Source organism: Silene latifolia, chromosome 8 (genome assembly GCF_048544455.1).
Source record: "Silene latifolia isolate original U9 population chromosome 8, ASM4854445v1, whole genome shotgun sequence".
NCBI classification, from domain to species: Eukaryota; Viridiplantae; Streptophyta; class Magnoliopsida; order Caryophyllales; family Caryophyllaceae; genus Silene; species Silene latifolia.
Window position 1 is genome coordinate 34,755,995 of NC_133533.1, and position 72,089 is coordinate 34,828,083.

The following is a 72,089-nucleotide window of genomic DNA, read 5'->3' on the forward strand; positions in this document are numbered from 1 at the left end:
GAATCGCATATGCTACCTTGGTTTCGTTCATAAAATACCTCTGTATATATGATAGTTTGCAAATCACATACTTCGTACATCAATTTAGTCAACTAATTACAACGGTGATTTTGAATACGGAAAGTATTATCTCTGATCAATTGATCCTAAAGATTTTAATAAGAAATCACTTAAAGATTAATTCATTTCTTTAACCGAGCCAACCCACCCGATTCAGTATATATGTTTTACATCCCAGTTACTATGCCAAATCAATTTCAGCATAAAAATAGCAACCTCTTCAAAGGCTGTTATCAACTGAAACCTGGATTCTGGGATGTTGAGTGGTTGTCGTGTGCCAAAGATGATGCGGCATGACCAATATGGGGAAGAATCAAGAACAAGTTCCCAACGTTTGTCGGACGGGTAGTAGGCAAACACGGACTTGATGCTACAGAAGCTGACGAGGATCCGGTTATTGTCGTGGTCGGCGACCGCGCATTTATCATGACAGATTTCGAAATACTGCACCTGAGGTGGTGGAAGCAATTTCTCCCACTTGTTTGAGATGGGATCAAAAACATTGACTGACTTAGACTCGGTGGTAGTGCTATGAAAGAGAAATAAGTTACCAGCAAATGCAACGACAGAATGAAAAGAGCAGAGATATTTGGTCACATAAGGGACTTCCTTCCAACACCCTTCACAATCACTTCCACTCAAGTCTAGAAAAGACATTCCCTTGTGATAGAGTCCCTTTTCGTGGTTAGTTATAGAATCGGGTGGTTTAACGTTGCATCCGATCATATCCAATTTCGGACTGCCAAAAATGTAGATGACCGAACCCAGAGCCACCATGGGATAAAAGGTATAATTGGCAAATAAAGGAAAAGGGCAATCTGACACTCAGAAAGCCTGAACCCTCCTTCCTCAACTCTCGCTACCTGCAATAACAGCTTCTCTTTCTCCACATCTGGTGAGATAGAACTACTAATCTTCTCCTCAATCTCCATTTTTTTCCCACCCCTATTTAGAAGAGTTTTTGTCAGAATGTCATTCCAATCATACACATAATAGAAAAATATTGTGCTGTTTTCGTAAATAAATCGACAACAAACACAAGAATGAGTACCAAACATGACAACTCACACGTGACGGTACATCCAAGTATCCAACTATCTAACAACTATAAAACCACAATCAACAACAACTGAACAGACTAAAACAAAGCAGCAGTGACGACCCTGAAAGCATAAACAATGACGTGATCCAAAATTAATTCCAAAGAGCTTTAACCAGGTCGACCCTGAAAGCATAAACAATGACGACCCTGAAAGTATAAACAATGACAATCAACAACAATTCAGAGAAAATTTCGGAAAATTTCGGAAGTGTACTGAAAGGATAGACACACACGCGAATGATCACAATATCCACACATTCTTTCAAATCCAGTGCAATTTATGTGATGGTTTACGAATTCTACGAATTCTATGAAGATCAGGCCAATTCAGCTATAGGGTGCTCAAATTTGCTATAGGTACAAGATGGTGTGCAGGCATGAAAATTCAAGGGCATGTAGGGAAAATGTTGAATTACAAATAAATAGATCCAAATATTTTCATGTCTCCAACATACTCCATATCTATCTTTCTAGGGTTCTGTATTAGCAGCATTATTAAAAATCACGTAAGCCGCAGCAGAAACGGAATTAGACACCCCCATGATCCTGTATCTACGAATAAAAAATCGGAACTTTGTCGTGGGGATCAATCCTAAAAACTTGAGGATCCAACTTTAAAACTGAAATGCATTTTCCCAAATAACAGAAGGTAGATATCAACAATAAAAGAATTAGCTAGAGATTTAGAAAGCAGTGTGTTAATTCATTCATTGAGGCAAACCATCGAACAGTTAGAGTGCATTACAGAAGCAATAAAAGGAGCCAACATACGTACCGCAATCAAACCAAAGGCATATAGTTTGCCCGCAGTAAATTGTCACTAGAGTAAAGACAGGAAAAAACGCTTCGATTCAAGTCATGTGACGACAACGAATGACAGCAAATGTTTTATGTTTTGGGTTTGAGTTAGGGGTCAATGTGGCCAATTGGATTGGGTCCAGTTGGGACAAATCGTTGTAGCGGGCTATCGGTTTTTTTTTTTTTTTTTTTTTTTTTTTTTTTTTTTTTGTCGTTAATGATACCATAATGAAGCCTTTCTGCATGCGAGATTATCACCTATCCTATTCACTCCCCTGGACAATAACTAAGAGAACAACGATGGAAGCGAGACGCAGAGATGACTTAAGATCCCTGGATAATGCAACTAATAGACGCTATCGCCTTCTCCGCTTCTGACTGCATAACTAAAACAAGACAATCTGTAACAAGTCTAATATGGAGATAGCCTTCATCCAAGGCCCAATTTAGCGCCATGATAGCGAAAGAAGTCCTTCGGCTGCGGGCGGGCGAAAGAAAACGTGCGAGCATGAGCAGAAGTCCTTAAGGTTCCATTACCATCCAACAAGCACCACCCCATACCAGAACTTCTATCCTCTCTCCAAGCAGCATCACACTTGACCGTGCAAACATTCCCACAATCAGGCCCTCCAACAATCCAAAAAGGGAAGGAATTTCTAATCCTCTTAGCTAAAACAAGATCAGGAGAGGTGTCCACGGAAGGCGCTTGAATAAGGCAATCACTCTTGCTACACACCACCTCATTCATACACTGAATGTCACCCAGAATAGCAGTGAGAGCACTCATAGGCCAAGGACGGCGGTTTTGGAAGATTATCTCGTTCCTGCAACACCAAATTCTCCATAGGGTAGCAAGAAAAGGGAAGGGGAGGGAGTTAGGATCAGGCCCTTTTAGAAAATAAGTAACCCAGTTTATGACCCAATTCCTAGCGTCAATATCCACCCATTCCGTGAGTCTGAGTCCTAAAGGACAGCCAAACCAGAGAGCCTTTGCAAAGCTACAATCTCTGAAGAGATGAGAGAGAGATTCCACACAGGGGGAAGAGCCTTCACAAAGAGAGCAGGTAGAATGCCAGTGCATATTTCCTTTAAGAAATTCAGAGCCAACAGGAAGGGCATTAGCCATAAATTTCCATAAAAACACCCTTAATTTTATGGAAATAGGCAATTTCCATAGCTTTGATTTGCAGAAGGCAACAATAGTTGTAGACATTCTAGAGCGATCAACAGCCGAGGTAAAACCGATAGATAAGCCCTTAGCAGCAGCATAATATCCAGATTTGACAGTGAAATCGCCATGTTTGGACAATTTCCAGTAGAATGAGTCATCTGAAGGTTGACTAGGGATGTAAGTTGCGAGGATCTTTTTCTTAACTGCCCCGCCTGGATCAAAACCAAAAGAGGAGAAATCCCATCTCCTATGATTATCATGCAGATCTCCAACCAGGAACGTAGCATTAGTAGGAGCATCAATAAAATCCCCACAGAGAACACGAAGACTGGATCCCTCGATCCATCTTCCCGTCCAGGCATTAAGACGAGAGGATGAGCCAATTGTCCAAGCAATATTGTTGAAAATAAGATCAGAGCCCCAGATTAGGCTTTTTAGAGCCCACGACGACGCTTGGGGAGTCTTCCATCGGTTCTGGAAAAAAGGATCATTTTGTACACCAAGCTTGGGACCAATAACTTTGCTAATAAGGCTTTCTGGAACACTTAAAATTCTCCAAGCAGACTTAGCAAGAAGGGCTTGATTAAAACAGCCAATATTACGAAGACCAAGACCCCCTTCCCCCACCGGCCTACTAAGGAAGTCTTTACTACACCAATGAATAGACTTATTGATTCTAGTTCCACTCCACCAAAAATTCACCATCAGAGACTGAAGCTTTGACGTTACACTTACCGGTATGCGAAATACCGATAGAGAGAAAAGAGATAGTGAAGAAAGAACGAGCGAATAAGGGTCAATTTATTTACCAAGAAGAGAAGAATGTTATTCCGGAGGATAGCTGCGCTTGGTTTTGTCAACAAGAAATTTAAATAGGTCCCTTTTAGAAGACCCAATACTCGTTGGTAGGCCAAGATACTTGCCAAGATCATGCTTAGGTGCAAAATTGTACTCAGTTAAGCACTTCTTGACCGTCATAAGTGAGCAATTCGGGCTGAAAAGGATAGAGGACTTATCTGTATTAATGCAGTGCCCAGAGGCAACACAATATTCATCAATAATGTTCATAAGAAAATCCAAGTCCCCAAAATCACCGCGAATAAAGAAGAGAGAATCATCCGCATATAATAAATGGGATATTTCCGGTCCATTCTTGCATATTTTGATACCCTTAATGAAGATGCCATCCTGAGCGTAGACAATCATTTGAGAGAGAACTTCCGTGCAAAGCGCGAAGATATAAGGAGATAAAGGATCACCTTGCCTAATCCCACACCGAGGTTCAAATTTTTCCATAGGTGCACCATTAATCAGGATATCATAAGTAACAGTTTCAATAGTACTCATAATAAGGTGAACCATAGAGCTCGGCAAGTTTAAGCTTGATAGAACCCCCCTAATGAAGTTCCATTTTAGTCTATCATAAGCTTTGAGTTAAGTTCGGTTAGCTTCTTTTTATCTTTGTGTTTGGATCGTTTTTGTGTAAAATTAGATCATTTGGCGATTGAGTAAAAAAAATTTATTCCCTCCGTCTCAATTATTTGTATACTTATTTCATTTATAGGTGTCTCATTTATTTATTTACCTTTTCATATTTGAAAAAAATTTAAAGGGTAATTTGATATTACTTGACCTATTATTCACTTGTCAGTTAATAACACTACCTACAAATATCTTTTCTCATTTTCTTGGTTTTTGTGCCAAAATTAAAGATAAACAAATGGCCGGAGTGGTGAGGCTATTTACTTTCATTATCGAGTTTAGTCATCCGTCGTGAGAGGTCATTAAAAGGCCACAAGTTAAACCGAGTCGAGTATCATCTTGCAATATTCAAGGATCAAATACAACAAGGGCTATGTTGTAGTTCATTAAAATTTGTCAATGATTTGAAATAATTTGTCGACGATCTTTGGCAACCCTAAAGTATACTTTCTCCATTTCATTGAATTCCATACATTTGCCTTTTTGAACACTATTCACAAGTAGAGAGAATTTTCGATACAACTTCTGTTGGAAGCGTGAAACAGAGAAGAGGAATGTTTGAGAATTGTAATGTGTTGCGTTTATTGATGAGCAAGTCCATATTTATAATACAAAGGTGATCACAAATTGATCTTGTTACCTACTGAATACTAGGAACAATATGCTAAAATATAGCAACTAATCACAAGATAATAGGCTAATAATAGGCTAAAATATAATGCTTAGTCCACACAATATTCTCGTCTAATACCCCCCCTCAAACTGGAGCATGAAGATCGAGAATGCCCAGTTTGTGGAGTAAGTATTGAAACTGTCGTACCCGAGAGGCTTGGTAAAAATATCTGCAACTTGCTCAGTGGTTGAAACATGGAACGGTTTGACAAGGCCACTGGTAATAACATCGCGTACAAAATGGCAATCAATTTCGATATGCTTAGTACGCTCATGAAAAACCGGGTTTTGGGCTAAATGTATCGTGGATTGACTGTCACAAAAGAGTTGCATAGTGGTCGAAATATTAACATCCAAACTAGCCAGCAAACCCTTAAGCCACTTGAGCTCGCACACAATAGTGTCCATAGAACGGAACTTGGCCTCAGCCGAAGATAAAGATACCGTCTGTTGCTTCTTTGTCTTCCACGAGACAGGAGAATCACCAAGAAAGACAAACCACCCCGTAACAGAGCGGAGGGATAAAGGACACGTACCCCAATCCGAATCGCACCAACCAGAGACCGACAAGGAGCTACTTGAGCGAAGGAAGACTCCCTGACCAGGGTTGCCCTTAAGGTAGCATACAACCCGTAAAGCCGCCTCCATGTGAGATTTTCTCGGTTTAGTAAGGAATTGCGACAGAACATGAACGAAAAAAGATAGGTCTGGTCTAGTAACGGCCAAGTAGTGATATGTAAAGACCCGGGGTTCACAATAATTCAGAGTTTAACAAAGTTTGCAGCAGAAATGGGACACATTCATAAATTCTGATGAATGCAATGAACTTCTAATTTGTGGATAAAATAGCAAATAAACCTCACAAATTCTGAAACTTGGTCACAATTAAGATTGAGACTTAATGTGCTACTGATAAAAGTTTCAAGATTAAACAAGAACTCAAGCTATGATAGATAGATTACTCAAGACAGCCAACAAATGAACTTGAATCAGTTCAGAACAAGGATAAAAGACATGTTTTTGTGATTGATTTTCTGGTTTGAAATTGCAAACAAATAAAGGATATAATTGCTAATTTAATTCCCACAGCAAGCACATGAAATTAGACTAGTAATTTGGGGGATTTAGAATGAATACTACCACAGTCTAAGCACAGGTAAGCATCAAACTAAAAGAACAGCAAAGAACAAACAATTCACAGTCTATGCACATAATTGTTTATGCTCTACCAACAGGAGATTAATCAACATTCAAGCAAGCACAGAATGTTATTAAGCCTGACTTTCAACTAATGCAATGCACAAGTTAAGAAGATTTCAATTGGAGAAAGCATTCTCTGGTTTTTCATTTAATCAAGTCTGATTTGTACAATGGAAAGAAGGCTCCTTATATAGCGCTCTTCATCTAATCTTGACCCTTGAAACTAAAACTAGCATCTAGGGCTCAAAAAGCCTTACAAAAGAAGTTAAGAAACTTTAGCAAAGTCTCCTAATGAGGACGAACTCAACAGCATAAAACAGGCTGCTGAAAAGTTTAGAAAAAAGCATAATAAAGCACTTTTGTTTCTTTCCTGAAATGGCAAGACAAATCAGGTCCCTTGAGGCTTGTGTTTGGCTTCCTTGATGCTTGTTTCCTGGCTTTATTAGGACTGCTATGACCCCTCAACAATTTTATTTAGAGACTAGGATCCAATTACATAAAAGGAAGGAGATTAGTTATTGATAGAACAAGAACAATGCTGACAGTTTCTTCATAGCATTCTGGAATCAGGCCTTTCTTGCAGCATTGATAACTCTCTGCTCAAGATGAATTAAAATGCCTCGAAGGTACCAAAAGAAAGCTAAAGGAGTTAGCTTTTATGTCCAAAAAGAATCATATAATAATATGGCCTGGAACTTGAGATATCGAAGTTTGAGTAAGATCAGGTCAAAATGAGAGTTCTGCGGTTTTCCTGTGCAGCATCAGTAATTTGAAAAATTCATATCTCCCAGCTTAATTTGGATAAAAATACCCATGATAGCTCAAATGAAAGCTAATGAAGTTAGCTTTCACCTCAAAAAAGAATTACTCAAAAAGAACCGCTAAATCTTGAGTTATGCAGGTTTGAGTGACAACAGGTCATTTCAGAAAACAGCATTGCATTCCTGCGTGACAGTCTTTGAAGCTTCATTCTGAGAAATCTACACATTAACTTCTGTTGATTCCAACTCCATAGGAAAGTAGACTTCTTCAAGATTTTATCCATATAAAGAACATAAATTTTAAGCAAGTAGAACTCTAGATATGAGGAGTTGAATTCAGAACTGAAATTCTGAGACTGTTGGAGCATTTCAGGTTTCTTAAATCCATTTCTTGATCAAAATAAGGGCACCAAAGCTTGTTGTCCTTTGCCATAAACTCATGGATATTCTTGGGCATAAAAAGTGATAGACTCCTAGGCCATGTTCCTACATCAAGTAGACAAGCCTACCAACGAGACGCCTATAGCGTTCGGGATCCACATAAAGGGGAGAAGTAGTAAGGCCAAGTTTGTGGTCGGTTTCCATAGGGGTAGAAGCGGGTTTTGCTCCCAATAAGCCAACTTCAGTAATGATGTCGAGAGTGTATTTCCGTTGAGTAAGAAAAATGCCATCCGAATTCCGTGAAACTTCAATGCCAAGAAAGTATTTGAGGGGACCTAAGTCCTTCATTTTGAAACACTGGTGCAAATATTCTTTAAAAGCTAATATAGCGGCGGAATTATTACCCGCAATTACCAAATCATCCATATAAATTAAAACATGTAAACGAATGGTATCCTTGGAATAAGTAAAAAGGGAATAGTCGGAATAAGATTGCCGTAAACCATAACCACGGAGAGCACTGGCCAGCTTAGAGAACCAGCAACGTGGTGCCTGGCGTAGGCCATAAAGAGATTTTTTCAACCGACATACTTTGCCATCATAACCGCGAGAAAAACCCGGAGGCAATTTCATGTACACTTCTGGCCATGTAAAACTGCATTATGTACATCCATTTGATGTAATTCCCATTTTTTGACGGCCGCAACAGCTAGAAAAGTACGAATGGTGACCATTTTAACAACAGGAGCAAAAGTTTGGCCATAGTCAAGCCCCTCGACTTGGTGATTGCCGAATACAACAAGCCGTGCCTTTAATCTTTCAATCGAACCATCGGACTTATATTTAATTTTATAGACCCAGCGACACCCGAGAGCTTTCTTATTAGGAGGCAAATCGGTAAGTTCTCAAGTATCATTGGATTCAAGTGCATCAATCTCTTCCTTCATAGCTTTACACCACCCATCATCTTGTATAGCAATTTTGAAGGAATGTGGTTCGACACCCGTAGTAATGGCGGCTAGAAAAATTTTATGACGAGTAGAAAATTTATTGCAATTGACAAAGTTAGCTAAAGCATAAGACGTACCTGAGGGAGATGTTGGAGAGTCGGGTGAGTCGGGTGTGGATGGACTGTTAATAGTGTCGAGTACATATCCTTGCAATCGAGAATTTGGAAACTTCAATCGATGACCGCGGCCAATATTTTCAGGAGGAACAGCGTCAGTGGCAGGACCTGTATCGGTCTCGGATGCCGGGCCAAGGGACTGTGCAGTGGGAGTTACGGTGTCGGCAGTAGCAGTGGAGTCAGACACAGCATCAGAGGGGGCGGACTGCTCAATCTCGGGTGGGTCATCATGGGAAATTGGGTCATCATGAATAACAGTGGTAGTGTCGGCCTTATCATCAAATTGATGAAATAATTCCTCATGAAAAATAACGTCACGAGAAATAAAAATAGACCCGGTTTCAATATCAAGTACTTTCCATCCTTTTTTATTGTGAGGGTACCCGAGAAAAATGCACTTCCGACTACTTGGTTCAAATTTATCTCCCTGAGCACTACTACAGATACAGGCTATAACAACGGTTAAAAACCGTTGTTATATAAAAAAGCGGACGTTGTTAAAGCGTCCGTTGTAAAATTTTTTAACAACGGTTGGTTTTCTTAAGGAACCCGTTGTTAAAACTATTAACAACAGTTTTAAGTATAAAAACCCGTTGTGGAAAGTGTGACTCAATTTTGGGGAGAAAGTTATAACAACGGGTTTTAATATACAAAACCGTTGTTATAACTAAAGACAACGGGTTGGTTCTAAATAACCGTTGTTGTTTGTTTTTAAAAAATAAAAAAAAAAAATTAAATATTACTAGATGCATGCATAATTACGGCCCGTTATAATTCCGATGCATGCATTATTACTGTCATCCCTGTGCATATGAATGAACAATATGGAATGAGAAGGGTTATAATAAGATTTGAAGCAGCAGAGAGAGATATGATGATGATTATGGCACAACTTCCTAACATATATATTAATTAAAAAACAACTCAAACCACACATTACTTAGTATAAATACATGCATTATCTCAACTAACATTCCATTATCTTACTATACATCTCCAAACCCTAACTGCTAAAACAAACTCCAAATAAACGCTAATTAATCTTTCAAACAAACTCCAAACTCCATCAACAAAATGAATGATATCATCCTTAAGACTCTTACTATGATCGAGAACAACAACAATTTCATCCGCCGGTTGCTCCACATTGAGGAAAGTTTCAGGAGCTACCTTGTGGATGCTCGATCCGTACTGAAGGACGCCAAAAAAGATGGCTTGACGAGAAGCGGCGGCGATTGCGGCTATATGACGATATAGCAACTGCTGAACGGAACATTCAAATAGCTAAGGAGGAGAGGACGGATATCATAGAAGAGAATAAGACTCTCTATGAAAATATAAGAATTGCATTTTTATTAATGTAATTTTTTTTTTAATTTATATATATATATATATATATATATATATTAATTAAGTTTATCATGCATTCCTCTCTATCATCTTGCTTCTTCTTTGTTTTAGTTTATTTAATTTGTTTTACTAGCTAATTAAGCGAATAATACTTAAAGAAATAACATAATGATCGATAAAAACACATACATGCAAATGAAATAATTAGAAAAAGAAAATAATGACGATGAAACCAACAGTGACGGCGAGATTTACCTGATAATTAGAGAAAGTAAGGGACGATGAAATCAACAGTGACTGCGAGAAGATAAAGCGACGATGAGAAAGAGAGAAAGAGACGATGAGAAAGTGTGTGTTTTGTGTTTGTGGTTGTGTTTGTCTGTGTTTGTGTTTGTGTATTAAGGGTTTGTGTTTTGTGGCTGTAGCTGATTTGTGTTTGTGTGGTTTATAGTATGGAAAGTATTGACAACGGTTATTAAACAAAAACCGTTGTTAAAACGTTTTAACAACGGTTGTAAAACAACAACCGTTGTTAAATAAGTTTTAACAACGGGTTTCAAAAGTAACCGTTGTGATTACTTTTCACTAACTTTGCGTCAATTTTGCGCCAAATTATTAACAACGGTTGTGCATGTGTGACCCGTTGTTAAAACTTATAACAACGGTTATATAACCATACCCGTTGTAATTAATTTTAGTAAAATTCGCGTCATACATTCTACAACGTCTATTGTGATTTTCGTGAATAATCGTTGTTAAAGGGGCGTTGTTGTTGCCTGGATTTGTAGTAGTGGAGATTGCTGATTATGAGTATAACAAATACACCCAAAAGTTCTCATATTTTGATAAGACGGAGACACACCAAATAAAATCTCATACGGCGTTTTATGACCAAGGAGTTTGGAAGGAGTGCGATTAATAAGATAAGCAGCAGTAAGAACGCACTCACCCCTAAATTTCTTCGGAAGTTGACCCTGAAAAAGCAAGGCTCGGGCCACATTAAGAATATGACGATGCTTACGTTCAACACGCCCATTTTGCTGGGGTGTGCCAACGCAAGATGTTTGAAACTGAATTCCCTGCTGTGAAAAATAATCCGCCATAAAATTAAATTCCGTGCCATTGTCACTCCGCACCACCTTGACCTGTTTCGAAAACTATGTGTGTACCATAGATAAAAAAATGCATAAACACACTAGTAACTTCTGTCTTAGCGAGTAATAGATAAACCCAAACCGAACGAGAACAATCGTCCACAATAGTAAGAAAGTATTTAGCACCACAAGTAGAAGGAGCACGATACGGCCCCCAAAGATCACAATGGATCAAACTAAAAATGTCTGACGCAATATTCTCACTCAGATTAAAACTTGCACGAGTTTGTTTTGCTCGGTGGCACACATCACACACCAAGTTTTTATTAACTGAAAAAGAATGAGCTAAAGGTAAAAATTGAACAACATTGCCTCCCGGATGGCCAAGTCGACGATGCCAAAGCTCATAAGACCCCGAAGTATCCAATGTATGCACTACTGCATCTGTATCCGCTGAAGACAAAATAAACAGTCCATCCCGAAGCTCACCAACTCCAATCATCTTCCTCAAGGAACGGTCCTGTATAAGACAACGGTCCTTAGTAAATTGCAACATATAATCATAATCGGCCGTTAATTGAGAAACGGAAATTAAATGACAAGTCAAATGAGGAACAAATAAAACCCGACGCAAAGTAATGGAGCCGTTAATTTTCACGGTGCCCATTTGAGAGGCCATTATCCGCTTCCCATTCGGTAAACCCACAGCACGAGGCGGTATCACCATGCTATCCGTAAATAAAGAGAGATCACCTGTTACATGGATAGAAGCGCCAGTATCTATTATACAAGAAACACACGTACCAGATAACCGATCGGAAGAAATATTTTGGAGAGCATTGGCATGAACCGTACCACCCGAGCCCGAGCCTACACCAGAACCCGAACCCGTGCCTGCGCTGGTACTACCCGACTTCCTGCTGCGACGCAATTCGGCCAAAGTACGAGGCCGACTGCCCCACCAGTCCGGAAAGTTTTGGCTTTTAATAAAACAAGAATTTATATCGTGACCATAAACCTCACAATGGGAACAGTAAAGCTTACGACGCTCGGCTTTCTCCTTTTCGCGCACCTTTTTCCATTCATCAGAGGTACGGGATGAGGAACCAGGAGTCGCATAAGCAATAACATCACTAACATCCGGGGGTACATCTTCCATAAGCAAGCGTTCGGCTTGAAGAGTGGCGTGATAACCACGATTAAGGGAGGGCAATGGGACGAGTTGAAACTGCTGGTTACGAAGTGTGCCATACAAACTACGGTCTAGGCCCATAAAAATTGATGAAGTCTTTCATTATCAAGACGCTTAACGGCTTTACTAGCGATATCACAAGTACATTTACCGCATTCACAGGCAAACGGAGGATCATGAATAGAAAGCGCATCCCAAAGTGATTTTAATTTACCATAATACTCGGTAACAGACATACCTTTGTTTTGTCGGCATTCACCAAGTTCGGTTTTTAAAGAATGAATCGACGTACCATCAACAACGGCGAAGCGCTCCTCCAAATCGCTCCACATAGCAGCCGCGTCCTCCACGTATGGCACACTTTCAAGAACAACCGGATCAATGGTTGCCCGTAACCAAGAGACGATGGTATAGTGAACAACTTCCCATTGCCCTAAAAGAAACTCATCAGTTGGTTTTTTAATTGAACCGTCACATAAGCCAAATTTCCGACGCGATTTTAAGGACATCCGCATCAATCGACTCCAATTATCATAATTGTGATGGTTCAACAGAATAGTGGATAATTTGAGGCTTGGAAGATCGCCCGAGCCAAGATAAAATGGTGAAAGGGGATCGATTTTGAGAACGGAATTTTCCGTATTTGAAGCGTCTCCGCCAGTCATGGCAAGGAGAAAAAAAAATTGATTTTTTTTTTTGAAAAAAAATTTTAGGGTTTAAACAAGGCTCGATACCATGTTGGAAGGGTGAAACAGAGAAGAGAAATGTTTGAGAATTGTAATGTGTTGCGTTTATTGATAAGCAAGTCCATATTTATAATACAAAGGTGATCATAAATTGATCTTGTTACCTACTGAATACTAGGAACAATATGCTAAAATATAGCAACTAATCACAAGATAATAGGCTAATAATAGGCTAGAATATTGTGCTTAGTCCACACAATATTCTCGTCTAATAACTTCTAATATATAGCATAAAATATAGTCATGATCTTGTTTTAATTGTCTTACCGAGTACATTGTGAATAACAAATTTTTATAATTTTTACTAATATGTAACTAAATATATGAACAAAAGAAAACGGGCATTGATATACATTTATAAAGAAAATGTATGGAATTGAATGAAATGGAGAAAGTATTAAGGGGGTGTTTGGTTGGAACTTTTGGAATGGATTGGAATGGATTCAAGCCATTCCAATGTTTGGTTGGAGCATTTTGGAATGGAGTTAGATACCTGATGGATTCTAACTCCATTCCAACCCCTTGGAATCTCATACCCATCTTTCTCCCCAAGGTTCCAACTCCATTCCACCCAACACGGCAACACATTATTATTCTCATTCCCAGATTGAACCAAACAACTTTAAACATGTATGGGGTTCTAACTTCATACCTCCTTGGAGTTAGAATCCATTCCATTGCATACCTAATGTTTGAACCAAACGCCCCCTAATTAGCTCGCATAACAATCTTTGGCAACACTAAAGTTGATGTGATTCTGATGAAACAGCGTGCTTGTATACACAGAAAATTGTTGGGTAACGATAGATTAGTTCAGAATGTGATAATCTTGTTTTTGACATGATGGTCAGAGCAACGATAGATTAGTTGTAGATTATTGAAAGATGTTGAAATCCGTGATTATATTCCTTGCTAGTCATGCGTTTAAATACATAGTTAGCTCCTAATTACAAGTCTAGTTACACTGACCTGGCAAATCGGGTTAACGGGTCGGGTTCGGATCGGGCCATTTCGGGTCGGGCTATTTCGGGTTTCTCAAATTTTCGGGTTAGCTCGGGTCGGGCTGGGTCATTTCGGATTTCGGGTCTGTTTCGGGTTTGTTGGTCGGGTCTGTTTCGGGCAAACGGGTCGGGTTATTTTGGGTCGGGTCATTTTCGGGTAAATGATTAAGAGAGAAAAAGGCATTTCAAGTTTTTTGGGGTCAATTAGAGTTATATTTTATCGGGTCATTTTCGGGTTGAGTGGTTTCGGGTCGGACATTTGGGTCGGTGCATTCGGGTCCATGAAAGCTCGGGTCATTTTCGGGTCGGGTCGGATCAATTCGGGCTTCGGGTGTCATTCGGGTGCGGCAGTTCGGGTCGATTTCGGGTCTCGGGTCAACCTTTTCGGGTCGGGTTGGTTTTGCGAGGTACTTACACAGTGATAATCTTCTGTCCCATTTGGTGTCCCATTGTGTGTGCCACACCACTTAGCTTCTAACACCTCAACAAATTAGTATATATATTGTAATATTTTATTTTACCACAAGTGATATGTCGAAATGTAAGTGGTATGGCACACACAATGAGACACAAAAATGGGACAGAGGACACTCACCGCTAATTACATGGTTGATTGGCTACATAATAGGCAACAATAAGTTAATAAGATATATATACTATGATTAGAGCTGGCCATCAGCACGGGCTGACCCGGCCCGAACCCGACCCTCCTTGGCCCGTTATTTTATGCAACTTGGCCTGCCCGGCCCGGTCGTGGCTCGTCCTGACCCCGAGCTTGGTCCTGGTCCTAAAATTCCAACATGGCCCGGCCTTGGCCCGCCATTTTAGCAAAAATAATACTCCCTCCAATTTCATTTATTGTTCCCCTTTCTTTTTGGCATAAGAAATAAGGGAACCAATTTGGACCACACAATACACATGACCCCACATCAAATTGATTTTGGACCACACAAAGTTGTCCAAAAAATGAAAGAGTGAACAATAAGGAAAATGGATGGAAAGGGAAAGAGGAACAATAAATGAAATTGGAGGGAGTAAGAAATAAAAATAAATTGGTAAGACCCGTCAGCCCGGCCCGCCTCGGGCCTGGTACGGGTCAAGCATATCCCAGCCCGTTCCTCCCACCTGGCCTGGCCCGGGTCTGACCAGGAGAGCCCGGCCCGCCCCCTGGCTAGCCCGACCCGGATCTAGCCCAGCCCGAGTGACTAAATATTTACAGAATAATTACATATTCTAATACGTCCCCTCAGTCGAAACGGGAAAGCGGATGTTGAGATTAGACCCGAAGTCGTCGAATAAAATATTTGGAAGCCCTTTCGTGAATATATCGGCATATTGGAAACACGAAGGGACATGGCGCACAACTGCTTCGCCTAAAACTACTTTTTCCGAACAAAATGGATATCCATCTCGATATGTTTTGTGCGTTGGTGGTTGATCGGGTTTCCTGATTAATATATAGTACTGACATTCATGTGACATTAGAAATCAAAGTAGAAGTAAGAATAAATTAGTGCAAAGATACACTAAATCAATATATATATATATATATATATATATATATATATATATATATATATATATATATATATATATATATATCTATCTATATTAATAAAGGAAACTTTTTTCGAGCGATTACAGAGAGTCCAACCTTTACGAAACGCTTGCATTGAATTATTATCTAAATGTGATTTTTTTTATCTCAAATATCTGCCGCATGAAAGGAGTTACAATCCCATGCACATACTACTAATTATGCCCACGATCAATACTTACAAGCTGTTAGTGTTTCTTTCCAAGTGGTATATTAGTTTTATTGGAATTTGAAATCATATGAACTACTAGATACCTATTTGTATATATAGTGGGTTAAAACAAACAAATTCTGATGTCTCTTTCATTCTCTACTGCTGCTCAATTTTTTTTCATGTCTTTTACTTTGTGGATATATTGTTTAGTTATTTTAGCCTTTTAGGTACGTAGCGATGTCATAATTTTGATTGATGTTCGGTTTTGACAGCCTATTTTTATTCATTTGTAGGTATCATGGTGTTGAAGAAGCTTGACTACCCCATAAGGTAATTTGTATAGTTTTCTTAATGGATGTTCTTAAAATTAACAATATGTTTAATGTATTTGGTAAAATGGGTGCTTAAATCTAAAGTTGTATAAGATTTGATGGATGTTACGGTGGTAAATCCAAATGCTTTAATTAATTAGTCATCATAACTCATAAGAACTACATGTAGGCACGTTAATCCTTACTTCTTAAAAAGGGAGAACTTGGCTGCACTGTAGCAATGAATAGTGCACAGCCAAGTCTCTCTTCAGCCATTGGATTTTCTCTTTTGATCCCCTCCCTCCATTTCTCCTCTACTCACAGCCTTACCTTTATGTCGTTCTCTGCCATTCTCATCCACTCACTCTCATCTCACTCCTCAAAAACTCATCATCGATCTATCCAACTTCATTTCCTAAACCTAACAACTCTAATCATCAAAGATCTCCAAAGGTATTTACTCCTTAGCCTTTATGAGTTCTGAGTTCGATTTTTTTTTTTCATGTTTCGGTTTGATTTCGTTATTGTTAGGGTACTCTAATAATTTTTTTGTTGGAAAATAGTTGTTGCGATTCGTTCTCCCATTGTTTTGGGGTTCCTTAATCTGCCGATTTCATTGTTTACGTTTAGGGTTTACGAGCACCCTATAGATTTGGCCTTTTTTAATGTTTAAATTGATTGCATGCTATAATTTGGGCAAGTTGAAAATTCTGGGTTATTCATATTACTTTTACCTATTGAGATGGATTATTGACCATCTGCTTGATTATAATTTAGGCGTTACATCACTCCTCTGCTTGATTATAATTGAGTATTAATTATTAATGTTACCAGAAAAGTTGTCGATTGATTAATTGAATGACTTGCGTTTGGAGCTTTGTTCTACTGTGGTACTATTTTGTTCTTTGGTTTGATTGCTTCCAGGTTTTATTAGTGAGGTCTATATTGTTTTCGTTTTATTATTTAGCGATTCTACAAGTCGCTATTGTTGTTTTCACTAATTAGATGCAAAGATCATTTCAATTAATCGTTAAGAATTTACATGGTATCCTTAATCCCTCACTTAATCAACATCCACCTACCCTGAATACTCTCCTTCCTGATGTTAAGTGTGCTTCTTAATCTCCGTTTGCGTTTTCTGGTGATTCTTATTGTTGGTATTTTTTGTTGGTGAGCCTGCAGTTGTTGAGGACGGGGGTGGTGATTACATCGGCGAGAGAGCGAACGTCAGCTAAGTTAAGAGGTAACTTGAGCTTAATTAAGCCATGGATCTTTGCAGTTAATGATTATTATTATTATTGAATGTGAATTAAATACATTGAGGTTTAGTTTTTTGGTTTAATTTGATTGTATTTCAAAAATTTGGGATCAAAAGAGAAGACATGATTATGTGTTTTTTCCCTTCCTTTGTTAGGGAAAAATGGAGAAGGCTGTCAAATATCAAGTGCCAGTAGCTGTTGTACCTCTGATAAAGCCTTAAGCTAAGTTTTATAGCCGCTTTTATGTTTTAACAACTCGAGTTGTTAGATTTACGCCATTTGGATGTTTAATTATGTTACTTTTGGTGGTATGTACTTGACCCATCTCAGCATTTACGACCTTGTTTTCGTTATCCCTAAAGAATGATCCTGATCATATTATAGTTCTTACTATTAATAAACCCTATTCATGATATCAGATACGAGAAGAGGCACTCCAACGTTTGCAGCCCATGTTTCCCCTTGCTTTCGTGTTAAGGAGGGAGACAATCTCATCATGGGACAGTGCAGGTCAGTCTTTTGCTGGCCCTTTTTTAAAATGTTTTCTTTATTTTATATGCTTCTGATCTTTATTTGTATGTTGGATATTTATCGTGTTTTTCTCTCATTTCTGGCCCTCTATTTTTCTTATCAGTCATTGGCGACCTCAAATGATGATTTATGATTGTCGACCCCAAAGAATTGGTGTCCAGCATGTCGTCCGTGTGATTTTTTTTTTTTTTTTTTTTTTGCATAGTGTTGCGAAAGTGTAACTTAGATTGTCATAGGGTATTGTGGTTTATTTGGTTGAGGGAATATCATCTTTTGGTCTTTAGAAGTTGCTTTTCATCAACAAATTCCTTTTCATTGATCAAGGTAATAATTTGTTTGGGTTTTAACTAATGAATGTAATGATTAGATAGATTTGATTATGATTATTATGATTAGATCAATTGATTTATGTTGTTAATTGAGTATATTAGTACCATATTGAGTAAATTGAATTGGGTTTTTTCTGATTGGTGAATGATCATTGTTTACTGATTTAATTATAACCCAGATTTTAATTCGAATGAAATAGTGTAGAATTAGTATAATCTGGATGATTTAGGGTTATGTAATTGTATCTGGTTGATTGCTTGTAGTTACATTAATCGTTCACCTGCTATATTCTTTGTGACGGGTATTTTAATCAAAGTTAAACAAATGATTGAGATGGATGAATATAATGGAATATATGATTGATGGTGGCATGGTGGTGTTCTTTGTAGTTGAGAAAGATATAGTGATAGGAACAATGGATAAAGTGAAGAGCTTGTTTCAAAAACCAAATCCTCAGGAGTTGTTGAGAGATTGGCAAAGGAAGCTTCGACAAGAGTGTCGAAACATTGACCGACAAGTGAGAGGCATGTATATACTGTCTTTCTTTGCTTTCTAATTCTTTTGAGTTCCTGTATCATGTGAATGATCAAATATGAGAGCTTTTATCTTAAAATTGAGATATTTAAGTGTGGCTTGATTTGTATGTGAATGTTTAGATATTGATAGGGAAGAGAAGGGTGTACAGAAGGCGATTAGGGAAGCTGCAAAGAGAAATGACATGGGTTCTGCTAAGGTACGCTGCATCCGAACTAAGTTTAGATTTTGGAGATCAACCAATGTTAAATCTGATCATTAATATTTCCAAACTTATGTAGAGATACAATGTAAGATTTGTTTTTTGATTCATCGAAGAACTATTCTTGGGTTATCATCTCCGAAAATTTTCAATCATTGTGTGTTAGGAGAAAATATCGTTTAAATTCGGACATTGATTGACCAACAAAGTCAATTGAGGACAAGTAGACAATATTAATAGGATGGAGACATGGAGTCGGAGCATCCCGTAAGTAGCATTGTTTGATTAAGTTTGTTCTGCATGAACAAAGGTCAAACAAATTTAATGCCACTTCCACTTTATTTAGACTAGAGTACCCAACTACTCATGCTCCTTGCACCGGAAATAAGAGTTTAAATTTGATCCTCCTCTTTGTTTAAACTTCGTCCCGACTCCTCGATGTCTCCCTCAATCAAACGACGGTGTCATGTTTGATTGTGGCGGCATGTCGGATGCGTGTCATGTGATCATGTCGGCCTCCGTATCCATGTTTGATTGTTACTCCTCAGTGTCTCCCAGAAATATTGTGCATTAGGACCATGCACCAATGCTACGTCCCTTGATTGTGAAACTTCTCAAAGGTATTCACTCTTTCTTATAATTGATTCTGAATTAGTTTTTAATGTTTATTCGGATTGATTTCCAGGGATAGCAGCTTTGATCTCTTATTTTCAAGTTATTTCCGTTTGCTTTCCTTTATGTCGGAGTGAGGATAAGTGTAACACGTAATTGCCTGACTGAGCAAAACATCAATGATAAGCGGGTTTAAAGCATTGAATTTGCTGTGGTGTGGTGTTGTAGCTTTAGGGTTGATCTTTTTTTTTTTTTTTTTTATATTATTTTAATAAAAGAAATTCAATAGAGTAGTCTTTTGTCAAAACATTATATTTAATGGATAAAGATGAGTTTATTTGAGTGTTCTTTTTACACAAGCTAAAACGATTTTAACTCCTTGCCTTGCTGATTTAGGTGTGCTGGAATAATGTTTAGAACTATCGCTTGCTTATCATCTAGGTGTAGAACTTTTTTTCCTGCCTATGTTTCGGTTATTACTGACTCAGGCATCATACTATTGACTCAGGCATCATACTATTCATATTACTGACTCAGGCATCATACTATTCAGACCTACTTCTATGAGTGGCTTGTTGTGCCTAGAGATCATACCTCCCCAGTCTTCGAATAACGGGTACAGGTTTTTTCTTTTGTTAATCTTTAATGATTGCCTCTTTTTTTTGGCTGAAATTAGCTGACTTGCGTTTCTAAATTATTTTGATAGTTGTTCTGACGACAGATTCTGTACGTGTAGGCTTATCTATCCGGATCTCAGCCTCCCCAGTAAGCGGCGCTTCATGACTACCGGTTCTGCGTTAGTCGATACAGCTGCCACCTCTAAAACACAGGTATGCATCATTTTATGTCCAATTTTCAATGCTCACCTGTATTGCAGCAGGTCTATAATTATTAGCTGCCTCCCCTCCCCCCTCTTTACATACTTATACTTGCTTCTTATACTTACTTATGGTTTCTTGCAGTGCAGGTTTTTGATTCATCGGCTGTATCGTGCACCTGTATTGCAGCAGACTCACAGAAAGATTTTTAGATAATACTTCAACCTTTCAGGCCGACCCAGCCGAACGACTTTGCTTGACCATGTGTATATTTCAACTTGACGGATTTCAATACAGTTAGCCATATAACTGCCTTCTTTGTTTGACATTTATAATTAATTGTACATCGGCTAGACAGTAACAAAAAAACACAGGCAAACACACAAAAAAAGCCAAATAAAAGGGAACATCGTAGAGCTCGTCGTTAGCCGTACGATGAATTAAGGAATGGCCCGCCGTTATGGTTTTGGCTTCTATTATTCCTAGGCATGTCGAGCCTGTGACACTTAATGATTAACATAAGTTGCCACTTATCCCAAATCTTTAGGGATTAGCTTAACTTATGCTGCCTTTGTTCAAATGCAGCTGTTGCAACGTCTGGTGTGGTCAAAATGAGCCGTTCCTCATTTCTGTCGCGCGCTCAACTTCACGACCTAACAAACATGAGTTTTGGAAGCATCACAGGACGGCCTATGCACATGTACGTGTGCCCCTATCCCGGTAAATACATTTGTACTTCAGGAAATTAACGGTCTTAATTAACTATCGGTAACCTTTGAGGAAAACTCAACGAACATTGGTTTGGTTTAGCAGACAAGTATTGCTTTGGTTTATGTGGATGCTGTCATTTTGACAGTTCTGAATATTTCGTTGTTTTAAGTTAGTGTTATGGTTACTCTTGCTGATGTTTGCGGATTCTCGTTACAGGTTTGGCATTTCGGATGCTTGCTTGCTTTAAAGATGTCCGGACATTGGTAAGCTTGTTACTTAGTTACGCCCTTTAGCTCCACTGTTGTGTTCTGCGTTGGTATATTCAGTTATAAATTGTTCTGTGTAGCTATCAAACCCTTCGGGGTGTTGGTAAAAGGGTTTGTGTATTAAAGACCTTATTTTGATTTGCATTTAAATTTGAGTGTGTTTTAATGGTTTGAGGCTTTGAGAAATGTAGCCGTCTTTTTTTGTTGGGGGGGATTAAAGGTATCACCGAAAGGAAATAGATTTGGGACGGTGCGTTAGATTTAGTTGCTCCTGGTTATGCTTAGATTCTTGTAACGCCCCTTGTCCACATTGTCTTAAGTTGTTGTTCAATGGTTTTCCTAATTTGTTGTTGTGTCTACTGGTACTCATGGTGCCCAAAGTTTAAGCATATGCTTACCCGTGGTAGTTAAAATGTCTGTACAGGTAACCACTGTGGTAGTTCTTTAATCACTGTGTAGATTTTAGTTTACCTGCCCCCGCACGCAATATGCATTATATGAAGCATTCATCCATCTTCACAGCAGTGTACCTACAATTAGAATACATGTATATCGCTATGTAAAAATCAAGTAAATATATGTGTCATTCCTCCAGGAAAAGGAAAGCTACCTCAAGTACATTGAGAACAAATTAAGGGATTCCAACTCAGCGTCCAAGTTGTGCCTACCAGAGCTCTTTATCGGAACAACTGAGGTGGGCGCTCAAGGAAGTTTCTCTGAAATAAACGCCCGAGAAATCGTAGGCTACCTTGACAACTTTTGGTCCATTTTGTAAACGCTATGGAGTTCTACCTATAAGGATGTAGAATCTCAGGGTTAGGGACTTAGGGCAGCCTTAAATCAGATGCATGGGTATATGAAATTGCAGAAGCATAGAAACAATTAGCTTCAGCCGTTAGAAGATAATTAGAACTTAGTATTGTGTATAAGTAACTAACTTTTCTGCAAAACTACGTTTTCCTCCTTGCATGCATCTCTCAATTAGTCCTATCAGAATCCTAACAACCCTATGTCAAAATCCCTGTATTATGCCTTCGCTAATTAGGTAGTTACATATATGTGTATTTGATCAGGTTTACAACAGCATTTCACTTCCTGTAATCAGCATTTAAATTCTAGGGTTCTAAGTGCTCGTACATGCCAATATGGAAAATACTTGATTCCGACAAGTTTCGCAATGTAGTTAACAAACTATTCTATAAACGTAAGCACGGAAACAACACAGTATTAATATCAGGAACCAAAATACGGCTCGACAAATTGGGGCTCCGCGCCCGGGAGGGCGCGGCGCAACAACTAGTCTCTCATAAAAACCTTGCCTGTTTATATAAATAGTCATCATCACGTGTCGTTTAATCCTTATTAATTACGTATGTGGTTGTATTGTTAGCTTTAGATTTGAGGGCTAATCGATTGCTTAGTATTTTGTTTGATTGCAGGATGTAAGGGTATACATTGTACACGATGAGTCTTAATAAGGTAACAAATTCAAAAACAATTATGTAATTTTTCTTTACTGTGATACATATCGTATCTTATGGAGTTGTTTATTTTATTTCTATTGATAACAAATTACAAGTGGTTTTCCAAGATGCAAGTTACATGAAAGATGATTTTGCGGGTAACAATGGTAATCCATGACGACTACTTTAATACCACTGCACAAAGGGTACTCAAACATACGAGATTTGCTAATCAATAGATAATCATCTTAATTACCTACCTATTTTCTTATTAACAACACGTTTATCGATTTCGTTGTATAAGTTTCGTATCAATAATGTATGTGCTAATAATTGTAGTACATGGAAATACAGTTTTTGTTAGCCCAAATTTTCATTTGTGACGGCCGACATCCTTCACAAGCTTGTGACGGGTCAAATAAAACCCACATGAGAGGATAAAGACAAGTCATTTGTAATTCCCTATGCATTCTACTTTTTGCCTTATCTACCAATATAAGTGATACTTGACCCGTCACAAGCAGTGAGACCTATTGTTTTGTTAGAACACAATCAACCATTGTTTTGCGAGATAGACTTCATGTCTAATACTCCTTCATATTCTATATTTTCTTCCTTATTTTCTAAAACGAATTATTCAGGTTTTTTTTCCCTTTCTTATTTTGGAAATTTCTACTCTTATTTTATTCCCCTCTCTCCTATCACCAAACACTACACAACTCTTTTACTCCTATTTTATTCCTCTCCCTAATACTCGTGCGGTCGTGCCCACAAACAATTACGAGAAAATATGAAATTGGAGAGAGTATGAAATATATGTAACAACCCAATTCTATTCGGGAGACGGGAGTATTGAAGTCTAACAAAGGTACAAGCCTACAAAAAGAAAACAACATGCATGCATGCCATCATTATACATGGGCCTTACTCTATCATAATTCCAAATGAATTTTTCTATTTTAGCTCAAACTCACTAAAGTATACTTCTTTGAACACTTGAAAGCACCAACTCGCTTAGCGTTGAGTTTTAGAATAACTAAAATTTAAAGTAATGGTAATTGTATTGCTAATTTACAAATTCTTAAGAGAGATGGTCTCTCCTACAATTTCTACCATACGATATGAGACATAATAATAAAAGTAAAGAGTAATGCTATATTCTTTGAAATTACAAAAAACAATATTTGTTTTTAGCTTTTTATTTTTGCAATTTAAATGTGCAACAAATATGTAGAATTGAAACTACATGAATTTTTAGATTAAAAGTGAATATTAAAAAAATTAAGCTAAGCTAATTTGTGACGGATATTTTGTGAGATAAAATGGTAACAAAATGGGTTAGTGGAGAAAGGGGACCACATGAATAGTGTTGCAGAGAGAGAAAAAGTGGGTACATTGTGAGGTAAAATGGTATCCGTCTTGAACATGACGGATATGTAAATGCCTTCAATTTGTGTTGTGTTGTCATAAAGCCACAAAGCTCATAAACGGTCTCGAAAGTCGGAAATGCTAACTCATGAAATAGACGTACTAATGTTCCTCAAAAGAGGTACTTCCTTGAGAAAGAGAACATGTGAGGGGTCGCGGATACGAAAGGATGTGTTAATTCTAAGGGAAAAGATTGCGAAGATAATAGTTGGCATTATTTTTTAATTTAAGAGTAAGTCTTGCTTAAAACGGGTTGGATTTTAAGACGGGTAGTTGTGTGAGAGGAAATGGGTAGAGGGGACAAAGGTGGGACCCTCCATGTGCTTCTCCACTCACCCTAAATGGGTATTTTGTGAGAGAATATGGTATCCGTCTTATTAATAAGACGGATACCCTTGGTCTGAAATAAGAATTGGGGTTAATTTAAAAAGGTAAATAAATAAAAATGAGACGGGTACCTTTGTTTAACACAAATTCTCATTTGTGCTTTCTATTGGATTCTAATTTTTCTTTTTTGAAAAGTTGCTAAAATATCTTCAAATAACAATCTTTATATTAAGAGAATTATAAAATAATGAGGATTAAGAATTTGAATTAGATACTACTCTAACAACTCCCACTATTTTTTCTGGAGTACACAAATAGTATTCCTATTTACGTTAGTATCCGTAATATTGAGAATCGATTAGGTTCAATCGATTCGGGTGGGTGATAAATAATTTGGGATATGTGAATGTTCTTATGATTTTATGATTGTATAGACTTGTATATATGGATGTTTATTTGCGCGTGGTTCAATAAACATACAAGCATTTAAAACATGATGTACAGACACATACTTGCATGAATTTACTAACCTATTAAGTTGATTGTAAGTTTATTTTAACTCATCAAATTTTAAATAAGCTCAAATTTTAGCAAAAATAATACTCCCTCCAATTTCATTTATTGTTCCCCTTTCTTTTTGGCATAAGAAATAAGGGAACCAATTTGGACCACACAATACACATGACCCCACATCAAATTGATTTTGGACCACACAAAGTTGTCCAAAAAATGAAAGAGTGAACAATAAGGAAAATGGATGGAAAGGGAAAGAGGAACAATAAATGAAATTGGAGGGAGTAAGAAATAAAAATAAATTGGTAAGACCCGTCAGCCCGGCCCGCCTCGGGCCTGGTACGGGTCAAGCATATCCCAGCCCGTTCCTCCCACCTGGCCTGGCCCGGGTCTGACCAGGAGAGCCCGGCCCGCCCCCTGGCTAGCCCGACCCGGATCTAGCCCAGCCCGAGTGACTAAATATTTACAGAATAATTACATATTCTAATACGTCCCCTCAGTCGAAACGGGAGGAAAGCGGATGTTGAGATTAGACCCGAAGTCGTCGAATAAAATATTTGGAAGCCCTTTCGTGAATATATCGGCATATTGGAAACACGAAGGGACATGGCGCACAACTGCTTCGCCTAAAACTACTTTTTCCGAACAAAATGGATATCCATCTCGATATGTTTTGTGCGTTGGTGGTTGATCGGGTTTCCTGATTAATATATAGTACTGACATTCATGTGACATTAGAAATCAAAGTAGAAGTAAGAATAAATTAGTGCAGTACACTAAATCAATATATATATATATATATATATATATATATATATATATATATATATATATATATATATATATATATATATATTAATAAAGGAAACTTTTTTCGAGCGATTACGAGAGTCAACCTTTACGAAACGCTTGCATTGAATTATTATCTAAATGTGATTTTTTTTATCTCAAATATCTGCCGCATGAAAGGAGTTACAATCCCATGCACATACTACTAATTATGCCCACGATCAATACTTACAAGCTGTTAGTGTTTCTTTCCAAGTGGTATATTAGTTTTACGGAGTTTATTTTCGCAGTACAATTTTTACTCATCTTAGTACCTTTTACCCCAAAATTTCCATTTGATACCCTTGATTAAAAACACACTAACCCTATTTTTCTCTCCCTTCTCTCTACCTCCTCTCTCTATTGTTAAAACCAACCTTCTTCAATCTCCATAAAATTATTCAATTATAAACGATTATTCGAATCAAGAGCAAAAATTTAATTCATTAATCCTATATAAATAATTTAATTGACTCTTTTTTATATTTTTATTCCTTTTAATTAGGGTTTTATGTCTAAATTGATAAATTGTTAGTGTATGGCGGGTTTGCTGTTGGTGTTTTAGCATATTGCGTCGCCGGCGTAGGTCGATGGTGGTTGGACGGCGCCTGGCGATGGTAGTAACGATAATGGTGGCGGAGGCTGTGATTAACGGCGGAGTTGTTTGATGGGGCTTAGCATATTGTTTGTTCGATGGAGGGGCAGTTTTACGGTGACGGATGGGTGTTTTACGGTTGGCCGGTAAAGTGGGTCACATCGAAGTGGTTGCCGGCGAAGTAGTGTCCAACGAAGTGATGGCCAGTACGTAGTACTATAGTAGTGGTGTTGTTTGTGAACATTGGACATAATTGAATCTCCATTTTTTTCAATGTTCAATGTACTGTGTGTTGTTGTGTAGTACATTGTTGGATATTTTTTTTTTCTCAATGTACTATATGCAATTGCTTTGTTTTTTCTTTTCTTTTTACTCAATGTCTTTTTTTTTTGATGTAGTACATACAAAATTTATGAAAACAGTATGTGTAATTTATGAATGAAGTATGAAATTTATCAACGCAATACATAATTATTTGTGTCTGGTAAATTTTAGATGAATGAATTGACATTAGAGAGAAAAACATTAGAGAGAGGTTAGAGAGGGAAAATAGAAGGGGAAATGAGAAGGGCAATATGGTCACAAATGTACTGAGATGAGTAAAATGCGTACTGCGAAAATCAGGACCCTAGTTTTATTGGAATTTGAAATCATATGAACTACTAGATACCTATTTGTATATATAGTGGGTTAAAACAAACAAATTCTGATGTCTCTTTCATTCTCTACTGCTGCTCAATTTTTTTTCATGTCTTTTACTTTGTGGATATATTGTTTAGTTATTTTAGCCTTTTAGGTACGTAGCGATGTCATAATTTTGATTGATGTTCGGTTTTGACAGCCTATTTTTATTCATTTGTAGGTATCATGGTGTTGAAGAAGCTTGACTACCCCATAAGGTAATTTGTATAGTTTTCTTAATGGATGTTCTTAAAATTAACAATATGTTTAATGTATTTGGTAAAATGGGTGCTTAAATCTAAAGTTGTATAAGATTTGATGGATGTTACGGTGGTAAATCCAAATGCTTTAATTAATTAGTCATCATAACTCATAAGAACTACATGTAGGCACGTTAATCCTTACTTCTTAAAAAGGGAGAACTTGGCTGCACTGTAGCAATGAATAGTGCACAGCCAAGTCTCTCTTCAGCCATTGGATTTTCTCTTTTGATCCCCTCCCTCCATTTCTCCTCTACTCACAGCCTTACCTTTATGTCGTTCTCTGCCATTCTCATCCACTCACTCTCATCTCACTCCTCAAAAACTCATCATCGATCTATCCAACTTCATTTCCTAAACCTAACAACTCTAATCATCAAAGATCTCCAAAGGTATTTACTCCTTAGCCTTTATGAGTTCTGAGTTCGATTTTTTTTTTCATGTTTCGGTTTGATTTCGTTACTGTTAGGGTACTCTAATAATTTTTTTGTTGGAAAATAGTTGTTGCGATTCGTTCTCCCATTGTTTTGGGGTTCCTTAATCTGCCGATTTCATTGTTTACGTTTAGGGTTTACGAGCACCCTATAGATTTGGCCTTTTTTAATGTTTAAATTGATTGCATGCTATAATTTGGGCAAGTTGAAAATTCTGGGTTATTCATATTACTTTTACCTATTGAGATGGATTATTGACCATCTGCTTGATTATAATTTAGGCGTTACATCACTCCTCTTCTTGATTATAATTGAGTATTAATTATTAATGTTACCAGAAAAGTTGTCGATTGATTAATTGAATGACTTGCGTTTGGAGCTTTGTTCTACTGTGGTACTATTTTGTTCTTTGGTTTGATTGCTTCCAGGTTTTATTAGTGAGGTCTATATTGTTTTCGTTTTATTATTTAGCGATTCTACAAGTCGCTATTGTTGTTTTCACTAATTAGATGCAAAGATCATTTCAATTAATCGTTAAGAATTTACATGGTATCCTTAATCCCTCACTTAATCAACATCCACCTACCCTGAATACTCTCCTTCCTGATGTTAAGTGTGCTTCTTAATCTCCGTTTGCGTTTTCTGGTGATTCTTATTGTTGGTATTTTTTGTTGGTGAGCCTGCAGTTGTTGAGGACGGGGGTGGTGATTACATCGGCGAGAGAGCGAACGTCAGCTAAGTTAAGAGGTAACTTGAGCTTAATTAAGCCATGGATGCTGCAGTTAATGATTATTATTATTATTGAATGTGAATTAAATACATTGAGGTTTAGTTTTTTGGTTTAATTTGATTGTATTTCAAAAATTTGGGATCAAAAGAGAAGACATGATTATGTGTTTTTTCCCTTCCTTTGTTAGGGAAAAATGGAGAAGGCTGTCAAATATCAAGTGCCAGTAGCTGTTGTACTGATAAAGCCTTAAGCTAAGTTTTATAGCCGCTTTTATGTTTTAACAACTCGAGTTGTTAGATTTACGCCATTTGGATGTTTAATTATGTTACTTTTGGTGGTATGTACTTGACCCATCTCAGCATTTACGACCTTGTTTTCGTTATCCCTAAAGAATGATCCTGATCATATTATAGTTCTTACTATTAATAAACCCTATTCATGATATCGAGATACGAGAAGAGGCACTCCAACGTTTGCGCCATGTTTCCCCTTGCTTTCGTGTTAAGGAGGGAGACAATCTCATCATGGGACAAATGCGGTCGGTCTTTTTCTTTGGCCCTTTTTTTAAAATGTTTTCTTTATTTTATATGCTTCTGATCTTTATTTGTATGTTGGATATTTATCGTGTTTTTCTCTCATTTCTGGCCCTCTATTTTTCTTATCAGTCATTGGCGACCTCAAATGATGATTTATGATTGTCGACCCCCAAAGAATTGGTGTCTGCATGTCGTCCGTGTGATTTTTTTTTTTTTTTTTTTTTTGCATAGTGTTGCGAAAGTGTAACTTAGATTGTCATAGGGTATTGTGGTTTATTTGGTTGAGGGAATATCATCTTTTGGTCTTTAGAAGTTGCTTTTCATCAACAAATTCCTTTTCATTGATCAAGGTAATAATTTGTTTGGGTTTTAACTAATGAATGTAATGATTAGATAGATTTGATTATGATTATTATGATTAGATCAATTGATTTATGTTGTTAATTGAGTATATTAGTACCATATTGAGTAAATTGAATTGGGTTTTTTCTGATTGGTGAATGATCATTGTTTACTGATTTAATTATAACCCAGATTTTAATTCGAATGAAATAGTGTAGAATTAGTATAATCTGGATGATTTAGGGTTATGTAATTGTATCTGGTTGATTGCTTGTAGTTACATTAATCGTTCACCGCTATATTCTTTGTGATGCCGGTATTTTAATCAAAGTTAAACAAATGATTGAGATGGATGAATATAATGGAATATATGATTGATGGTGGCATGGTGGTGTTCTTTGTAGTTGAGAAAGATATAGTGATAGGAACAATGGATAAAGTGAAGAGCTTGTTTCAAAAACCAAATCCTCAGGAGTTGTTGAGAGATTGGCAAAGGAAGCTTCGACAAGAGTGTCGAAACATTGACCAAACAAGTGAGAGGCATGTATATCTTGTCTTTCTTTGCTTTCTAATTCTTTTGAGTTCCTGTATCATGTGAATGATCAAATATGAGAGCTTTTATCTTAAAATTGAGATATTTAAGTGTGGCTTGATTTGTATGTGAATGTTTAGATATTGATAGGGAAGAGAAGGGTGTACAGAAGGCGATTAGGGAAGCTGCAAAGAGAAATGACATGGGTTCTGCTAAGGTACGCTGCATCCGAACTAAGTTTAGATTTTGGAGATCAACCAATGTTAAATCTGATCATTAATATTTCCAAACTTATGTAGAGATACAATGTAAGATTTGTTATTTTTGATTCATCAGAAGAACTATTCTTGGGTTATCATCTCTGAAAATTTTCAACTGTTGTGTGTTAGGAGAAAATATCGTTTAAATTCGGACATTGATTGACCAACAAAGTCAATTGAGGACAAGTAGACAATATTAATAGGATGGAGACATGGAGTCGGAGCATCCCGTAAGTAGCATTGTTTGATTAAGTTTGTTCTGCATGAACAAAGGTCAAACAAATTTAATGCCACTTCCACTTTATTTAGACTAGAGTACCCAACTACTCATGCTCCTTGCACCGGAAATAAGAGTTTAAATTTGATCCTCCTCTTTGTTTAAACTTCGTCCCTGACTCCTCAGTGTCTCCCTCAATCAAACGACGGTGTCATGTTTGATTGTGGCGGCATGTCGGATGCGTGTCATGTGATCATGTCGGCCTCCGTATCCATGTTTGATTGTTACTCCTCAGTGTCTCCCAGAAATATTGTGCATTAGGACCATGCACCAATGCTACGTCCCTTGATTGTGAAACTTCTCAAAGGTATTCACTCTTTCTTATAATTGATTAAGAATTAGTTTTTAATGTTTATTCGGATTGATTTCCGAGGATAGCGACTTTGATCTCTTATTTTCAAGTTATTTCCGTTTGCTTTCCTTTATGTCGGAGTGAGGATAAGTGTAACACGTAATTGCACGACCGAGCACAACATCAATGATAAGCGGGTTTAAAGCATTGAATTTCTTTGTGGTGTGGTGTTGTAGCTTTAGGGTTGATCTTTTTTTTTTTTTTTTTTTTTTTATATTATTTTAATAAAAGAAATTCAATAGAGTAGTCTTTTGTCAAAACATTATATTTAATGGATAAAGATGAGTTTATTTGAGTGTTCTTTTTACACAAGCTAAAACGATTTTAACTCCTTGCCTTGCTGATTTAGGTGTGCTGGAATAATGTTTAGAACTATCGCTTGCTTATCATCTAGGTGTAGAACTTTTTTTCCTGCCTATGTTTCGGTTATTACGACTCGGGCATCATACTATTGACTCGGGCATCATACTATTCATATTATGCGACTCGGGCATCATACTATTCAGACCTACTTCTATGAGTGGCTTGTTGTGCCTAGAGATCATACCTCCCCAGTCTTCGAATAACGGGTACAGGTTTTTTCTTTTGTTAATCTTTAATGATTGCCTCTTTTTTTTGGCTGAAATTAGCTGACTTGCGTTTCTAAATTATTTTGATAGTTGTTCTGACGACAGATTCTGTACGTGTAGGCTTATCTATCCGGATCTCAGCCTCCCCAGTAAGCGGCGCTTCATGACTACCGGTTCTGCGTTAGTCGATACAGCTGCCACCTCTAAAACACAGGTATGCATCATTTTATGTCCAATTTTCAATGCTCACCTGTATTGCAGCAGGTCTATAATTATTAGCTGCCTCCCCTCCCCCCTCTTTACATACTTATACTTGCTTCTTATACTTACTTATGGTTTCTTGCGGTGCGGGTTTTTTTGATTCATCTTTGTATCGTGCACCAGTATTGCAGCGACTCACGAAAGATTTTTAGATAATACTTCAACCTTTCGAGCCGACCAGTAAACGACTTTGCTTGACCATGTGTATATTTCAACTTGACGGATTTCAATACAGTTAGCCATATAACTGCCTTCTTTGTTTGACATTTATAATTAATTGTACATCGGCTAGACAGTAACAAAAAAACACAGGCAAACACACAAAAAAAGCCAAATAAAAGGGAACATCGTAGAGCTCGTCGTTAGCCGTACGATGAATTAAGGAATGGCCCGCCGTTATGGTTTTGGCTTCTATTATTCCTAGGCATGTCGAGCCTGTGACACTTAATGATTAACATAAGTTGCCACTTATCCCAAATCTTTAGGGATTAGCTTAACTTATGCTTTGCCTTTGTTCAAATGCACGCAGCAACGTCGTGTGTGGTCAAAATGAGCCGTTCCTCATTTCTGTCGCGCGCTCAACTTCACGACCTAACAAACATGAGTTTTGGAAGCATCACAGGACGGCCTATGCACATGTACGTGTGCCCCTATCCCGGTAAATACATTTGTACTTCAGGAAATTAACGGTCTTAATTAACTATCGGTAACCTTTGAGGAAAACTCAACGAACATTGGTTTGGTTTAGCAGACAAGTATTGCTTTGGTTTATGTGGATCTTTGTCATTTTGACGATTACGAATATTTTGTTGTTTTAAGTTAGTGTTATGGTTACTCTTGCTGATGTTTGCGGATTCTCGTTACAGGTTTGGCATTTCGGATGCTTGCTTGCTTTAAAGATGTCCGGACATTGGTAAGCTTGTTACTTAGTTACGCCCTTTAGCTCCACTGTTGTGTTCTGCGTTGGTATATTCAGTTATAAATTGTTCTGTGTAGCTATCAAACCCTTCGGGGTGTTGGTAAAAGGGTTTGTGTATTAAAGACCTTATTTTGATTTGCATTTAAATTTGAGTGTGTTTTAATGGTTTGAGGCTTTGAGAAATGTAGCCGTCTTTTTTTGTTGGGGGGGATTAAAGGTATCACCGAAAGGAAATAGATTTGGGACGGTGCGTTAGATTTAGTTGCTCCTGGTTATGCTTAGATTCTTGTAACGCCCCGGTCACTGTCTTAAGTTGTTGTTCAATGGTCTTCCTAATTTGTTGTTGTGTCTACAGGTACTCATGGTGCCCAAAGTTTAAGCATATGCTTACCTGTGGTAGTTCTGAAATGTCTGTACAGGTAACCACTGTGGTAGTTCTTTAATCACTGTGCAGATTTTAGTTTACCTGCCCCCGCACGCAATATGCATTATATGAAGCATTCATCCATCTTCACAGCAGTGTACCTACAATTAGAATACATGTATATCGCTATGTAAAAATCAAGTAAATATATGTGTCATTCCTCCAGGAAAAGGAAAGCTACCTCAAGTACATTGAGAACAAATTAAGGGATTCCAACCTGTACGTCCAAGTTGTGCCTACCAGAGCTCTTTATCGGAACAACTGAGGTGGGCGCTCAAGGAAGTTTCTCTGAAATAAACGCCCGAGAAATCGTAGGCTACCTTGACAACTTTTGGTCCATTTTGTAAACGCTATGGAGTTCTACCTATAAGGATGTAGAATCTCAGGGTTAGGGACTTAGGGCAGCCTTAAATCAGATGCATGGGTATATGAAATTGCAGAAGCATAGAAACAATTAGCTTCAGCCGTTAGAAGATAATTAGAACTTAGTATTGTGTATAAGTAACTAACTTTTCTGCAAAACTACGTTTTCCTCCTTGCATGCATCTCTCAATTAGTCCTATCAGAATCCTAACAACCCTATGTCAAAATCCCTGTATTATGCCTTCGCTAATTAGGTAGTTACATATATGTGTATTTGATCAGGTTTACAACAGCATTTCACTTCCTGTAATCAGCATTTAAATTCTAGGGTTCTAAGTGCTCGTACATGCCAATATGGAAAATACTTGATTCCGACAAGTTTCGCAATGTAGTTAACAAACTATTCTATAAACGTAAGCACGGAAACAACACAGTATTAATATCAGGAACCAAAATACGGCTCGACAAATTGGGGCTCCGCGCCCGGGAGGGCGCGGCGCAACAACTAGTATATATTAAGCATAAGGTTTTTCACAAGTCATAGACTCATAGGATAGATTTTTCTTAAAATAACCATTAACACCTAAAATGTAGGTGAATAGTCGTTCCACAAAAAGAAGCATTTTATAAAGCCAACCTCGTGTAGAAATAATGTTAAGACCATTGTTGTGATATGACCCGGGGAACGCACAGGCTTGAAATCACTATTGATTTTAGTCATCTTGCTATTAAACTCTACCGGCTTCCCAGTAGATATTATTTATTTACAAATAATCAATAGTTATATGATGGGTTTGTTTCATAGGTGTGATTAAGGAAGACTTCTAGAACTACCTAAACTATATAAAAAAATACAAATAATATTTAAGTAAGCTGTTTAAATTATATACTTATTTTATGCATTAATAAAATAGTAATTATAATTATTCTAAGATAGAATAATTAGCCGTGTCGACTCCGGCATCGTCTTCAGTAGCTAAACCGCCACCGAGACCCGGGTTCGGTCGGATAGGGATGAAGTGTGTTGTTAGGGCTAATCATTTTCTGGTTCAACTTTCTAATCGTGACACCCATCATTACGATTTATGGAAACAATTCAGCTTCCTTCCTTAAACTCTCTTTTTAGTATGATTTTTTTGGTTACGAGTTGCTTTCATTCTTATTTTTTCTATGGTTTTTTGTTTTTTTCTCTTTTGTTTTTATTTTCATAACCTAAATATGTTCATAATGATGGATGTTTTCTTACACTATCACGATGCAAAATTCATTCAAAATATACAATAATAACACTATTATCCAATTGATAAATCAAGACAATATAGGAAACCCGTGCAAGTAAGTGTTTCAAGTAATTAAGTTTATAACCAAGTCCTTTTTAATTAATAAACATCCCCAACAATGTTTTGGAAGCTCAAATATTCAAGACTATATTAGGTTACCCGTATGCATCGAAGAAACCATACTTACCATAATAATTAGAGGTGAACCAATATTATAACCCGTGCAACGCACGGGCACAAAACCTAGTATTCAATGAAAGATAGTGTAGGGTTTTCAAAATCTCAAGACCACTCCGATAATATCACATGATAATAATAAAGACAATTTTTTTTGGTATTTCCTATGCAATTTGACAAGTGATTTAATATGTATTTGACTCGTCTTAACCTTAAAAGACGGATAGTATCAGTCTTAAATGAAAAATGTGGGTGTAATAATATGTGATTGTAGATTTGTACTTCACTTTAGAGTATATTGTTTTTTTTTTTTGTATTGACTAGCAATATTCCCTATTAACAGCTGTGCAATCTTATTCGAGATATTGAAGACAATTTAATGGGTACACCCCTTTCAAGTTTGAGCTTTTAATTCGTAAGAGTCAGGAATCGAACTCATAACCACTTATTTAAGATATGAGAGCTCTTACCATTCAAACCAACCATCTTTGATTCACTTTAGAGTGTTGTAACATGTGGTTGAAACGTTGTAACATAATCGTGCGCAAATCCGCAACTTATCCTCTCGGGCCAGACTGTCTACACATTACATCAACATAATTTAGCTCATATATATATATTATATTGTGTCAACATTAAGGAACTACGTTTGTCTAAAAAAAACATTAAGGAAGTAGGAGTCCTACACCAATAATGGAATATTATTACACCATAACTTTTTCTTTAATTGTAATCTTAGCTACTCTAATAATCAAGTCAAAGCTTGGCAAAACCAAACTCCCTCCAGGACCAAAACCATGGCCTATAATAGGAAACATTCACATGCTCGGCGACAAGCCCCATCGCACTGTCGCCGAACTTGTGAATAAGTACGGGCCTATAATGTCTCTCAAGTTAGGAACCGTGACTACCATAGTCATATCATCCCCGGAAATAGCCAAGGAAATGTTCCTCAAACACGACTTAGCCTTGTCTAGCAGGATGTTTCCGGATTCTTCAAGAGTGGCAAACCATGATAAGCATTCCATGGTTTGGCTCTCTGTCGGTCCGAAATGGCGGACCTTTAGGAAAATCCTCATGGTCCAATTGTTCACTAACCAACGACTCGATGCTAGTCAAGGTTTACGGCAAAAAAAGGTTAATGATTTGGTTGAACATGCACGATTGTGCTGTGAAAAAGGGTTGCCTGTTGATATAGGCAAGGCCGGGTTTACGACCTCGTTAAATTTGTTGTCCAACACGTTATTCTCTATGGATATGGCGAGCCATGACTCTTTAAATTCACAGGATTTTAAGGATCTTGCTTGTCGTATAATGGAAGAAACTGCGGCGCCAAATGTTTCGGATTTTTTCCCAGTACTTCGGCACTTGGATTTACAAGGCATAAGGAAAAGAATCAGGGGTCATTTCGAAAAAATGCTTGGGATATTTGAGAAGATCATTGATCAAAGGGTGAAAGATAAGAGTGATGATGCACAGCATGATGTGCTAGACAGTCTTCTTCAGCTTATCAATGATAATGAGTTGAGCCTTGATGATGTCAAACATTTGTTATTGGTATGAATTACTAATTACTCTTTTCGTCTTTGTCATTTGTTTATCTATTTTATTTATAAGTGTTACATTTATTTGTTTAGCTTAATACTCCATACGTCTCCTTCAATAATTATCTATAGTTTTTGGAACAACACAAATTTTCATTTAAGTCGCTTAAAACGGGTCAAATACATATCAAATCATATGACAAGTTGCCTAGTAAGTACCAAAAAAAATTTCTTTGTTACCACTATGTGGTAGTATTTGAACCATCAATTGGTCTCCCTTGTGACGGGTTACCATTTGTGGCGGATATTTTGTGAGATAAAATGGTAACAAAATGGGTTAGTGGAGAAAGGGGACCACATGAATAGTGTTGCAGAGAGAGAAAAAGTGGGTACATTGTGAGGTAAAATGGTATCCGTCACAAGCTTGTGACGGATATGTCATGTCTTCAATGAGATTTTGTGTTGAACCATTCTAAAATTTATGCCGGATACTCTTTTTCAAGCAAGACTTACGAAACAACAAAAACTAAGAACAGAAGAGGGTGATTTTGGGGCACACAAATCTTCAATCTCCCACTTGCATATTTAAAGGCCACAAAAATATAACAAAAATAGAAATAGATAGTTAATCGTTTTTTTTTTGTCTAAACCATCCGGTAATCCGAACCACATTGGGCCGACTAATCCGGATTTCGGGCGTGTCCAAGGATTACGGTATTTAAACCCCTCCCAATCGCAGTTGTGGGGGATCGATCCATGACCTTTTCCTTCCCTTGCGCAAATTTCACGCTACCACTACCATCGCGCAACCAACGATTGGTAATAGATAGTTAATCGTGAAAGTGGTGATTAACCCCCATAACTTTCATCAATTGTGAGATTAAGCCCCATAACTTACAAATGTAGCAATTAGGCCCCATAACTTTGACAAAAAGTGAAATCGAATCCAATTTTTTGATTTCCAACCAAAATTGCACCCAAAAAAATCAATTTCTTCCATTTATACAATTTATCAATACAATAAAAAAAAATTTATACATTTATAAATTGTATAAAATTTATTATAAATTTTGGAAAAAAAATAATATTTAAATGAATTACATAAAATTTATATAATTTGTAGAGAAATTTCATATGTATATATCAATTATATTAAAACTTTTAAAAATATTTATCTAACAATTATGTTAATTAATAAAATACATAAATACTTTTAAAATATTAAAAATTATTTAATGTGCAATGATTATAAATATAAAATGATTTAATGTTATATTTATGTTAAAATTAAAAACAGGGTTGAATTTCACTTTTTGTCAAAGTTATGGGGCCTAATTGCTACATTTGTAATTTATGGGGCTTAATCTCACAATTGCTCAAAGTTATGGGGGTTAATCACCACTTACGCGGATAACTAATGTATAACACACCTTAAAACGAAAATAAATAACTTTTCACCAGGATCAAGGTTGTATATTTAATGGATAATTTAATCATCTCTAATTCTCTATAATCTACTTTTTTTTTTTTTTTTTTTTTTTGATGACGAGGGGGTTGAGTCCCCCCGGGCCCATGCATTCCCGCACCACCACATGGACCATGTAAGCCACCCCCTTCTCGGGGTTGCGATGTAAGTGATCATCGCCCAAATTTGGTAGTCGAACCCGAGACCTCTCAACTCCTGCATTTAAACGCAGCTTCAGGTTAACCAATTCTACCACCTGGACTAACACCCTGTATTTTCCCTATCCATACGATTGAGTCCTTGGGTTTCCGAAATAGTGTAAAATGAAGTGCTTCGAATCATTGCTATTTGACTCAGACTTGTTCTAAGAAAGTCGAGGTATTTCGAATTGTTTGTTGAAACGAATAAAGTCTGGAAAAACCTCTGAAATTTTTTCAATATTGGACCTTGGACATTGATAACAAGATCACCGACGTATTCAAAATTTAATTGAGTCGGTCGAGTTTCCAAAACTTGATTACTTCGTATTATGAAATGAATAAAAAATGTATAATGTATTGTCTATTGATTAAGAATGTGTGTTATCCAGATGCAAAAAAAATGTTTGGTTGTTGTTCAATGTAGTAAATTTTGAGAGATAACGCGGTGCATAATATCTTCAGTAAAAAGAGTCAAAACAGTCAAACTCATATGCCTTGTCAAAACACATGAATTATATAATTGATGTGAATTGAAAAAAAAGGAGGTTGTTTGATTATCCTAAATCATATGAAATAAAATTATCTTGGAAATTCGATCACTTTTTTTTTATAATGGAGGAGGAAGTTGTTTAGCTAAGGCTCCGTTTGGCAAGACATTTCAGGTACCTGATTTGGTCAAAGTAGTTTATTTGACCAAAATTCCAGGTACCTTATTTTTTTGTACGCGTTTGGCAAGTAGCTTATTTAACCAAATAAGCTACCTGAAATGAAATGCTACCTAGAGTAGCATTTGAGATTTCAGGTACCTGTTTTGATTTAATTTTCCGTTTTTACCCCTTAAATTTATACTATTAAATAATTATCATATCCTTTTACGCCATTTCATCAAAATCAGTTACATTTTCAGTTAGTTTGTCAAACATTTTTTTATATAATCAGCTACCTTATCAGCTCCTAATTTTCAGCTACCTAATCAGTTACTTTTTCAGGTTTCAGTTAGCTTTTCAGTTTTCAGCTATCTTATCGGGTTTCAGCTACCTTTTCAGTTAGTAAACAGAGCCTAAGTCTCCTTAATTTTGTCTTATCTACCCATGCGAGTGATATTTAAACCGTCACAAGCTTATGACGGGTCAAATAAAACTCACTTGAGTAGATAAAGACAAACCATTTATGATTCCCTAGGCTCTCTTATTTTTGTCTTATCTACCCATACAGGTGATATTTAACCCGTTACAAATTTGTGACGGATATACCCGTAACAAGGGAGACTTATTGAAGTAATTTGGAATACCTACATAAATTCCATTTTCTTACATTCAATCAAACAAGTGTTTTTTCCAATCCTATTTATTAAAAGAACAACCACAAAGGTGATGTGTCTGTGGTTAAAAGTGTATTTTTTTTTATTTATTTCTAACTAAGTGGCCCACACTGTCTACCACGTTCTCTGGTAATTTTTTTTTTTTTTTACAGAAATCAGTATTTTATATACAAAATATAAGCTGAACAAATAAACAATTAGTCAGATATGTAAATGGTCACAATAGTGTGAATTTATTTATTAGTTAACCTAATTAAAATACTCCTTGGTTATTAATTATCTACGAGTATATTATTGACTTAATTATGATACAAAAACTAACAAAATCAACAACTAAAAATAAAATAAATAAATTTAATACTCGTATATTAACGGAAAAAAACAGAAATAGAGTATAATGTCGTTATTTTAAATTTGACAAATAATTAATTATTCAGTACATTGCTTATAATAAATCATAATCTCAAACTTCAATTGAAAAAAGAAATGATAAACTTCAAGAAATTTACAAATACATACATGGTTTTAATTATTTTCCATACATATTAATTATTAATAAATTTTATAATTAACCAAATTAAATAGTAAATCGACAATTAACTAAATGAATAAAGTTCACAGTTCATGATATTTTGATGACGGGTTATTTTACTTTCTTTTCATTTAAAAAAATACACTTTAAGAAGATTAAAATTAAAAATTGACTAAAAATCAACTGGATGAAAGATTGGATCCAAACTAAAAATAAGAAAATAAAAATAATATTTTAAAAATAAATCATGTCAACACTTAAAACAATCAGATCAACCTCGGACAGAACTATAATTTTTTCTGCATGTGTTTGGAGTTGATGTACAAAGAACTTTTGTAAAACTTAAAAAAAATTGAACTTGATGTACAAAGACTCTTTGTAAAACAAAAATAAAATAAAATAGAATGAGCTATATTTCAGAATTGTGATAAAGAGCAAAAGGAAGGCATTATTGCATATGATCTTCAGTTTATCAAATTTTATTGGTAATGGTAAGAGTACAAATTCTCGTTTGTGACGGACATATCCGTCGTAAGCTTACGACTAGTCAAATATAACCCATGTGAGATAGATAAGATAAAAGCAAAGTGTCTAGGGAGTAGCATTCTGTTTTGTCATATCTACCCTACATGGTATTACTTGACTTGTCGCAAATTTGTGACGGATATACCCGTCATAAGGGAGACTTGCTGATGGTAGAATGAGAAGGGGGGAGTTAAGAGAATGAGAAATGAGAGTTTTTTTTTTTTTTTTTGTCAGAGTGAAAAAGATTGCTAGCTTAGGCTATTAACATAGCCATAGCTTGAGCAATCCTAATAATAGTACATTGAACGGTGTCTAAGAGAAAAGCAAACCATAAATCTAATAAAATTAACACCGTCTCATGACAAAAGAGACGAAAGGTGACAAGCTGGTAAAACGATGTAGAAAGGCCACGAGCAACTTCGTCCAAACCATCAGCAATACTAACAACTTCCATGAGCCAACGAGACGAGCCAGGTGCACTTACGCCACAAGAGCGTAGAAAGAAAGGAGGAAGAACGAGCTGAACAAGCTTGTCTTCAGTGGAGAAGAATCTCCTACACCGTGGTGATCGACCCCAACAGTCCAAAGACCAACGACCCAAGAAAGCAGGTAAGGTGATAAGAAAGGCAAGAAAGCTTCCCTCGACCAACCTTCCACCAATAACTACCAACGACAACCTCAACCCGCCATTATTCTTAAGATAGATTATTATGCGGGACAACAAAGGACAAAGATACAGCAAGATCGCCGTAAGGCGATTTATTAAAACTGAAAGCATTAAAAAAGTAGAGGTCATGAATAAACTGGAAGACAAAACCACCGCCTCCAACCCAAACCAACATCACAACCAAGCCCCAACAGCCGACCCGGAACACTCCTCACCAGCCCCAGAACAATCCAGACAAAGAAAACCACAAAAACTTCGACCGATCGACCGAATCCAATGTCTCAACAACAGGACATACATAAACAGACCAAGAACACCACACCCACCCGACAACTCACCACACACAGGGCCACACATGCCAACAAGACCGAAAGAGCTGCACATGCAGCAAGACAGAAACAAGGGAAGACCGATTGGTAGGGGAAGACACACCACGAAAAAACACGGCCCAACAGCAGGCACCAGGAAACCAACAAAAGACATCCATTTCACCAAACGACACCTCCCAGGACCACCACCTTACATGCAACAAGACCAAACAACGGGACGCCATTGACAGACACTAGTGACACGGAAAATGAGAGTTGAGATGGCGAGACGGTGAGATATGAGTGATTCATGAATCATGAGTAATTTATATACTAAGTCAAATAAGGGTTTGTTATAGGTAAATTTTGGCAAATTTTGGCAAATTTTGATTGTTAGTGGCCCATTGTTTAAGTATATGTATTTCACATAATAAGTGTATTGTTTGTTTAATAAGTCTCCTTTTAAGATGACATTTCCCGTCTTAGTTTAAGACGGTTTAAGTATATACCATATGTGTGTTGTGTGTATGTATAGCGAAATGCAATATATTTGTCTTATATAACAAATGATATGATACTTGGTTTATTTTAAGCTTAAGACAAAATAATGGGTCTTAAATGAGAATTTGTATTGTTTAATTTAATAAGATGTATATATGTTACCTTTGAGTATATAACTATCGTCTCAGATCAGTTATACGGGTAGGGTACTAGGGTTATAATACAAGTATGGTGATATGAGTTACATTTTGAGTTTTACAAAAAGTGTAAACAGATACAAATATTTTTTTTAATCCACATCTAAGATGGATTTGCATTATAAAATTTCACGTGCAGTTAAGAGATCAATTTTCTACTCCCTCCTATTCTAGATAACTGTCCCATTGTGAAGATGGCACAAGGATTAAAGAAAGTGAGTTTAGACCACACAAAACGGACAATGGGACAGTTATGTGAATAGACAGAAATGGAATTGAATTTGGACCACACAACACTTACCAAAAATGGACAATGGGACATTATTGTGAATAGACGGAAATGGACAATGGGACGGTTATCTGGAATAGGAGGGAGTATTAAAGATGTTTGTAATTTTAACAATAAAGTTTAGAATGTTGTGGTTGGGTGTATGTGAGGCTACTATCAAGAACAAAGAGTTTTAGTTATCACACTTAATTACGAGTATTATACATTTACATTTCACAAATTATTCTATAGGACCATTTTATGAATAAGACTAATCCATTTATAAAAGGCCCAATTAAAATAATTAATATATTTGTATAAAAATATTTTATTTTAATAACCTAATATTATATTTTGATAACTTGTACATTTAAATCTGTTCGGGTTCATCCTAAAGATATTGAGTTATCAAAATAAAATTAAAATGCAAATATAATTAACTAATAACTATGAGCTATTTTCTTATTGGGTCAGTCATATGCTATAGGACGGTCCTACAGAAGAGTTGTTGTTTACATTTATACTACGGAGTATCATGGTTTAATGGGTAATGGGCTTCCACAATGTCCATCTTTGGACAAGTCATTTTTTTGTAGTTAATATATTTTGTAAAATCAAGAATTTTGGTTTTTTTTTTTTGAATTTTTAGGTATTTTTGACAATTTTAACATTTTTATTTTTTGCCTTCAAAATTAAGAGATATTACGACATTACATTAAATTATACTCCCCATAACTAGTAAATTTAAACAAGATAAGAACTTTTTTAATGTAGTTTGGGCATATATTATAGAGTATCATGTTAACTGATAGGGAAAATGCAGATTATTTTCAAGGGTCACGGGTTAAAATATGGGTTTAAATACATATCATTTTTAAGGATCACAGGTCAAAATACGGATTATTGTTAAGAGTGATGGGTTAAAATACGGGTCAAAAAATCATTATTGTAACTATGTCACGAAACTCATAACTTCTATTATAAAGGTTACTACTTAGCCATCCCTTAGAGAATCAATTATTGGATTTTCGGTGCCCGGAGGAGAAAAGATTCTTGCATCTATTCATGAAATCCTCGAGTTGGTTAATGAGTATATATTGTCTCTTATTTCCATAAGCAATAAAATCGACGTCCAATGGTATAGTAGGGACTAGCCGTATAGGATACTCCTATAGAACTAATTAATTTTTTCGTTTCCACTTTTTAACATGGAGTATAGCAATTGATGTTGGGAAAGCGTCCTGTAAACCCGGTGCGGGAAGAATCTCACCCAACAACGATATTAGAATGGAACACACACAACGAACGTAAGTAAGGGCAAATAAAGTGACACCACAATTTCTCACGTGGAAACCCTTCTCAACTAAGGGAAAAACCACGGCTCTCTCGACAAATTAATTCGCTAATAAGAAATTACAAAGTTCATAGAGTACAATCACACATTAGTATTGTCACTCCCTCTCAAACTTTATCTCACTCTTATTATCTCTAATGGATGTTGAACAGTACTCTCTTTTCGCTCCTTTAGAACAAGAAGTATTCTCACCAAATATATTAATTTGTCTTTCTATTTTTGTGTGTATAAAAACTATTAGCAACAATATCTATTTATACTAAAAGTTCTTAAAACTTCTAGCAAACCATTAATTGTTTAATTAAAAACAATTCTATAACTCTTTGTGCAATGCATGTTTCTTCTTCCAAAACGTAAACAATTTACGTATTTCCATTTGAAACATCAACACTTATTTCACCATTTAATTTTAGGAGTTTTGGGAAGATTAATCCAACAATTTCCTCCCTCGACCCAAAGCTCCAAAAATTTCCACTATTTCAGAAAAGCGGACTTTCTTCTTTACGTCGGCCTTTCTCTTCACGCTATGTCCATCCACATAGCAAATATTATTCTTCGTCTTCCTCCCTTGCACCACCAAGCTTCTCCCACGATGCACTTTGCACCATTTACCACTACCAACATATCGGTTCCCTTGAGTCGTCAACACACCCAAAGAAATAATGTTGGAACAAGCTTTGGGGACATACCTCACATTATTTAAAGTTCTTATGGTGCTATCATGGAATTTCATTCTTACACTCCCTACACCTTCAACTTTTAATTTGAGCCCATCACCCACTTTGACATGCCCAAAGTCTCCATTATTTTGCAAAGTATCAAATGATCTTTGGTCTTTACACACATGCACAGAGGCACCCGAATCCATCACCCATTTTTCTTGACATTCCACCTCATCTTGAGAAGTCAAGAATATGCCTTCATCATCACTACTATTACCACATACCATATTGGAAGAATCACCTAAATCATCAACCTTAGCCTTGCCCAACTTTTCTCTTAAAGACTTCACACTTTTCAAGTCTTCTTTCATCATTGGACAATTTCGTTGAATATGGCCCATCTCATGACAATAGTAGCACTCTACACTATCTATGTCCCTCACGCGCGACTTCGATTTATTTCTTTGGCCATTTCCATGTCTTTGTGATCTTCTCCCTCTTTAACAACCATCTGCCACTAGCGCCCCATCACTCGATGATGCATCTCCATCTATTCTTGCCATCATCCTCTCATTTTCTCTTACCACCGTTATTGCTTCATCCAAAGAAATTTTCTCTTTACCCACGAGCATCGTCATCACAATAGGTCTAAAACTCTTTGGCAATGAAGCCAATAACAAGAGAGCTTGCTCTTGATCCGTTATCTTCTCATCGGCATTCAAGAGTTGACACACTAGTTGGTTGAATTTATTTATGTGGTCTTGCAAATTTCTTCTCCTCCATCTTGAGTTGATACAACTCCCACAGTAAACATAGTCGGTTGGTGAGCGACTTTGACGCATACATGCCTTGTAACTTCTCTAACAAGGCTCTCGGCTCCTTCTCGCTCAAAAGATTATACTTAATCTCCGGTGCTACCGCCAACCTTATCATACTCACGGCTTTCTTTTTCTTTGACTCCCAATTAGACTCACTCATTTCTAATGGCTTAGTCAATTCCAAAGCCTCATCAAGACTCGACTGGACTAGCAAGTCTTCAACTGTGCTTTTCCACACCATAAAATTCATCTTCCCATCAAACAATGGAACATGAAATTTCTCCGCCATCTTACTTACGATAAATAAGTTCCTCCCTAAATCGGAATCCCCACACCTCCCGGCCAATATACAGAACCTTCGGCTCTGATACCACTGTTGGGAAAGCGTCCTGTAAACCCGGTGCGGGAAGAATCTCACCCAACAACGATATTAGAATGGAACACACACAACGAACGTAAGTAAGGGCAAATAAAGTGACACCACAATTTCTCACGTGGAAACCCTTCTCAACTAAGGGAAAAACCACGGCTCTCTCGACAAATTAATTCGCTAATAAGAAATTACAAAGTTCATAGAGTACAATCACACATTAGTATTGTCACTCCCTCTCAAACTTTATCTCACTCTTATTATCTCTAATGGATGTTGAACAGTACTCTCTTTTCGCTCCTTTAGAACAAGAAGTATTCTCACCAAATATATTAATTTGTCTTTCTATTTTTGTGTGTATAAAAACTATTAGCAACAATATCTATTTATACTAAAAGTTCTTAAAACTTCTAGCAAACCATTAATTGTTTAATTAAAAACAATTCTATAACTCTTTGTGCATTGCATATTTCTTCTTCCAAAACGTAAACAATTTACGTATTTCCATTTGAAACATCAACACTTATTTCACCATTTAATTTTAGGAGTTTTGGGAAGATTAATCCAACAATTGAATACCGCTTCCTTCATTCAACTCCACTCTATCACTTTACTTTTTTATATTTGTCAATGCGTGTTTTACGCGGTAAATATCGTTAGCTACGTATTTGCAAAAATTATAAAAGTTAGATATTTTTAATGTACTTGTAAAGACGAATCAAACAAGATCCCACATGAATATATTTTTACTTATATATTGAGAGAAAATCGAAACTAAATGTTGACTTGTGAAAAGTGTAGAAAATGGAAATTGTTAGCGTTGAGTTGAATGGAGGAAGTAAAACTAGTACGTTACGTTCGATTGTTCCTAATTAATTGTGGTGCATCACTTGTGATTTTTGTGTTCTGGTGTGTATCAGGATTTATTTATTGCCGGGACAGATACAACCTCAAATGTGTTAGAATGGGCGATGACAGAGTTATTATGTAACCCAGAAAAAATGGTGAAAGCTCAAACTGAATTAGACCAAGTAGTTGGCAAAAATAATGGACCAATACAAGAATCTGATATCTCAAAATTACCATATATTCAAGCAGTAGTAAAACAATGAGGTTCTGTACACACTGCGCCCATTCCTAATACCCCACAAAGCCGATAAGGATGTCGAACTATGTGGCTATATGGTGCCAAAGAATGCCCAAATATGGGTCAACACATGGTCAATCGGTCGTGATCCAAATGTGTGGCCGGATGCTCTATTATTTTTGCCCGAAAGATTTTTAGGAAGTGAAGTTGATACGAAAGGAAGAGATTTTGAACTAATACCATTTGGATCAGGCAGAAGGATTTGCCCAGGGATGCCTTTAGCATATAGGATGGTGCATCTAATGTTGGCCACTCTTGTTTATTCATTTGATTGGAAACATGCTAATGGCCTAAATCCTCAAGATATAGACGTTGAGGAAAAGTTTGGATTGACATTGCAAAAGGTTAAGCCACTTCTAGCTATACCTCTCACTAGATGATCTCATGACTATTGATTTAGTCTGACAAGTTATCGTTTTGATCACTCTACACGCATTTTTTTTCTATGTAAGAGCATTATATGCATACAATAAAACATATTTCATGCTCTTATATCTTGTCTCGAAATGAGTTTAGACTCCCAAATAAAACCATTGTATACCTAGGTTGCACGGACACTCCTAATCGGCGTTCCCGTGTCGGACACGACACTCGTCGGACACACGTCAAAACGTGTCGGACACTTGTAAAGCCGTGTCTAACTTTCATCTTTTATTTCGCATGTGTCCGACACGTGTCCATGGTATTTTGAGCCGTGCCCATGGTATTTGGACACACCTGGCCTCCAAACGGAATCAAGTTGAATTTAAGTTAAATGGCGAGAATTGTTATATGGTTAAATTTGGTGGGGAAATAAGTTGAATTGGAGACAAATGATGTTATTTAGACTAGTAATGAGATGTCGAAATAGATTGATTATAAGTTGGTTTTGGTTTTGGAAATGAGAATGAGTTATAATTAACGTAAGTTTTAATTTCACTTATTTAAATTTAATATTCAATACTTTTTCAAAAATAAAATCACACATACATAACTATAGAATATATATTTTATTAAATTTAAATGCCGTGTCCCGTGTCCTAAATTTCATGGGATGTCGTGTCACGTGTCCGTGTCGTGTCCGTGTTCGTGTCCGTTTTGGTGCAACCTAATTGTATACGTACAAGAGGACTTATTATCTAAGCACCCAAAGTTGATGATATTGGTTTATGAGTTTAGATTTATGAACAATTATTCTATCAATATTTGATGTAACGGAAGATCTTCAGGCAAAGGAAAATTTTAATTGAAAATTTTGAAGTTTGCCATAGCTCTCTAATAAGGCTCTGTTTGGCAAAACTAACTGAAAAAAGTACCTGAAAAGGTAGATGAAAAGGTAGTTGAAAATTAAGAGCTGATAAGGTAGCTGATTTTTATTAAAACTGTTTGGAAACAACCTGAAAAGGTAGCTGATATTTGACGAAATGACGTAAAAGGACAAGGTTTATTATTGTTATCGTTTATGTTTTTACTATTATTTTTGTGTTATTGGCATTGGCGTTATTAGTAATAAAGTCATAATGTAATTTTTTCAATATATATGTACAAGTCTCCAACCAGGGCCGTCCCGGTCGTTTTGGGGGCCCTGTGCGAAATCTTATAGAGGGGCCCCGGTACCATTTTTATTAAACGAATAATTGAAAAAACGTATCTTAACTATTTTGAGTAATTTTTATATGACTAGTTTATTTCTCAATTTTAGAAGCAATATAGTACATAAGTATATTTCTTTTCCATTTTTCAACAACAATTAATTAGCATGGTGGTTAATTGGATGATAAAGAAGAGATGCCACCCGAGTTCGATCCCCCATGACCTTATTTTTCTGAAAATTGAACAACACATTGTTTAAAAAAATTTAACAAAATGAAACTTGAAGTGGGAATCGAACACAAGATCATTGATAATATATACCATTAACCTTACCACTGAGTCAAGCTGATTACTATGCTAAAAATACGCGCTAAATTAATTATTAACTAACGCGGATATTTCTTACGATTGGGGTCCCTTCAAGTCGGGGGCCCTGTGCGGCCACACCGCTTGCACGGCCCCAGGGCCGGCCCTGTCTCCAACATGTTTCAAAGAAAATGAGAACAATAATTAATATATCAACCATTAGGTAAAACGAAAAAAAAAAACAATATATCATCGAAAAACGTATTTTATGGATAAAAAATTAATTCTCTATTAAACTCGTACATAAGAAAAAAGAAATTAATTAAGTTGCATCCCAAATGAAAGTAGCAATATTACCGCAGATGCTTTTCATTTCCATCGACGACTCGTTCACATTTTCATTACTTGTGACATTATTACCAATGTCTGGTAGTTCTTCATCTGGTATGTAATCTGGATACTCAAGTCTTGGACTTGTGTTGAAGAAATTCACTTTTTTTGAGGCCAAGAGTGCTGAAGAATATAGTGAAACGGCAGTGGTAATTTTTTTTGGAGAACTATTGAATTGAATGAGGTTGTTTTTAATTGGTAACATTAAAGAAAAATAAGGGTAAAATAGGTAGTTAAAAAGAAATCAGGTACCTGATTTCTCAAATGCTACATGAGGTAGCATTTTTTTTCAGGTACTTTTTCAGGTCAAAAAAGGTAGTTGCCAAACACTTTAAAAAAAAATCAGGTACCTGGAATTTTTGCAAAAAAGCTACTTGAGACAAATCAGGTACCTGAAGCGTACTGCCAAACAGAGCCTAAGAATATGACCAAAATAGTGTTAAGATTGTTTCATTAATTTTAAAGAAACATTTCACTCTTAGAGTTCGCATTCTTTGTTCGATTTACTTGTTCCGCCTCGTATAAATCATAAAAAACAAATTAGTTTGCCACAGCTCTCTAAGAAGAATATGACCAAAACGTTTTCTTAATTCTGCTAATGTAATTTGTCGGTCAAACTTGCTACCAAAATATGTTAACCGTATTCTGTTAGCGCTATCTGTTGTCGTAAATTTGCTTCTTCCATTTGCCAAACAGAGCCTATCTCATATTCGTATAACATAAAACTTGTCCGACGAACAATAAACACCACACATATGATCCCTTGATTAAGAAAACAAGTACTCCGTATTCTTTCTCAGTGAGGATCATCTGTCCCATATGGTATCCCATCTCCTGTCCCATGCTACTCTTTGCTTGACACATCAACATAGGAAATAATAAATATACCATATACTCCCTCCTATTCGGAATAACTGTCCCATTTGGACAATGGCACGGAAATTAAGAAATGGAGTTAAAATAATGAAAGGTATTGTATAGGGGTAAGAATATAGGAGTTAAATAATGAAAAGTATTGAATATGATGGTTTAGGGGTGGTTGGGGTGGTAAATAAAGAAAAGAGCCAAGGGTAGGAAAGTAAAAAAACATGTCCAAATATGGCAAATGGGACAGTTATGTGAATAGACGGAAATGGCAAATGGGACAGTTATTCTGAATAGGAGGGAGTATGTGGTTTTTATGTCTATGTGTCAAAAGGAGAGAGCATGAGACAGGAGATGAGACACAAAAATGGGACAGATGATCCTCATTGATTCTTTCTACTCTTAGAAGGAGTGTTTTCATGATAAAAAAAAATAAAAACTAAAAAAACATAAGAATCAAGAATATCGTGAGATCATCTATGAAGATTTGTGAATAATTTTATAATATATTTATATCAAATTATATCCATGTATCTATGAGTCAAATCAAACATCAAAGTATGTGCTCATTTGGTTATAAATCAATAAACAGTTTAAATCTTTATTTCCTCTATACTTTTTTCCCTATATACATTTTGGATCTTTATTTCCTCTATTTTCTTTTTTTCATAAAGGAAAGAAAAAATGAGAGAATTAACGAGGCATTTGGTTGGGGGTTTTTAGTAAAGGGTAAAGGAATGGGAACTGATAATTTTCTTTGTTTTTGTTTGGTTAAGTAAATTAATGATTTCCTTTATCCATCTATCCTATTAACAACCCTCCTAAATATTCTACACTTTAAGCTATTGATAATACGGAAAAATCTGCTACCATGCATGTTATTTGGGAGTCTGGAGCTTAATTTTGTATGGGTGATTTATATGTGAAGATAGAAAGAAGTAGAAGCACTCACTCAACTTATGAGATCCAAAAAGTGGCGATCGATCCCGATCCTAGGTAGGATCTTAATTTTGTACGATCTTACGATTCAACTTGTTTCAAATTTGTTTAAAGTAGAATCTTAACCCGATCCTACGATTATACGACCCGATCCTACTTATTAACATATCAATCTTTTTAGTTACCAGAATTTTATATATGACTCTTAAGATAAATATTTATTATAAATGGGAATAATTTATGGGTACATGCTAAGATAATGGTGTTTTGAGATTTAAACACGAAATTTTAAGATATTTTGATAACACAATTATGTATTTTAGTTAATTTGTAGGATCTTACGATTCTACGATCCGATCCTACCGATTCGATCCCACTAAGCTCATCGATCCAAAATAGGATCCCGATCCTAACAACATTGGTTAGTGGTAATGCAGAGTCTGCCCCTCCCTTAAAGTGAAGCGAGAATACACTTTTAAGCACAAGGGAGGTAAGAAAGAATCTGGAAGTTCTAGTAATTCCGAATTAGCTTCTTTACAAGGTTTTATGAAAGACATGAACGTTCATCTTTCTACCATGGCTAATGTAATGTCCCGAGCTGATGAACGTAACAAGAAATAAGCGAGAAGAGTGAAAATGTGCTAGATGTATTACTTGCTTTGGAAGGTATTACTCCACAACAAGCTTTGGAAGTAACTCCGATTTTGACGGCCCAACCAAATAAGCTCATGATTTTCTTCAAGTGTCCTAATGAATTGAAATGCGTATTTGTCAAAAAAAATTTGCTTAAAATGATGTCGATGTTCGAGTCCTTGAAAAACTAGTAGTTTGAACTTATATTTTTTTTTTTTACTTTTGAACTTTTTTATGTTTGTCACGTGGAACAATGTTTCGTGTTTTAGACAAGAAGTAATATTTTGCGTTGATGAATCGAGTTATCTCGAAAAAAAGTTCTATTAAAAAAATATGTCCTTTAATTGAAAAAGTTGCGTAATAAAAAAAATATTGATTAATATAAAAAAAAGTCGTTGAAAAAAAGTAACCAAAAAATAACAAAAAAAAGGGTAGAAAAAAAATGGGCAGGAAAACGTAGTTGGAAAGACGTAAAAAAAACGTATGAAAAAAAATTCTTAGAAGAAAAAATCGTAAAATTAGATTGATTCCTTTCTTGAACAACCAAACAACCACAAGGGAACATGAGGATAAACCATTCCCTTACAGGATCATAATCAAACAACAAGTTTAATTCAGGGTAGTTCTATACCCGGTAAGTCTCATGAGAGACCGTCTCCCACTGAATTAGTAGGAGACATAACCGGAAAAAAAAGAAAATCAATAACTTCCTCGTCCCACCATATTAAAGATATCTCCATAATGCTACTAAGAGATTGTCTCTCTAAGATTTTTGTGTTCTATACATTTCCCTTTATTGATTTCATTCTCTTTTCCTTTCCTGTATCAACCGCCTCCCAAATAAATCGTAGGTCTCATGAGAGACCGTCTCCCACTAATTTAGTGGGAGACAGGGAAAAAAAATCCAGTGAATCCCTCATCTATCATGTGAGAAATCCTTCACCCCATCATGTGAGAGATTCTCTCAATAACGCTATTGAGAGACCGTCACTCCAAAATTATTGTGCTAAATAAAATACTGTAGTAAGTTTTACTCGTACAAAAATTAAATCCTGACATTTGAACATGCACTCTGCAGTCCACACTCAAGGGAGGACCATGTTTGGTCGGTAGATTTATTGCCACACAAAATAGAAAGGTCAAAACACAGCGATGCACAATCCAAGACAATCTCCTTACTATTCAAGGCCACCAAATTCCAAAACATTTCATAACCCCCATTAATTGACCAGTTTGAAAGAAAATGCGAAAAATATACTCCCTCCCAGTCGTCATAATGTTCCCCTTTGATAATGGCACGATATTTAAGGAAAATTATTAAAATAAGAGTAAAAGAGTTGTGTGGGGTTGGTGATAGGAGAGAGGGATGAATTATTAGTAGTTAAATAAAGAATTGTGGGGCCAAAACATAAAGGAAAGTTATAAAATAGGAGTAAAAGAGTTGTGTGGGGTTTGGTGATAGGAGAGAGGAATGAATAAAATAAGAGTAAAAGTTTCTAAAAATAGAAAGGGGAACATTACTTGAATAATCCGTTTTGGGAAAGAGGGAACATTATAGTGACTGGGAGGGAGTAATACGGAATTCTTATTCATGTGTTGAGACAGATATATCTGTTTAAAATGAAAACATGTGAGTAAAATGGATAAAATAAAAATAGACTGCATAGAAAAAACAACATAATTTATCTTAGAGTAAATTATCAAAAACTCTCTTTTAAAATACGCTTTTTAAAATTTACTCCCTTTTAAAAAAAAGTTTAAAAATTACACCCAAAATATTGCAAAAATTTAAAAATTGCTCCCTAACCTATATTTTTGCATTTTTATGACAAAAATGCCCCTCATTTTTTATTTCTCATATGTTTATCGACCTCCATTACAACTCTACCCACCTTTCTACCACCCAAGGACTCCACGGTAAACCACCACAATCCTCCACCCAAAATCCACCATCATATTCGTTATATGAGAATAGAAACTTAGGGGCATTTTTGTCATAAAAATGTAAAAATAGTGGTTTGGTAGCAATTTTTAAATTTTTGCATTATTCTGGCCTTCTGGGTGTAAATTTTTTTTTTTTAAAAGGGAGTAAATTTTAAAAAGTGTATTTTAAAAGAGAGTTATTGATAATTTACCCATTATCTTATGCAATCAAGTGAGGTGATATTTAGTCCGTTTTAATGCTAAGTTTGTAGTTTTATTGATAAGGAGACTTGCAATCTAAATCAATCTCGGATTAAGTAAAGTTAATGCAAATCAAAGATTGTCCCCACAAAATATTTAAAAAAAGTAGACAAAATAGATCATCAGAGCATCCGCAAAGGTGGGGAGGTGCCTCCCCATATGTCCTCTCTCTCCTCATATGGGGCTCCTCATTGTTGCACAAAGTTCCCCAACATTTGGGATTCCACTGTTCTTAGAGGAGTTTCCCAAAAAAAAATAAGACATTTGTATTCTTTTTTTTATGCCCTCCCAAATTTTGTGTGTGAATTGGGGAACCCCATTGTTGTATAAATGTAATTATGAAATGGGGAGGGTAAATGGAAAAGTTAGTGGAAAATGAGGTGGACGAATAAGAAAAGGAAAGAGAAGATATGGGGAGCCTCACCTTTGCGGATGCTCTCAAGATCCTCAAACAAATCAATTTCCTCAACTGTCCAAATCTCTTCATATCTTGAGTATAATTTTCCAAATCCTTTGGTATTTGGGATTTGGATTTGAATTTGAGTTCCTGCCTAAATATAAACCAAACCCATCTAACTCTTACTACCCACATTATTCTCAATTTCTCATTAATTTCCCTCTCAATTAATTTTCTTGTTCATATCAATGGATACCCAATTTCATGTTCTAGCTGTTGATGACAGTATAATTGATAGAAAACTAATAGAAAAACTCCTTAAAACATCATCTTTTCAAGGTATTTTCATTTATTTGTCATTAGTTTTATACAAATTTTACGACTTTTGTTTATACAAGAGAATTTGGGTTTGATTAAAACAGCATGATCTGACATTGTTTTATGTGTATATTTGCAGTTACAGCAGTTGATTCACCAAAAAAGGCACTAGAATTTCTTGGGAATGAATTGGGGATTAACAAGGTGAATATGATAATAACAGACTATTCAATGCCAGGAATGACAGGGTATGAACTTTTGAAGAAGATTAAGGAATCAGAAAAATTAAAGGATATTCCTGTTATTATTATGTCATCCGAGAATATCCCTTCTAGGATTAATATGTGTTTACGAGACGGTGCCGATGATTTCTTTATAAAACCTGTGCAATTGTCTGATGTTCATAAGCTTAAGCCTCATTTGTTCAAGAATTGTTGCAGCTTTCAACTTAAAAGCTTGTTGAATTTGCACCCTCTTTCTCAAGGTTGCACATAGATAATATTATGTGGGATGTGACCTGATATAATTTCCGGGTTCAGCTGGATGTCGGACTTTAAATGGTTTGGATGTACGCAGTGTCATCTTAAATTAGTCGCATTATGACAATAAGTTTATTGTCCACAAAGATGCTATTGATCAGCCCGCTGGAGTATCGAATTTCTTAAACAATGATGATCTTAATTAGATTGATCTAGAGGAATTTTGTCAATCATCCTCTTGATTATAGTACATATTAGAATGATGAGGATACATTATACATATATGGTCTCTAACAGTTATTGTCAAAGAAATAAACCTACTTATTGGTCTCCGGCGATTTTGTATACTTTTTTTCGTTGGTTGATCTTCCCACTATGTAACTTGTAGCTTGTAATTCTAAGACAATATTTCCGAATATGAGGAGGTTACATATATGCTTGTCTTGGTTGTTTGTTGTTGCTGCCATCAAGTAGTTGTAAGCTGGGTAATGATTTTGATGGAAGCACATAGATGCTGAATCAAGTTAAGCATTTGTTTGGTGGCAACATCTTATGCGCCCACCATCTTCGGCTGAGAGCCCAGGTAGGAAAAAAGCAACCCTTGAGCAAAGACGATGTGGTGAGACTAATATGGGGAAGAATCAAGAACAAGTTCCCAACGGTTGTCGGACAGGTAGTAGTCAAACACGGATTTGATGCTAAGGAAGCTGACGAGGATCCGGTTATTCTAATGGTCGTCGACCGCGCACTTAGTATGAGAGATTTCGAAAAATCGTACCTGAGGTGGTGGAAGCAATTTCTCTCACTTGTTTGAGATGGGATAAAAAACTTTGACCGCCTTAGACTTGGTCGTACAAGCAAACGCAACGACAGAATGTATAATGCTGAGATCCTTGCTCACATAAGGGACTTCCTTCCAACCCCCTTCACAATCACTTCCACTCAAGTCTAGAAAAGACATTCCCTTTTTGTGGTTAGTTATAGAATCGGGTGGTTTAACGTTGCATCCGATCATATCCAATTTCGAACTGCCAAAAATGTAGATGACCGAACCCAGAGCCACCATGGGATAAAACTTAAAAGGTATAATTGGCAAATAAAGGAAAAGGGCAATCTGACACTTGACTAGTCCGGAAATCGAGGATGTAGAACTCAGAAAGCCTGAACCCTCCTTCCTCAACTCTCGCTAGCTGCAATAATCTGGTGATATAGAACTACTAATCTTCTCCTCAATCTCCATTTTTTTCCCACACCTATTTCATGCATATTTGTAGGGTGTCCACTGTGCAATAGAAGCCCTTTTTGTGGTTATTTATAGAATCGGGGTGGTACGTCATCCAATTTCAGACTGCCAAAAATGTAGATGACCGAACCCAGAGCCACCATGGAATTATAGCCATAATTGGCAAAAAAAAGGAAAGGGCAATCTGATACTTGACCAGTCCGAAAATCGAGGATGTAGAAGTCGGAAAACCTGAACCCTCCTTCCTCAACTCGCACTACCTGCAATAACAGCTTCTCTTTCTCCGGATCTGGTGAGATAGAACTACTAATTTTCTCCTCAATCTCCATTTTTTCCCACACCTATTTAGACGAGTTTTGTCAGAATGTGAAACTGATTTACACATCAACTTCAACAAAGTAACTTTGGATGAAAGAACCGTAGAATCTAGAGGCAATCGGAGGACTCTTACCAAATCTGTAGGAACGTCTACGATTGACATCCAAAAAGGGCGGGGGACGGGAAGAAGAAAGAGAACTAGTTGAATGTGCACAAGTCTAAACAAGTTTATTTTCAGTAAACTAGCCAGCAAGACAAGAAACTCCCAGTCTCAGTAGGACTACACTAAAATTCTAAATCCGCTGATCTAAGGCTACATAGAAAGGAAGACGGGCACATTTGTCTAACTTAGAAAATAAGATGGCCTCAGAATTATGTCAAATGAATAGTAATTCCATTAATACATAAACTGCGCAAATGATATGAATAATGGTATTGGTGTGTATTGCGCCATGCAAACCGTAAATGTAACTGCCAAGAAGACACAATTTAAGTAACATTTTGATATTTATCCTTGAAAAAGTTTAAGGAGTTCAGGAAGAAAAATGAGCAATCCCCGTTAGCTCGCCTTCTAGAGATAAATAGATCCAAACATTTTCATTTCTCCAACAAATCTATCTTGTTAACTCGTTTCCTGTTTAACAGAGTAAAACAACGGACTTCCAAGCAACGAATACTCGCCTTACGCACTTCTGTAGGTACGTGGCTTCATGAAGCTACAGAAATTGAGGCGGAAATTATTGGATATTTTAAGGTTCTTTTGGGAAAGTCTCAAGCTCAAGATCCAGCTTTTCCGATGGATAATTATGATTCCTTCTTGAATCCACTGGACCTTCCTACGTTAACTTCTGATGATTGTTCAATTCTTACTGCCTCTTTCACGGAACTGGATGTTCTTCGTGCCCTTCGTAGCATGGACGGTTCTAAATCACCAGGTCCTGATGGTATTACACCGCGCTTTTTCCAAGTTTTTTGGCCACAGATCGGCTGTTTGGTTACTACTGCTATCTTGCGATTTCTTAACACTGGCGTCATGCTGAAAGAATGGAATAATACACACATTGTCCTTCTTCCTAAAGTTGATCAGCCAGAGATGGTCTCTCAGTTTCGACCTATTAGCCTATGTAACGTTGTATACCGCCTCGCTTCTAAGTGCCTTGCTAACCGTATTAAGCTGGTTATTTCTTCTCTCATCTCGGATACTCAGCAAGCGTTTGTACCTGGAAGACTAATGTCGGATAGCTCTATCATTGCTCACGAGATTATGCATTATGTTAACAAAACTAAAAAAAGGTTCAAATTGTTATGCGGTTCTCAAGCTAGATATGCATAAGGCTTTTGATCGGGTCTCATGGCGTTTTCTTATGGAGATAATGCGTAAGATGGGTTTTCCTACTGTCTGGCGCAATCTTATCTGGGAATGTATCTCAACCGTTTCTTATCAAATTCTTATTAATGGAGAACCGTCTTCTTCCTTCACTCCGGCATGTGGCCTTCGACAGGGTGATCCGTTATCCCCGTATTTATTTATAATGTGTATGGAAGTTTTATCTCGTCAACTCTCTCGAGCTGAGAAGGCGGGCTTGCTCACGGGGTTAAAAATATCGCGGTACGCTCCAACGGTCTCACACCTATTCTATGCGGATGATGCCCTTTTATGCTGTAAAGCCACCCCCACTTCCTTTGAGGCTTTAAGGGATCTTTTTAAGGAATTTGAATCCGCATCGGGACAAATGATAAATCTCAACAAGTCTTTTATCAAATTCAGCCCAAATGCCCCCACTGACTTTACCTCGCATTTAAAATCTATACTTAAGATGCAGAGCTGCTCCTCATTTGGTACCTACTTGGGAGTTCCTGTCGACATTCCACGAAATCGTTCTCAGGTTTTTCATCCTTTTATTGACAAACTGACGAGTCGCATTACATCTTGGTCTTCACTGCATCTTAGCCAACCGTGTAAGCTCCTTGTCATTACTGCCATTTTGTTTGCGTCTCTTAATCACTTGATGGCAGCTATTCCATTCCCTATTGGGATTTGTCGCAAAATCGATGCTCTTATTGCCGCTTTTTGGTGGAGACATGACTGGAAACATCATTCTATTCATTGGCTTAAGCGTGAGACTTTGTAGATGCCTAAAGATAGCGGCAGCCTAGGCATTAAGAACACCCTCCTTTTCAGTCAAGCTATGCTCGTCAAAAATTATTGGCGCCTTCAAACACATCCAACGGGTTTGCTTGCTAAGTACTTAGTTCCTAAATATGGTCGAGATCTACCTATTCCGACTGCAAAATCACGTGTCTCACAACCATCTTTTCTTTGGTCTGGTATTTGTCACGCTGTGGATGCAATTTCCTCGGGCATTTGTTGGAAGATTGGAAATGGAAGAAAGATAAATTTGTTTGATAGTCGTTGGGTGCAAGGTTCTATTCCGGTTAGACGTGAGAGAAATGCAATGGAATCTCCTTGTTCTTTAGCTGATTTGTTACTTCCCTCTGGTGACTGGAACACTGTGGCTATCTTCCGAAAATTTGACTCTTCTACGGCTAAGTTAATTATAGAAATGGAACCTCCACTTACAGATATTGATGATTACCTCTACTGGAAGTATACAGAAGATGGTAGCTACTCTTTCAAGACGGGCTACTTATACCTTTGGTATAGATCTTTTGCTTCATCTTTATCTTTGATGCCTAAATTCCCATGGTCGAGCATATGGAAAATCCCAGGTTCAACCAAGTTTTCTCTGCTTTTTTGGCAACTTGCCCATAATATCGTGCCAACCAAAACTAAATTGAATGAACGTGGGGTGCCACTGGATTTAGTTTGTCCGTTGTGTGGCTCTTCTGAGGAATCTACAGATCATCTTTTCCGATCTTGCACTATTACCCGGCATGTATGGCAATCTTCTGCTCTTGGTATTAACACGCAAGCAAATGCTGGGATACCCTTTTCTAGATGGTTGGCTGATTTGATTTCCTTTTTCCATCGTCGGTCATCAGGTTCTTAAAATCCCCTCCTTTACTTTGGTTGTGTATTGCAAGCAATTTGGACTGTCCGGAACTCTGTAGTTTATAACCACTCTCCCGTGGATCCTCTGCGAATTTGCCAGCTTACGGATCACCTTTTTACTTCACATCAAAAATTTCCAGATACTTGGTGCACCTTAACGGGTTATGCTTCGCTAGTACCATCTCCTGCACCGGCAGTCGTCCCAAGCACCATTACCTCTGACACTATTTGCATATATGCGCTGCTCGGTCATTCGAGTTCGAATAAGTGCTATCACGCCTCCATTTCTGACTCACTTACGGGAGAATCTGATCGGGTCTATATAAGAGCTACGTCTGCACTGGTGGCATCGACAAGAGCTCTTATGTCAGCAATGCGACGTGCCCGATTGGCGGGCTTTACCTCTGTCTCTTTTGTCATTTCATGTCGAAAATTATCTTCTGTTCTGGCAAAGTTACAGCCAGTACCAATAGGTGTGCGGAATTCAGTTCATGAAATTCACCACCTCTTTAGAATTTACCCTTTCTGGTCTGTTCGTTTAGCTACTGGATAGATGATGTAGTTTTAATATAATCCGTTTATTGTTGTCAAAAAAAAACAAATCTATCTTTTTATGGTCCATCTAGACTTGAAATCCTTTTCTAAAAGTCTGTTTTTGCTCCGAATAAATGGAATAAGACACCGCCCATGATCCTGTATCTACAAATAAAAGGTCGGAAACTTTGTCGTCGGGTAGTAGGTCATCGTCTGTCCTAAATACATTTTCCCAATTAACATGTTCTAGTTTCATAATGAACATGCATCAACTGAATGCGGAAGCGATAAAAGAGATCGATTACTTACCTCCAGCCATTGTGTTATCACCAGCCAGTCACAAGCCCAACCCAATTGATGACACACCCAAAGAGCCGTTGGAAGCTGCCTCTATTCAAGGCAAAAGATCAGCATAATATGAGCACAATATTTGTATTTGACTAATATTGTCTCGCCTAATTTAGTAAATAGGTTGATTCTTTCCCATATTATTCCTTTCAATTGTATATAAAGATAGAGATACACTAGCATTGTAATACAGAATTCAACTCAATAATAATATCTTTCACTTTGTTCATATTAATCCCACTGTACGTTTATAATATGGTATCAGGTTAGGTTTACAAAGCCTGCCGTCTCCTTCCACTTTCCTCTCTAGTGTCTGATCTGTCTTTCTCTCTATCTCGCACCATGACAAACACAGATACTACACTAACTAACCAACCCACACCTCCCTCTTATTCAATCGTTCATGTGGAACAAACCGGTCAGAGCATTACTCCGGTTGTTTTTAATGGACAAAATTACGACGAATGGAGTTGGTCCTTTCAACTTGCTCTACTGGCGAAAGGCAAGTTAGGGTACATTGATGGTTCCGTCTCCAAACCTTCATCTACTTCTGACAAATTCGAACAATGGCAGGCAACCAACGCTTTGGTTACCATGTGGATTTTTAATACCCTCGAAAAGTCTTTACAGAGACAGATTGCTCTTCGTCCCGAAGCCAAGCTGGTGTGGGAGGATATCCGTAATCGGTTTTGCCAGATTAATAAGGCTCGGATTTATCAACTCCAATCCGAGTTATTTGCTTGTCGACAAGGTCCAACAGAGACCCTCGTCTCTTATTATGGTCGTATTACGGCTATATGGGAATCCATAGCCGAGCAAAATCCATTACCGTCTTGTTCATGTAATCCATGTGCCTGTGATTGGGCAACTTTGATGACTGCTCGACAAAACAAGACAGGAGTCCGTGATTTTCTCATGGGACTGGATGACAGGTTTGCTAACATTCGGTCACAAATTCTTGGTATTACTCCCCTTCCTTCTCTCGATCTTATTTTCAATCGTTTACTACAGGATGAGGGTGTAATAAATTTATCATCTAGCAAGTCTGAAAACATACCCGACACTCTTGCTTTTGCGGCCCGTGTTCACCAGGGAAATCGTCAGCCGGAGGAGGGGGGAGTCGTGATACCCGTTCTGAACGTCGACACCCTACCGTGTCCTAATATTATTGTATTGCTTGCAAAACATCCGGACACAATCTCAAATTTTGTTATCATGTCACGGGAAAGTTTTCCGAATGGTGGGGAGATCGTCCCCGTGACCGTATCTATGTCGACCCCAATGCTACTGATTTAAGCAACGCAGTGTTTGTACCGGATTCCCGTGGTAAAGCTACGGCAGACAAGGGCAAACAGAGCATTCTCGGACCTCAGCCTAAGGCACATATGGCGTCCGGTTCTGTCACTGATTCTTCACGAGGCACCCCTGGTACGTCTTCAACCCAACCACCCCTTGCTCATTTCGACAGGTTAGACCTCAATTCCCTTACACCTCAATAATGGGAGGAATTAGGAACTCTATTGCAGGCTCGCAAGGCTGACCAAGAAACTGACCGTCTCAATGGTAACTCATCTACTCTCTCTTGGATTATTGACACAGGAGCATCCCATCATATGTCGGGATGTCTCTCGCAATTTACGAATATTAAAAGTATCTCACCGCTATCTGTAGGGCTGCCTAATGGCGACCTTACAATTGCTACTAAAAGCGGTGACATAAAATTCTCGTCTCTTTTGATTTTACATGATGTTTTATTTGCGCCCAATTTAAATTGTCATCTCATTTCAGTTTCCAGCTTGTTACGAGATATAACTCTGACTATCCAGTTCTCACACAATCTTTGTCTTATTCAGGACCGTTCCTCGAAGACGGTGATTGGTGCGGGTGAGCAACACGAGGGGTTGTATTACCTGAAAGGCGTAAGGGCTGATAAAGTACACGCATATATGGCTGGGACAGTTGACTCGGTCGAACTTTGGCATCGCCGTTTGGGACACCCCTCCTCAAGTATTTCCCGTTTTTTGCTTTTTATTGATAATAAAACTGGAACTCCTAGTCATTTTTCTAGCACGTCTTGTGACATTTGTTTACGCGCGAAACAAACTCGCGAACAATTTAATTCAAGTACTAGCCATGCTCTTTCACCTTTCGAACTTATACACTGTGATTTATGGGGCACATATTTGGAAAATGCCTCTTGTGGGTCTCGTTATTTTTTGACTATAGTCGACGATTTTTCTCGCTCTACATGGGTTTATCTTTTACGTAACAAAAGTGACGTTAAACAAACTCTAATTAATTTTTTTGCTATGATAGAACGCCAATTTGAACGGAAAATTAAAATTTTACGAACCGACAACGGTACAGAATTTAAACCTCTTATACCTTTTTTTAAATGAAAATGGCATTCTCTTTCAAACTTCTACCGTTGACACACCACAACAAAACGGTCGCGTGGAACGGAAACATCGACAAGTTTTAAACGTAGCACGAGCTCTCCTTTTTCTAGCTAGCCTTCCGTTATATTTTTGGGGTGAGTGTGTCTTAAGTGCCGTATATTTAATAAATCGTACACCAACATCCCTTCTTAAAGGAAAGACACCTTACGAATTACTTTTTCATAAACCTCCACCTTTCGAAAACCTCCGTACTTTTGGTTGTCTCGCATATGCTAAATCTTTAAATTGTTCACACGATAAATTTGCTTCTCGGAGTCGGAAATGTGTTTTCATTGGCTATCCTTTCGGTAAGAAAGCTTGGCATCTTTATGATTTAAATACCGGGTCTTATTTCGCATCTCGTGACATAATTTTTATTGAAACCGAATTTCCTTTTAAAAATCTCAACATCCATGATCTCGACAATATATCTCCCTCTTCGGATGAGGCCTTAACTTCCATTGCCGAGACACTCATTGTCTATCACCCACCACCCGTCAACACCACCACAACGCCTCCTCCTACAACCACCACGAGTCCATCGTCTAACCAGCCTGACCAGCTTACACCAGATAATGACGACCCTACTTCTCCTGACCCACCGGTTTTGGGACGGGGACATCGGACAAAGATACCAAATTCGAATTTAAAAGACTTTGTTCTCTCTAAACCTCGCCCCTCGTTGCACTCACTGATCACTAAACCACCGCCTTCAGGTACGCCTTTTCCGATTTCTCATTATCTCACTTATGACAAATTTTCTACTAAGCACAAAGCCTTCTTGACGGCCGTGACTAAACATCACGAGCCTAGTTTTTTTAAAGATGCAATACAGGTTCCCGAGTGGCGAGATGCTATGAAACAAGAGCTTGGCGCTCTCGAGAAAAACCAGACATGGACCCTCGAGCCCTTACCACCAAATAAGAAAGCTATTGGGTCAAAATGGGTTTATAAAATCAAATACAACGCAGACGGCACTATTGAACGCTACAAGGCCCGACTCATAGTTATGGGAAATCGACAAATTGAAGGAGTAGACTATAATGAAACCTTTACTCTTACAATTAAACTTGTCACAGTACGGACCTTGCTAGCTATCGCCGCCGCCAAGCGATGGGTCATCCATCAAATGGATGTCCATAACGCCTTTCTCCATGGCGACCTCCACGAAGAGGTATACATGAAACCTCCACCGGGTTTTTTACTGTCTACCAATGGCAAAGTGTGTAGATTACGGAAGTCTCTTTACGGTCTCCGACAAGCCCCACGATGTTGGTATGCCAAACTTGCTTCCGCTCTCCTCAAATATGGGTTTCGTCAATGTCCGTATGATCACTCATTATTCTCCATCATCCAGCCCGACAACGAGGTACATGTGTTGATCTACGTTGATGATTTGGTAATTTGTGGAAATAATTTGGACTTCATTTCTCAATTTAAAGATTACTTAAGCAAGTGCTTCCACATGAAAGACTTGGGAGTGCTTAAATATTTCCTTGGTCTCGAAGTTGCTCGACAAGAGAACGGAATTTTTATATCACAACGGAAATATGCTCTGAACATATTAAAAGAAACGGGTCTTATGGGTTCAAAACCGTCACCTGTCCCGATGGAGCCAAACCATCGATTGGCCCTCTCCAAAGCCGAATTAATGGCGGATCCTCAACCTTATCGTCGACTCGTGGGCCGACTTGTCTATCTCACAATTACTCGCCCCGAATTGACATATTCCGTACACATACTCGCACAATTTATGCATGCTCCTACAAGTGAACATTGGCAAGCTGCTCAAAATGTTGTTCGCTACCTCAAGAATTCTCCGGGCCAAGGCATCCTTCTCCACTCCGAAAGTGACCTCCGTCTTAATGCATATTGTGATGCCGATTATGCCACTTGCCCCACCAGTCGTCGCTCACTCTCCGCCTACCTCGTCTTCTTGGGTTCCTCGTCTATCTCTTGGAAAACCAAGAAACAAGTAACGGTCTCTAAATCTTCCGCAGAATCCGAGTACCGAGCCATGGCCTTTACGGTTTGCGAGCTTAAATGGCTAAAAGGCTTACTCCAAAGCCTCGGCATCCAGCATAAACAACCCATTCAACTTCAATGTGATAACAAATCTGCCCTTCACATCGCCCGAAATCCGGTATTTCACGAAAGAACAAAACACATTGAAGTTGATTGTCACTTCATTCGGGACGAGATATTAAAAGGTGTCATTGCTCCAACTTACGTCCACACAAAGGCTCAACTCGTGGATATACTCACTAAAGCTCTTGGCCGCACATCATTTGACGAACTCCTTTCCAAGTTGGGTGTCTCGACTCTCCACACTCCAACTTTCGGGGGGATGTTATCACCAGCCAGTCACAAGCCCAACCCAATTGATGACACACCCAAAGAGCCGTTGGAAGCTGCCTCTATTCAAGGCAAAAGATCAACATAATATGAGCACAATATTTGACTAATATTGTCTCACCTAATTTAGTAAATAGCTTGATTCTTTCCCATATATTATTCCTTTCAATTATATATAAAGATAGAGATACACTAGCATTGTAATACAGAATTCAACTCAATAATAATATCTTTCACTTTGTTCATATTAATCCCACTGTACGTTTATAATACATTGCTTGAAATAATTGATCCGTCTTAAAGAATAACCCAATTTCTTATGCCCTAAATCTGACTTGGCTTCCAAACCTTCAGCCTCAAAATTTAGATGATGTATTTTCTTAATGAGGTAGGCTTGGTGAACCTTAATCAGAATAAATATGTTCCCTCTATATAGACTCTTGCCATCAAAGGATCAACTGAACAGTTTCCTAAATCGTGAATGGTAAGTTATGGGAAATAATAGTGGAAACAGAATCATAGGTAAATTCCACCATACAATGGACCAACTTAATTTCCATAAAATATCTTAATTAAATATTAATAAAATACTTATTTATTTTATGAAATATCTTACATTCTCCTACTTGGTCCATTTAACAAAAGACATAACATATGGATCATGGCGACAAACTCTCTTAGAGAAAGAATTAATCTTCCATATATCACAATATATCAAGTCACTCATACCACACACATTTAACTTAATGAGTAAACCCCATGTTTACTCGAGGTTCAAACAAAATGATATTTCTCAACATAACTTTAATAAATATGCGCATATAAATCCAAATGAGAAAATATCCAACTTAATAAAAGTTTCTACAAAAACTGAATGAATGTACTACATAATGGAACCAAGTCCCATCCTCACTATATGATCCTTGAAAATTTTAATTGGCATGCCTTTAGTCAAGGGATCTGCAATCACCAACTCTGTGCTAATGTGTTCAATGATCACTTTCTTTTCCTGAACACGCTCCTTTATGGCTAGATACTTTATGTCGATGTGTTTACTTCGACTTCGACTTTTATTATTCTTAGCCATAAACACAGCAGCTGAAGTATCACAATACTTTCTTAGGGGCCTACAAACAGAGTCAATAACTCTAAGCCTAGATATGAAACTTTTCAACCAAACACCATGTGAGGTAGCCTCAAAAAAAGATACTAACTCAGCCTCTATAGTAGAACTAGCTGTCAAGGTTTGTTTCACACTCCTCCATGACACATCTTCATCAGCTAGCATAAACACATATCCTGATGTGGATTTATGTGAATCTATGCAGCCTGCGTACTCAAAGTCGGAGTAACCTACTACTTCAAGATTCTCAGTCCGTCTAAACATAAGCATGTAATCCTTAGTACCTTGAAGGTATCTCAACACTTTCTTTGCAGCCTTCCAGTGATCAAGACCTGGGTTACTGTCATATCTTCCTAACACTCCAACCACATATGCATTGTCAGGTCTGATACAGACCCGAGCATACATAATGCTACCAACAGCCGAACCATATGGAATATTCTTCACTTGTTCCTTTTCAATGTCATTTCTAGGGCACTGGTCCAAGCAGAACCGGTCACCTTTCACAATTGGTACTACACTTGGTGAACAATCTTTCATCCTGAATCTTTCAAGTACTTTATTGATATAGGCCTCTTGAGACAACCCCAAAATGCCTCGAGATCTATCTCTATGGATCTTAATGTCAATGTCATAAGGTGCCTCACCAATATCCTTCATATCAAAATTACTTGAAAGGAATTATTCACCTCATGTAGCAACCCTTTATCATCGGTTGCTAGCAAAATATCATCCATATACAACATTAGAAAATAAACTTTACTCCCACTGACCTTAAGATATATACATTGATCCATTATATTTTCTTCGAAACCGAATGAAGAAATAATTTCATGGAATTTCTTATACCATTGGCGGGAAGCTTGTTTTATACCTTATATGAACTTATTTAGCTTACAAACCAAATGCTCACCATCTTTAGAGAAGAATCCTTCAGGTTATTTCATATAAACCTCTTCTTCTAAATCACCATTGAGAAATGCCGTTTTCACATCCATCTGATGTAACTCGTAATCAAAATGAGCTACTAATGCCATGATAATTCGAAAAGAATCTTTCTTTGATACAGGAGAAAAGGTCTCTGTGTAGTCAATTCATTCCCTTTGAGTGAATCCTTTAGCAACGAGTCTTGCCTTATGTCTCTCGATGTTGCCAAGTGAATGTCTTTTAGTCTTATAGACCCACTTGCACCCAATGGGTTTTACACCATTAGGCAATACAACGAGATCCCAAACTCCATTAGATGCCATAGAATTCATCTCATATTTCATAGCATTCATCCATAAGTTTGAATCTGTAGAACGCACGGCTTGTGAAAACGACATAGGATCATTATCAGCTCCAATATTATAATCCAATTCTTATAGATATACTTCATAGTCATCAGGAATAGCCGATCTCCTTTCACGAATATATCTTCTTAATGGAATTTGTTCATCCTCATGGTGAACCTCTTCCTCATTATGATCTACCATATTTTGATCGACATTTTGTGGAATTTCTATCACTGGTTGTGTAACACTCGATTGAACTTGAGGAGTCTGAATGACAACCAATCTGTCACTAGAATCAGAGGGTGGAACTTCATGATGATCCCTCTCCAGGAGAATGTCTTGAATTAGGTCACTCCCACTGATCAAGTCATTCTCAAGAAATTTAGCATTTCTTGATTCCACAATCCTTGTACTATGAGACGGACAATAGAATCTATAACCCTTAGACTTTTCGGCATATCCAATGAAATACCCACTAATAGTCCTTGAATCAAGTTTCTTTTCTTGTGGATTATACACTCTCACCTCCGACGGACATCTCCAAATGCGTATATGCCTCAAACTCGGTTTCCATCCTTTAAATAACTCAAAAGGTGTCTTAGACATAGCCTTGGAAGGAACCCGATTTAATATATACGCTGCCGTCTTAAGAGCATAAACCCACAAATAATGAAGGAAGTTTAACATTACTTCTCATACAACGCACCATCTCAATTAATGTCCTATTTCTTCTTTCTGCTACACCATTCTGGTCTGGAGAACCAGGTATAGTGTATTGGGCAACAATCTCATGCTCTTTGTAACATTCCGTTTGATGTCTATGAGTGTCTTGATTTTGGATTTGATAGTGGATGATATTATGGAGCTAGCAGCGTTAGAGGATGGTAGTTGGTTATGTATGGAGTTGGTGTCGTGAGAGATATATATATATGTGGAGTTGATACGATATCGTGAGCCATGTTGTGGAGGTAGGAATAGTTAGTGGAGTTGGTGTTACGAGTTCATGTTTGGGTTGGAGTGTTGTTTTGAGTTCTTAGTTACGTTGTTGTGTCTTGATCGAGTTAGCATGTTTGTTTTTATGTATGGGTTGAACTTCGGGGACGAAGTTCTTTTTAAGGAGGGAAGACTGTAATACTCCGTATTTATATGTCTTGGGGTACTCTATCGAGTAGCCCTTACTCTGTCGAGTAAGGGCAAGTTGCGAAATAAAATAGTTTCGACTGTTTGGGTACTCGATCGAGTAGTCAGGGGTACTCGATCGAGTAAAATTACTCGATCGAGTACCTTGGGTACTCGATCGAGTGTCCGGTTTTACGGGGAGTTTTCTCGGGTTTTGTTAATTATGCGATTAAGGTATTTAAGCTTCGTCGTCATTACTCTAAATCACTTTTACAAAACCTAAATTTCTGTTTAAGAGAGAAAGCAGTCAGTTCTTCTTCCTAATCGCATCCTTAACAATTCCCGGAGTTCAGACGGTCGGTTCTTGCTGTTTTTCGTGTCGTTGGATTCCTTGCGTCGAGGGTAAGCTTTTAACATAGTTTTTATAATGTTTTGTTAAGTTTGGTGAAACCCTAATTTAGGAATTGGGGGTTTTGGTGTGTAGTTTGTGATGTGTAGTCTTTATGTGCTGTATGATAGGAGGAGAATTCGTAGAGGAGCCGTTTTGATACAAATTGTAGATACCGTCTGCGTGTTGTGCTTTCCAGGTAGGATTTCCTACTCAGTATTAGTCCCATAATGGGATATTGGTGATGTGCTGTAGTTAGTTGTTTGATATGATGATTGTGATTGTGATTGTGATTGTGCTTGGTTGTCTATGGCTCTCGAGATGCGTTCTCGGCTGAGTGGGGTCACTTGCGGGAGTGACTTCACGCCCTAGTTTCGCCCTTCGTGGAACCCGCCACGGAAGGGGATGTGCACATTAATGGGACAGGGTTATCGCTCGTATGATGAGCGGGGCTTAGGTGGGAACGGCTGCGGTCCCCCATCGGCAGGTGGTCCAAAGGACGGTCGGATTGAGATGATGGGAGTTGGTGGTGTGTGTGTGTGTGTGTGTGACAGTTCAGCTGTCTGTTTATCTTATTGTTGTTATCTATATTGATTGTGTGATTAGTACTGACCCCGTTTAAATGTTTTAAAAACTGTGGTGATCCATTCGGGGGTGGTGAGCAGTGATTGAGCAGGTATGAGCTGATGCGTATGGGATAACTGGGAGGAGTCACCACGATGCAGTTTAGAAGTCTTCCGCTGTGTTTGATAGATTTATAGTCTTTTGATAGTAGATAGTTTTGGAGAACTTGTATCTCTTTATCAGTTTTGGTTTTTGGCATGTAATCACTTTAAACGTTAATTATTATTTAAATATGTTTCTTTATTGTCTTATGATAATCATTGCCTCGGGTAACCGAGATGGTAGCATTTTCATGCCTTAAGTGGTCCTGGTAAGGCACTTGGAGTATGGGGGTGTTACAAATGGTATCAGAGCGACGATCCTGAAACCTGTAACCAATGAACCCAATGAATATAGGGATTAAATAAAATGAACCCGGGGTAAAGGTTGTAGGAGCTAATGCAAAGACTTGGGAGACGTCCTAAAGTCGCGAACTCGCCCTACAATTTTGAACCGGTCACCATGGGATATGTGTCGGGATCGTTATGTGCTTATTGTGTGCTGTGTGTATCTATGTAGTAGTATGTTGTATGAATTGATGGATGTATGTATGTGGAGAATGGGGAATGTGTAGAAAAGATGGTGATAATGTGATTTCGTATGTTGTTGATTGAAAGCATGTTGCATGATAGTTGGTTTACAATGTTGGTTGGAATTGTTAGAAAAGTATATGAGAATGATGAGTAATGTGTTGGAAATGGATGAATTGATTGGAAAAAGTTGGAGTAGCAATTGCATAAGAATATGAATTTTGTGATCATGACTATGTTTAGGTAATGAAGTGTAATTGTAATGTTGTTGTATTAGTAACATAGAAATAGGATTTGTAATGTATGAGAATGTTTTGTGTTACGAAAAGTTATAAAATTTAAAGCATGCGGTTAGTACATGACTAATGAGTTAAATAATATATGTGCATGATGGATGTTGTTGCTTGATTTTTTTTGAAGATGGTAACATGAGATTGGCAATACTGGTTTTATGAGCATCGAGTTGTTTTATTTGTTTATCATGTGGTCATTTAAGTTGTTTGGAAGTAAAAGCAAGTAGTTGTGTTTTCGATTATAGCAAGGTTGTCTTTAAACTGTTATAACTTGAGATTCATAAATGATTTTAATGTGATTCCAATTGGAGGTGATAGCTTGTCCTTTTACGATTCTAACGATAGGTCACACGCCCAAAACGACCAAGAAATGAGTGAGTTATGACTGTTTTACTGAAAACTGGACAAAGTCTTTGAGAATTGGGGTACTCGATCGAGTATCCTTGGTACTCGATCGAGTAAGGGGGCACTCGATCGAGTACGTTAGTTACTCGATCGAGTGGCCCTGGTGAATTGTTTTACGTGCTTCTGATCTTCACCTACTCGATCGAGTAAGTCCCTTACTCGATCGAGTGGCTCGACTCGATCTAGTGACCCTTGTTTTGGGTCATATGCTTACCCTTTGACTTCGTTGCATATTATGTTTAATTCAAAGGTGTTATTTTGCTTCTTTATGCATTGTTTTACATGTATGTTGGTCTTGATACGTAAGTTACCCAATCTTATGGTGTAGTGAGTGGCACCTGTAGTGAGTAGGAGTTCGGTTGGAGGACATGAGTTATATGTGTTGTGATAGATAGTGGAAAAAGAAAAGGAAGATTGGTATGGTTTATAGAGACATAGAGCATGTTTTGTGAGATGAGATGAGTGATATGTTTGTATGTTGAGTAATGTAAAAAGTAAGTGAATATGGACAAGGGATGATATGAGTCTAAGGAACGTGAGAATGAAAGGATTGAGAGTAAGGATGTGGATAGTGGCAACTTGAGATGTGTAAAGAATTATGGAGGGAGATGGTTAGGAGTCGAGTGAGTCAAGAATATAAGTAGTGAAAGTTCATTTTAAAAGGGGTTGAGAATAGTGGTATATAGTGAACTTTATGGAGACATGTTGCGAGGTGGATTTGTAGACAGTGAATGAGTTTGGAAGATTTGGTTTATTAAGAGGTGAAACTACGTGTGATTTCTTTGAGCATTTAACGGTATAAAATAAATTTTGATTTCTAGAGATGTACGAAGGAGATGCAATTGTTTGAACAGTGAACGTTGATTTTATATATAGATTAGTGGCAAGTGTGAGTGATAGCATAATAAGAGAAGATCCATGGTAAGAAAGAATGAGATGATATCGATATAAATAATGGGATGTGAGTCTTGGAGCAAAGAGAAAGCAACCGGAACACTAAAGAGTTAAGAAGAAGTAATAAGGAGTTTTATGGTTAATTGATTTTGTCGAGAGTAAAAGAAAAGAATGAGGG

The 72,089-nt window shown here is 37.2% G+C and overlaps 5 protein-coding genes and 3 long non-coding RNA genes across 11 annotated transcripts; 7 read left to right on the plus strand and 1 right to left on the minus strand.

Moving 5' to 3' along the window:
• Window positions 1-12,460: 12,460 nt before the first annotated feature.
• Window positions 12,461-13,054, minus strand: LOC141595024 (uncharacterized). Its single transcript, XM_074414998.1, has one exon. It carries the CDS (start codon window positions 13,052-13,054, stop codon window positions 12,461-12,463), a length of 594 nt encoding a protein of 197 aa, XP_074271099.1.
• A 3,367-nt stretch (window positions 13,055-16,421) lies between these two features.
• LOC141596732 (uncharacterized) lies at window positions 16,422-18,880 on the plus strand. The gene is made up of 4 exons (XR_012522568.1): window positions 16,422-16,651; window positions 17,381-17,441; window positions 17,613-17,967; window positions 18,708-18,880. It is a non-coding gene; the product is annotated as an uncharacterized LOC141596732 (long non-coding RNA).
• Window positions 18,881-18,964: 84 nt separating this feature from the next.
• LOC141596731 (uncharacterized) lies at window positions 18,965-21,521 on the plus strand. 4 transcript variants are annotated; one of them, XR_012522567.1, is made up of 6 exons: window positions 18,965-19,051; window positions 20,175-20,282; window positions 20,403-20,496; window positions 20,634-20,780; window positions 21,070-21,204; window positions 21,412-21,521. XR_012522567.1 is itself a non-coding variant. In XM_074416975.1 (4 exons), the coding sequence occupies exons 1-4, from the start codon at window positions 19,032-19,034 to the stop codon at window positions 20,698-20,700; spliced, it is 309 nt and encodes a 102-aa protein (XP_074273076.1). In that variant the 5' UTR covers window positions 18,965-19,031; the 3' UTR covers window positions 20,701-20,924. The 4 variants fall into 4 exon arrangements, 3 of the variants coding, with proteins under 3 accessions (XP_074273076.1, XP_074273077.1, XP_074273078.1); XM_074416975.1 differs by lacking the exons at window positions 21,070-21,204; window positions 21,412-21,521 and having other exon boundaries at window positions 20,388-20,496; window positions 20,629-20,924; XM_074416976.1 differs by lacking the exons at window positions 21,070-21,204; window positions 21,412-21,521 and having other exon boundaries at window positions 20,629-20,924.
• A 6,197-nt stretch (window positions 21,522-27,718) lies between these two features.
• Window positions 27,719-28,949, plus strand: LOC141594287 (uncharacterized). Its single transcript, XR_012522097.1, has 3 exons — window positions 27,719-27,948; window positions 28,677-28,737; window positions 28,908-28,949. It is a non-coding gene; the product is annotated as an uncharacterized LOC141594287 (long non-coding RNA).
• A 2,303-nt stretch (window positions 28,950-31,252) lies between these two features.
• LOC141596734 (uncharacterized) lies at window positions 31,253-33,862 on the plus strand. Its single transcript, XR_012522569.1, has 5 exons — window positions 31,253-31,588; window positions 31,709-32,507; window positions 32,716-32,762; window positions 33,124-33,187; window positions 33,359-33,862. It is a non-coding gene; the product is annotated as an uncharacterized LOC141596734 (long non-coding RNA).
• Window positions 33,863-35,663: 1,801 nt separating this feature from the next.
• Window positions 35,664-47,392, plus strand: LOC141596733 (cytochrome P450 76AD1-like). Its single transcript, XM_074416979.1, is given in 3 exon segments — window positions 35,664-36,569; window positions 46,665-46,873; window positions 46,875-47,392. Coding segments are annotated over 3 exon segments (1,470 nt in total). The 5' UTR covers window positions 35,664-35,705; the 3' UTR covers window positions 47,272-47,392.
• A 6,754-nt stretch (window positions 47,393-54,146) lies between these two features.
• Window positions 54,147-55,417, plus strand: LOC141596735 (two-component response regulator ORR10-like). The gene is made up of 2 exons (XM_074416980.1): window positions 54,147-54,515; window positions 54,634-55,417. Exons 1-2 carry the CDS (start codon window positions 54,425-54,427, stop codon window positions 54,987-54,989), a joined length of 447 nt encoding a protein of 148 aa, XP_074273081.1. The 5' UTR covers window positions 54,147-54,424; the 3' UTR covers window positions 54,990-55,417.
• A 5,354-nt stretch (window positions 55,418-60,771) lies between these two features.
• LOC141595025 (uncharacterized) lies at window positions 60,772-65,310 on the plus strand. Its single transcript, XM_074414999.1, has 4 exons — window positions 60,772-61,560; window positions 61,659-61,857; window positions 62,218-62,363; window positions 63,181-65,310. Exons 1-4 carry the CDS (start codon window positions 60,772-60,774, stop codon window positions 65,308-65,310), a joined length of 3,264 nt encoding a protein of 1,087 aa, XP_074271100.1.
• The last annotated feature ends 6,779 nt before the right edge of the window (window positions 65,311-72,089 follow it).

Excerpts from the sequence above, each read along its gene's own strand:
- LOC141595024 (XM_074414998.1), bottom strand. The coding sequence starts at position 13,054 with ATGACTGGCGGAGACGCTTCAAATACGGAAAATTCCGTTCTCAAAATC.
- LOC141596731 (XM_074416975.1), top strand. The coding sequence starts at position 19,032 with ATGACATGGGTTCTGCTAAG. Across the intron at positions 20,283-20,387 it reads CCCCAGTCTTCGAATAACGG|ATTCTGTACGTGTAGGCTTA; the intron begins GTACAGGTTTTT and ends TTCTGACGACAG. Across the intron at positions 20,497-20,628 it reads CTGCCACCTCTAAAACACAG|TGCAGGTTTTTGATTCATCG; the intron begins GTATGCATCATT and ends GGTTTCTTGCAG.
- LOC141596735 (XM_074416980.1), top strand. The coding sequence starts at position 54,425 with ATGGATACCCAATTTCATGTTCTAGCTGTTGATGACAGTATAATTGAT. Across the intron at positions 54,516-54,633 it reads TAAAACATCATCTTTTCAAG|TTACAGCAGTTGATTCACCA; the intron begins GTATTTTCATTT and ends GTATATTTGCAG.
- LOC141595025 (XM_074414999.1), top strand. The coding sequence starts at position 60,772 with ATGACAAACACAGATACTACACTAACTAACCAACCCACACCTCCCTCT. Across the intron at positions 61,561-61,658 it reads AGGGGGGAGTCGTGATACCC|TTTTCCGAATGGTGGGGAGA; the intron begins GTTCTGAACGTC and ends GTCACGGGAAAG. Across the intron at positions 61,858-62,217 it reads TTCTTCACGAGGCACCCCTG|TTTCCAGCTTGTTACGAGAT; the intron begins GTACGTCTTCAA and ends ATCTCATTTCAG.